This window comes from Gracilinanus agilis, chromosome 3 (genome assembly GCF_016433145.1).
Source record: "Gracilinanus agilis isolate LMUSP501 chromosome 3, AgileGrace, whole genome shotgun sequence".
NCBI lineage: Eukaryota > Metazoa > Chordata > Mammalia > Didelphimorphia > Didelphidae > Gracilinanus > Gracilinanus agilis.
In genome coordinates, this window is record NC_058132.1 from 12,523,279 (window position 1) to 12,595,367 (window position 72,089).

General features: G+C 39.5%; 1 pseudogene; it reads left to right on the forward strand.

Moving 5' to 3' along the window:
* Nucleotides 1–13,668: 13,668 nt before the first annotated feature.
* On the forward strand, nucleotides 13,669–54,107 carry LOC123240752 (annotated as a pseudogene).
* The last annotated feature ends 17,982 nt before the right edge of the window (nucleotides 54,108–72,089 follow it).

Consider the following 72,089-nt stretch of genomic DNA (forward strand, 5'->3'; position numbering starts at 1 on the left):
AGAGCTTTTAAACATTTGGCTATGATAGGAATGAAAGAAAAAAATTCAATATAGTATTGGCAATAGTGAACATGATATAGGCCTGGTTATAGTCACTGAAACAGAAAAATGACAACACAAAAACCATTTTTGTGACCATGCTTAAGTGGATAAACTATGGAAAGAATCTCTACTAATCACAAGACAATTGATATTTTACCCAATTCCCTTGTTCTTTACTCAAGTCTTTGTAGAGTCATAAAGAGTCTTTTCCCAACGTGGTCTCTAAAGCCCCATGAAAATCCAGAATTCATTGAATGGCACTTCAGCCCAGCCTCTTTCAGTTAGTTTTATGAACCTTTCTCCATGACTTTGGGCAAGTGATAATCGTTCCCTGATGCCTCGGCTTTCTTCTGTGAAATCAAGGAGTTGAACGAAATAATCCCTAAGACTCCTTCGAGCCACGACTTGATATTTAGAAGGATTTGGGTATTTTATTGCCTTAAAGCCCAGCCCTCTTTCAGCTCCTTCATGTCTCAGTTTCCTATGGAAATGATCTCTTCATTCTGTACTTAAGATGTATGTTTCTTATATACTATGAAGAAGAAGAATATTATTCAAGATCAGTAGATGCTCAAAGATGAAAATATCTAATGACCCTCTCTAGCAGGGGCTTTTTTGTGTCCTGGGATGTCTGTTTCTCTTCTCAGGGTGATCTTCATCTCCCCAACAATCTCCACGATGTGGATATCTTTCATGCTACTTGTTCAGAGGACAGTTGTGGTTTTTGGACCAAGGACAGCGAGGCCCTAGTTATGGCTATCCTTCCCCCTTTTATTTCTCAGTACCCTGGGCTTCCCTCAAGGCTCAGATCCTCCTCCACAAAGCCTTTTTTGACCACTTTGGCTAATTCTATCTGCCTTCTCATTTAAATTTTACTAGACTTACCTGGTCTACATCATAGCCCATGTAGAGGATAAGCTGATAAGCTCGGAGAGCAAGGAATGAGTCATTATCACAGTGCCAGAGCCCAGTACCTCACTCATTTATCAAGTGATAAAGAAAAAAAAAGTTCCTTTTTCTGAAATGAATGGATAGTCAAATTCACCCTTGTAATGCTGGGAGTGAAAGGAAAGCGTCTTTTCTTATGCCATACTCTGAGCAGAAGAGAAATGGCCCCACCTTTCCTAGGACCTTTTAGATTGCAGGATGCAAATGCAATCCAGTGCTCAATTACAATAGCCATCTATGGGAATCTCCAGTATCCAGAACCTAATGAGTTTTTTTTAATTGATGAAGATAATCCTACATACATTCTCATATACAAAAAAATATATATTACATACACATATATAGATAACATTTATATGTATAAATATATGCCTGTAAATTATAGAGGATGTCTCAAATAATTTTCAGAAATGAATTCCAAATTAAAATGTAAGAAAAGAAGATGAACAATGTAAATGACTTAGTTCCTTCCCTCTTGCTCTCAAATGCCCCAAAGAAACACTATATACTGATTTTTTGCGGTTTCCCATTTCCTTTTATTTTTGAGGACTCTTTAGCATATAGCATAAACTAAACCCTGAAATGTATCAAAGACATGAGAGTTTAAAGAACTACTGTGGCAAATTTAAAATTAAAAAATTCTGGGAACAATTTTGTTCAAAAAGCATATATCGTAATGGGGTTTAAAGGTTTGTTTAGGAATATGTTGGTATTCTGGGAAATACAGGGGGCAGAAGAAGAGGAAATAGACTCACAAACTGGACACCAATTCTCAGTTCTACAAAGAACCCACTAAAGCAGGGGTCGGCAACCTTTTTGGCCGTGAGAGCCATAAACGCCACATTTTTTAAAATGTCATTTCGTGAGAGCCGTACAGTGCTCACAGTGCCGCTCCTGAAAAAAAATGGACTTTACGGCTCCTGCAGAAAGAGCCACATCTGGCCCTCATAAGAGCCATCCATTGCTGACCCCTACACTAAAGGAGCTATACCATTCCTAAGGGGAACCTCTTCAGCATCAACAAAGCTAAAAGTATGTTAAACAAGAAGGAGCTATGAGCTAATCCTTTGCCACATATACTCCCTTAAGCTTACGTCCAGTTCCCCTTTGACTTTGAATATACTTATGATAAGACCATATTTTGGGAGGATGCTTTGTATGAGCTTTTCTTTCTATAATAAATACTTTAGTAGTTACTATTACTAATTTAGTAAATTGTAATTCCATTAATTCTCTCTCCTCCCCCAACCTTGTCTTAAGAGTGGTAAGGACTAGACAATTGAGGTTAGGTGACGTCCCCAGGATCATATAAGCTAAAAAGTGTTGGAGGACAAATTTGAACCCAGGACCTCCAGGCCTGGCTCTTAATCCATTGAGCCACTTAGGGGCCTTACTTTAACCCCTTTCTAATAAATATACCCAAGGCTGGATGATAAATTCTTAACTGATTATCTTTGAGGAATTGAATAGAGATTGGAGATCTATAGTGTTGGTTCATAAAAGGATACAGTGTGCATACTTTGGGGCACTGAGTGCAAGCGGAATTTAGTATAGTTCCTTCAAAGCATGTGCTACTACACTAATGGAATCCTAGATTTTTATCTTTATTCAGATACTTTGTGAATCAATACCTCAGATTCCTTGTAACATTATCCCTTCCAGCATGAATCCCCTCTATGGATACTTTGTTTAATTCAGCTGTTTTCCTCATGGTTCTCTCCCTTTCAGGTAAACTCTTTTTTCCTCTAAAAAAACACAAGACTCTTTTGGTCAAGTTCAAGGTAGAATGCAGACAGAGGTATTCCAGTAAACATTTAACACCTTGGCTCTCTGAGGGAAAAAAATGTATGAATGACACCTTTTCAGGGTTAGCCTGTATTATTTTCTTCATCACTTTTGTAAGTATAGAAATCAACAAAACAATAAATTAAGCCCTAATTTATAGCATTTGTCAATTTCGGAAGGTATAAAGGCTCACAATGAAAATTTGGCAATTATTCTCTAGGGCCAGGATGAGTCAGCTCCAGGACACCACTGGGTGGAGGCATTTCCCCTAATATTAAAAGAACTGAGATAACAGTCTTCAGAGGTATTACCCTTCCATCTTCTGTTTTTAACTTGTTTGACCCTGAAATACTCTTTGAAAGGCTTGGCTGAATTAGTTCTCTCTGCAATCTTTTTTTTTTTTTTAAATAATTTTAAACCCTTAACTTCTGTGTATTGACTTATAGGTGGAAGATTGATAAGGGTAGGCAATGGGGGTCAAGTGACTTGCCCAGGGTCACACAGCTGGGAAGTGTCTGAGGCTGGATTTGAACCTAGGACCTCCTGTCTCTAGATCCACTGAGCTACCCAGCTGCCCCCAGCAATCTGTCTTTTAAAGAAATTTACTCTTGTGTAGTTGGGTGGTTCACTGGACAGAGAGCCAAGCCTGGAGATGGTAGGTCCTGGATTCAAATATGACCTCAGACACTTACTTCCTGTGTGACCCTGGGCAAGTCATTTAATCCTCATTGCCCAGCCCTTACTGCTCTTCTACTTTGGAATCAATACACAGTACTGATTCTAAGACAGAAGGTAAGGGTTTTAAAAAATAAAAGAAAAATTTACTCCCAGTTTCTGTCTTATGCCACTTCTGTTACTCACATTCTTTCATAATTCGTTTTCTCTCTGGTGTTACAAGTATATATTCTATCTAGTATATAGGCTGCCGAAGCAAGCACAACAAGTATATGTATATGTTAGCTGCCATCTTTCTCCTCTTGGCAAGTAATTGAAGTGTTTTCTGACTTTTGAGGCGATCTGAGTCACTTCTGAGGTTTGTGAGGTCAACTTCTTATGATTACTGAATAGAAGCTAAGAGAAGATTATGTTAATTCCATACAACAAATTAGGTCTTTTCTCCTTCCTTTTTCCCCATCTTCTTTAATCCATTTACCCCTATAAATAACTTGTTTAAACACATCATCACCAAGTCATTCTGTTGCAAGTCACATTTTTGTTTCTTCCATTTTTATGCATCTAGTTCTGTACTAATTTGAAAGCTTAGTGGTTTGATTATTACCTGACAAGTCTTTCCTTTCCTGTGTGTTAACATTTAAATCACTTTCATTTGTGTGTGTGAGAGACTGGCTCAGCGCTTACCATTTTTATTGACTTCTGATTCTATCATAAAATATCACTGTCTCATCTTCATAATCTAGAAGACTAGAACTTGGGGAACACATTTTCTTTAAAACCCTTAACTTCTGCGTATTGGCTCCTAGGTGGAAGAGTGGTAAGGGTAGGCAATGGGGGTCAAGTGACTTGCCCAGGGTCACACAGCTGGGAAGTGTCTGAGGCTGGATTTGAACCTAGGACCTCCAGTCTCTAGGCCTGACTCTCAATCCACTGAGCTACCCAGCTGCCCCCAGGGAACACATTTTAAGATGAAATGTTTAAAAGAGGTTTAATGAATGGATTAGACAATTTTTAAAAGCCACAGAGTAAACCACCAAACTCCACAGTAGCGCAGAAATTATAAAAATCAGAGAAAACCAGTCTACTGGGCAAAAGAGAGGCTCCCAAAATGATAGACCAAGAGCTGTTTTTTGGAAAAGCTCAGGAAAAAAAAAAAAGACAAACTTGGGTTCATTTGTTCAGTAAGAAAAAGGGACAGATGTACAGAAAGGAAAATTAAAATAAGGAAATAAAAAGGGGCAAAATGAATTCTCTAGGAACACAATAAAAAGAAATATCACAAATTCTTAAGCTCCAATTACAGCTGTCCCTTCCATATTGAGACTTTCCCCCGTAACACTTTGATATATTGCAGATAAGCATGAGGAATTAAATAGGAAGTTTTTAGGAGTTTTTGCAGAAGTTACAGATGACATGCTAAGGCCAGCAGATGATAGTTTTAAAACTCAGAAATAGATAAAACATATGTATGGTATTGTATAATAAGAACACATTTTATCTTTTAATGCCACAAATATACCCAAGAAAAAAGTTAAAATTTCATGAAAAGGGGCAGCTGGGTAGCTCAGTGGATTGAGAGTCAGGCCTAGAGATAGAAAGTCCTAGGTTCAAACCTGGCCTCAGACACTTCCCAGCTGTGTGACCCTGGGCAAGTCACTTGACCCCCATTGCCCACCCTTACCAATCTTCCACCTATAAGTCAATACACAGAAGTTAAGGGTTTAAAATAAAAAAAAAAAAGCTCGTGAAAAGACCGTGAAAACTAGCAGATGATACCCAGAGGCTGGAAATTAAGACATTGTAACATTCATCTACAGATAGCCCATGACCAAATACTTAACCTAAATCTTATACGGTATCTTAAGTACTCCACAAAAGAAAAAGAACCTTCTCTGGCACAAAAAGAGGGCCAAAAACTTTTACTTGGATTTTCCAGTTTGTGTATATGCTACTAAAAATTCCAGTAGTGTGGATGATTGCCTATAAAACTCCCAGAATGTGACCACAAGAAATAGAAATCTTCACTGAGGGATCATCAAGGCATCATCAAGATAAATGCTCAAGGTTTGTGTTGGGAGGAAACAAGTAGGAAGGACAATTGATTAAAGCTGCTGATCAAATGCAGTTGAACAAAAATGTCAGGAGAAATAATTACATTGTGAATGATTTTGTGAACTATTGAGAAAGGAATTATAATACCCAGTTTCTTTTATGTTCTTGACGTCCCAGAACAAAAAGGGATGAAGAAGGTTGTACTCCAGTTTTGCTAATGGATAAAGTGCAAAATTTTAAAATAAAACTTAGTAAAGAGACTAAAGCATCATAGCAACAAATTATCTCCTTAGAACATTCTGGACTCATATTGATGATGCAGGAATGGCTTAATTTTGAGGATACACACATCAGTTAAAAAATGGCTATATTAATGGCATGGAAATGAATTCTCATAAAACCCAACTCTCATTTTTATTAAAAACACTAGAAGGTGGGGCAGCTGGGTAGCTCAGTGGATTGAGAGCCAGGCCTAGAGACGGGAGGTCCTAGGTTTAAATCCAGCCTCAGACACTTCCAAGCTGTGTGACCCTGGACAAGTCACTTGACTCCCATTGCCCACCCTTACCACTCTTCCACCTATAAGTCAATACACAGAAGTTAAGGGTTTAAAATAAAAAAAAACAAATAAAAACAAACCATTAAAAAAAACAAAACACTAGAAGGGGCAGCTGGGTAAGCTCAGTGGATTGAGAGCCAGGCCTAGAGAAGGGAGGTCCTAGGTTCAAATCCGGCCTCAGACACTTCCCAGCTGTGTGACCTTGGGCAAGTCACTTGATCCCCATTGCCCACCCTTACCACTCTTCCACCTAGGAGCCAATACACAGAAGTTAAGGGTTTAAAAAAATTAAAAAAAAAAACACTAGAATGTGTAGGAAAGGAATTTAAAATTCTTTTAAATTCAATTAGATCAAATACTAATCTCTTTGTGTATATATGCATCCACTAGACTTACTGTCATCATTATTATCATTGCTATCACTGCCACCACCATCATTATTATTATTATTTCAAAGGAGAAAGCCTGGACACCTTCCAAATAAAGATAAAGGCAAGGGAAGGATATGCTCTCTCCTTGCTAGCATTTACTTACTATTGGCAATATTGTGTTATTAATGAATAATTACTATTGATAACATAATTCTAGAGAAGTTGCCTCTAGCAAGAATTTAGAATAAGGTATGAAATACAAATAAAGGGGAGATAAAATTATAGACATTCCCTTTCATATCACAGGGTTTATTGGCCCTGCACCCAACAATATGGAATATTTTTACTTTTGCATTCTTTTTATAAATGTTGATTTTTTTATTTACTTTAGCCTTAAAAAAGAATTTATGTTTATTTATGGCATTAAAAGATCAAATAAGTTGCTATTATACAATACTATACATATATTTTATATATTTCTGGATTCCTAAACTTCTTCTGTCACTTGCTGGCCTTCAAGTATCATCTGTGGCATCCAAGAAATTCCCATTCAATTTCTTATGAAACCCATGATATATTGAGATCCCAGTGGGGGAAGTCATGATGTGGAGTCGTGATATGGAAAGGATGATGCATGAAAGGGAAGTCAAGAGAAAATGCAAAGAAATTGCTCCAGATGATTAATCATGTTCAGTAATTGATCACAAAATATTTTTAAAGACCTTACTCAGCACTTACACAAATATAAATATAGATATATACAAGATATATATTGAATAGATGGATGAATAGAAAGGAAGGCCACAGTAACTGGGCCCAGTGAACCAGGAGAAGTCGCCTAAAGAAGGTGGTTTTTCATCTGGGGTTAAAGAAAGTGAGAGATATCTAAAACATTATAATGGAGAAAGCAACCCAGGCATGAGAGTCAACCAGGACCAAGACTTAAAGAGACAGAAGACGGAGGCTCCTCTGTGAGGAACAGTAAGTAGGACAGGAAGGTTGAACCCTAGAATGCATGGTGGGAAGTAATATAATAAATGTCTGAGAGGTCATCCAATTGTTCCAGTGTCCATTTGAACTTAAGTCTTCATGACCCCAAGTCCTAGGTTCTATCCACATTGCTGTCCATGGTATTATACCATATTCAATGTAAGATAATGTCAATAAGCAGTCAGCAAGCTTTTGTTAAAACTCTACCAAATGCCGAAAACTGTGTTGGGGATACAAAGAAAAGCAAAAGACACTTCTTGCATTCAAGGAACTCAAGAGTCTAATGGGAAGAGAACATGTAAAATCACTACTTACAGACAAGATATAAATATATATGATGTTAGAAATAATACAATAATATTATGCTCAGTTTTTCAAAAGTAGAGGAAAACAGAGGTACACTTTCTCAACTCTGAATATATAAACAATCAAGAAATAGAATGGGAAAGAGTAGAGATTATTTCCTTTTTGTCCTCACATACCCAGCACCAATGGGAATCTAGTGCACAGTATACAAGTAACAAATGCTTGATTGATTGTGAAATAATTTAAATATAAAATAGACTATTGTGAGAACATAAAATTAAAAGATTTTGCTCATATGCATGTATACATACATATATATGTGATAAATGAAATTACCGAGTGAGGGGACATACTTTTGCATTAAATATCTATGATACAATATTGTTATCACAGAGAAAAGAACTAGACTTGACTCTTCAGATCAGGGGTCCTTCCTCACAGATCAATGGTCAAAGGACAGGAGCAGTGATTTTCCAAAAGAAAAATAACCAACTATCTTGATTCACATGAGAGCAATGGCTTCTATTGGGAATAAGACAAATACACAAATGACACAACTCTAAAGTTCAACACATCAAACTGGTGAATAGAGATGGTAAGTGGACTACTATTACAAGGACTCTTCTCTTCCTCAAACAAGGTTAAGTGGGTATCTTTTTTTTAATCATGCAAAACATACTTCCATATTGGTCATTGTTGTAGAGAATACTCATAAAATCAAAACCCCAAAGTAAAACTGTAAATAAATGAATCTGGAAGATAGTCTGCTTTGATCTGCTGAATCTGACTCCAACAGTTCTTTTCTGGAGGTGGATAGCATTCTTTTTCATAAGTACTTCAGAAATGCCTCAGACCATTGTATTGCTGAGAGTAGCTAAGTCTTTCACAGATGATCATCCTACAACATACAATGTTTTCCTGGTTCCACTTATTTTGCTCTGTATCAGTTCATGTAGATCTTTCCAGTTTTTTTCTGAAATCATCTTGCTTATCATTTCTCATAGCATGATACTATTCTATTACCAAAATATACCAAGATTTGTCCAGCCAATCCCCAGATGATGGATATACTTTGAATTTCCAAATCTTTGCTACCACAAAAAGAGCTACTATAAATATTTCTTTATAAGTAGGTTCTTTCCCCTTTTTTAATGATCTCTGTGGGATACAGACCCAGTAGTGGGATTACAGGATCAAAGGGTATGCACAGTTTTATAACCCTTTGGGCATAGTTCAAAATTGCCTCCAGAAGAGATTAGGTTTAGATCAACATCTCACAACGTACATGAAAAGATAAACTCAGAATGGGTGAATGATTTGAATATAAAGAAGGAAACTATAAGTAAATTGGGCAAACACAAAATACTGTACACTTGTCAGATCTTTGGTAAAAGAAAGATTTTGAGACCAAGCAAGAGTTAGAAAAAAATTACAGGGGGCAGCTGGGTAGCTCAGTGGATTGAGAGTCAGGCCTAAAAATGGAAGGTCCTAGGTTCAAATCCGACCTCAGACACTTCCCAGCTATGTGACCCTAGGCAAATCACTTGACCCCCCATTGCCCACCCATACCACTCTTCCACCAAGGAGCCAATACACAGAAGTTAAGGGTTTAAAAAAAATTACAAAATGTTAAAATAAATAATTTTGATTACATTAAATTAAAAAGGTTTTGTACAAACAAAACCATTGTAACCAAAATTAAAAGGGAAGCAAGAAATTGAGGAAAAATATTTTTAACAAAAATCTCTGACAAAGGTCTAATTACTCAAATTTATAAGGAGCTAAATCAATTGTAGAAAAAAATCCCCATTCCCCAATTGTTAAATGGGCAAGGGACATGAATAGGCAATTTTCAGATAAGGAAATCAAAACTATCAATAAGCACATGAAAAAATGTTCTAAATCTCTTATAATTAGAGAAATGAAAATCAAAACAACTCTGAGGTACCACCTCACACCTAGCAGATTGGCTAATATGACAGCAAAGGAAAGTAATAAATGTTGGAGGGGATGGGGCAAAACTGGGACATTAATGCATTGCTGGTGAAGTTGTGAATTGATCCAACCATTCTGGATGGCAATTTGGAACAACGCGAAAGGGGCTTTTTTAAAGACTTGTCTGCCTTTTGATCCAACCCTACCACTGCTGGATTTGTACCCCAAAAAGATAAAAAGGAAAAAGACTTGTACAAAATTATTTATAGCCGTGCTCTTTGTGGTGGCAAAAAAGGAAGGGGATGGTATTTCAATTGGGAAATGGTGGAACAAACTGTGGTATCTGTTGCTGATGGAATATTATTGTGCTCAACAAAAGGAATAATAAGCTGGAAGAATTCCATGTGAAAGACCTCCAAGAATTGATTCAGAGTGAAAGAAGCAGAACCAGGAGAACCTTATGCACAGAAATGGTTACACTGTGGCACAATCTAACATAATGGACTTCTCTACTAGCAGCAATGCAATGATCCAGGACAACTCTGAGGGACTAATGAGAAAGAACACTATCCACATTCAGAGGAAGAACTCTGGGAGTAGAAACACAGAAGGAAAAAACCTGCTTGATTCACATGGGTTGATGGGGATATGATTGGGGATATTGACTCTAAATGATCACCCTAATGGAAATATCAATAATGTGGAAATAGGTTTTGATCAATGACACATGTGGAATTGAGATTTGGCTATTGGAGGGGGTGTGGGGGCAGGAGGGAAAGAACAGGAATATTATAACCATGGGAAAAATATTCTAAATTAATCAATTGAATAAAATTTTCCACCCCCCCAAAAAAAACACAACAAATTGCTTCCAGAATGGTTGGATCAGTTCATAGGTAGACATCATCTCTACAATTTGAGTCTTAGATGCTAACAAGAAGTTAATTGTACCATCAACCATATGAACACAATTACAAAACATTTTTTCACACAAATCAAATCAACTGGAAACACATTAATTGTTCATAGATATTCTGAGCCAATATAGTGATGACAATCCTACCTAAGTTAATTTACCCATCCAATGCCGTACCAATCAAACTACTGAAAAATTATTTCCTAGAGCTAGAAAAATAATAACAAAATTCATCTGGAAGAACAAAAGGCTAAGACTATCAAGAGAATTATTGAAAAAAAAATAAGAAGGAAGGCCTAACTATACTATAACTCAAACTGTAATGCAGTGATCATCAGAAAAAAATGATACTTGCTAAGAAATAAGAGTAGTGGATCGATGGAATAGCTTAGGTCAAAATACAGTATAGTTAAAGACTATAATAACCAACTGTTAAATAAGTCCAACAACCCAGTCTTGGGGTAGGGGGGAGAACTTACTATTTGACAAAAAGTGCTGGGAAAACTGGAGAACAATATAAAAGAACCTAGATATTGACCAATACCTCATACCATTAAGATAAAAGTCAAAAACAAATACTTTATCTAGAAATAAGTTGTGACGCCACAAACAAATTAGGGGAACATGGAAAAGTTTATGATCAAACAAGACTTGGAGAACATTACAAAAAATGAAATGGATAATTTTAATTACATTAAAAAGTTTCTGTACAAACGAAACCAATGCAAACAAGATTAGACAGGAAACAATACATTGGGAAAATGTGTCTATTGTAACTGTCTTTGACAGAAGTCCAATCCCTCAAAAATAGAAAAACAAATTCAACTTATAATAAAACAAAACATTTCCCAATTGAAAATATGAATAGCCATTTCTCAAAGAATTCAAAACTAAAGTCATATGAAAAATGCTTCAAATCAATTATTTATTAGAGAAATGAAAATTAAAATAACTCTGAAATACCTTGTACCTATCGGATTAACTAATATGATCAAAAAGGAAAATGATAAATGTTGGGGGAATGTGAAAAAACTGGGACCCTAATACAGCATGGATGGAACTGTGAACTGATAAAACCATTCTGGAGAAAAATATGGAACCATACCCAAAGGTCCATAAACTATGCATACCCTTTGACCCAGCAATACCACTACCGGGTAGGTATCCCAAAGGGATGAGAGATAAGGGAAAAGGACCTACCTGTACTAAAATATTTTTAGCATCTCTTTTTGTAGTGGCAAAGAATTGGAAACTGAAAAGGAATCAATTGGGGAATGACTGAACAAAATGTGGCATATGTTTATAATAAAATACTATTGTGTCATGAGGAAAGATGAACAGTTATAAGTTCAGAAAAACCTGGAAAGACTTTATGATGCAAAGTGAAGTTAACTGAACCAGGAGAACATTATATACAGTAACGAAAATATTGTACAATGATCAGCTGTGGACTAAACTTATCAGCAAAACAAGTTTCTAAGATATCCACTAGGGACTCCCAATGAAAAATGCTATCTCCATAGCCAAAGAAGGAACTGTTGGAGAATGGCTGCAGATCAAAGCACGCCATCTTCTATTTCATTTCCTTCATGAGTTTTGTTATTGTATGTGATATGCATCTTCTGCCACAGCATTAGCAATATGGAAATATTTGTGGCATGGAAGCACTGGTATAACTATCACCTATATCAGTTATTTACTGCATGGAAGGGGGAAGAAAATCTGAATCCTAAAATGTCAGAAAACAACTGTCAAAATTGTTTTTACGTGTAACTGAAAAATAAAAGAAAAAAGAAACAAAGAGAACTTAACTGCTTTGTCCTAGGTAATTGAGGCAGTACAGGTCAGTCAGGAATTAAAAGCAGGTGATCTGGGTTTCTACTGTGTGCTGCAGGAGTCTATGAGAAGTGAAAGCACTAGGCACTTTGGGTTAAGCTTTGACTTGATTCAAAGCTTTCAGATGTTAAAGGAATGTAAGAAAAACTAAGGAATGATTCTTATATTTTGTCCCAGTAATCCCACTGCTGCACATATGACCCAAACAGGTAAAAAATTGGGCTAAAAGTCCTATAAACATCCAAATATTTATAAAAATACATATCCTGATACAATGAGCAAGGAAAGAAAGATGGCTAACTGAACAGGGAATGACTGAAGGAATTGTTGCATATAAAATGAGAATGGAATGGAATATTTCTGAGGCATAAGAGGAAATTGACAGGAAGAATTCAGAGGAGTACAAAAAGATTTCTCAGAACTAATGCAGAAGCAAGTGGTCAGACCCAAGAAAGGAATACGTACAATGACTAAAGTAACAAAGAGGGGAAAAGTAAAAAGCATCTGAGCCTGGATTAATCACAATGATCATTCTTGCTCTATTTCTCTCTTCTCCCCTCCCCCTATGAACAGACAATGAAGCCTTCTCCTTCCATCCCTCACTAAAGAAGTGGGAACCAGGTTAATAAGAGAATGTTGTAAAAGAGGTCAGATACAGTCAGTTTCTTGGTTTAGTTTCACTGAATTTTCAAGGAGGGAGTCTAAAGGAAAGAAATAGGAGGTAAAAACAGAGGGCATTTTTAGAACTTTGAATAACAACTGGTTTTGATTGATGCTGTGCTATTTCAACTCAAGTTTGGTTCTAAATTCAGATTTAGCACCTCAAGATGCTAAGTCCTGAATGTATCTTACTTACCCTTCTGTTGTCTTTCAGCCTCACTGCTGGACTGGCCTGGACAGAGAAGGACCTTCTGAAGATTAGGGATGCTGGCTCAGAACCCCACAAACTGGAACAGGAGCAGGTGGAAGAGAAATCTGGGGGCTACCTTGATGGGAGTCAAAGGCAAGACTGCTGATCTTGTGAAGAGATGAGGATCTGAAAAGTGAAAGGCAGATCCTCTGAGATAGGAACTGGTAGTTCTCTGAAATAAGTGTTTTCCTGGTTCTGGAGGAGTGATTTCAAGCTTCCTCTCCCAGGAGAAATAACCAATATCTACAAGACCCCCAATAATGTCCAAGAAAAACTTGCCAGGAGTTCCACCGATGGACTGGGCTGTTTGGGCCCTCTTGAAGGCATAAGCTAGTCTTGTTCAATGGCTACCAGTGAAATGCTTCAGGATGTTCAGAGGCAGAGTTCCGCTCTTAGGAATCTGGGGAATAAAGGGAGGGCAGGTAAATAAAGCAGTGTGCCTAAGGGGAGCACACATAAAAGGAGGTGGGGCCTGGCCTGTCTGGAGGTCTCCAGGTGGAAGAGCTATGCTGCCCAGACTTACCCCAGCCTGGCTTCATGACCCCGACCCCCACCCCCCATCCTAATTGTAGTAGCACAGTTTGTGGCCGGAACTTGGATGCCCTGGAGGAGCTGGGAAGGAAGGTGGGGGTTGGGAGGCACCTGGAGCCGGGTTCAATTAGGATTAGAGGGAGGGGGAGGGGTTGGGGAAGATCCAGATCTGAATTCCGAGAGGAGAGAGAAGGGAAATTAAGAAGGAAGAAGCCAGAGGAGGGAGAGAAGAGAGGGAAGAATGGAAAGAGAGGGAGGAGAGGAGAGGAAAGAAAGGATGAAATAAAGAGTGAGCAGGAAGACTCCTTTGATCTCACAGATCTAGTTCTGAGCTTACACTGTGTGGGGTTGGGGAGGCTGTACTGCTCCATTCCATGGGCCCTTTGGTACAAACTGGGAGTGGGAAGGATGAAGGGAGGCATCTGTTGTCATAGAGAGAGAGAGAACCCTGGAGACTGGGACCTGGCTTAAAAGTCATTCCATGGTGGCCAGACTGAGTGCATTCCAGATAACTGAGAAAATGCTTTGATGAATGTTCCTAATGAAAGTCATGAGCTGGGGTGAAGGTGCAGAGTGTGCATTCTACCTAGCCTGCAATCAATGGCAATCCCAGAGGCAATTGGGTGGCATAATGGAAAGGATATGGGACCTCATATCAGAAAGACCTGGGTTCAAATTTGACATTTGGTCTGTGACTGAACCATTTATCTACCATTTGTTTGCTTCTGTTTTCTCAACTGCAAAATGGGAATAATAATGAACATATCTTTCAAAGTTGCTGTGATGATCAAATGAGATCATATTTGTAAAATCCCTAGCACAGTGTCTGACCCATAGTAGATGCTATATATAAAAACATTTCCTGTCTTTCTTCCATCTATTCAGAAGCCTGGGAAATTTTAGCAGAGACCTGAGCAGTTCTCTCTTTCTGCCTTTCCCCCATCCCTTTCCTATAATGTTCCCCCTAGCTATGCCACTCCCCAAAACTCGGCCAATGCATAGGCAATTATTAAATACCTACTATGTGCCAGACTTTGTGCTAGGCTAAAGTAAAAAATATACCATCAGGTATGACTTCTTTTTTTTTTATTTTATTTTAAACCCTTAACTTCTGCGTATTGACTTATAGGTTGAAGAGTGGTAAGGGTGGGCAATGGGGGTCAAGTGACTTGCCCAGGGTCACACAGCTGGGAAGTGTCTGAGGCCAGATTTGAACCTAGGACCTCCTGTCTCTAGGCCTGGCTCTCAATCCACTGAGCTACCCAGCTGCCCCCAGGTATGACTTCTTAAGCTCCATTTGAAATGACAACCAGGAATGATATTCTGTACAGATGGTATGGGACATGAGCACCATATACACTTATATATGCTGGTAATTTTTATTCCATCATTAATTTCTCTTTAAACAGAAATCTTCAGTGTTACCTTGTGGACTTTATGAATTTATATTTTTTGGAGTCTTAGACCAAAGCCCAACCCCATCCATCACTGATCACCTATTCTCTTTCTTTGTCATCTTTGCCAAAGTGTTCCTAGGTAGGAAGGGAAATCTCAAGGTTGGTTTCATGTATGCTTTTCTTATTCTTTCTGACCCGAAACATTCTTTACTATGGGAATTAATGGTTTGTAGTTCTTTTGAGGACTATCAGTTAGTCAAGTAATATTTATTAATACACCTATTCTGTGCCAGACACTGTGCTAAATATAAGAAAAGCTTCCCCTCCCCAAAAAAGAGTTCCTGCCCCCAATAAACTACTGGAGGTTATTGAATGGGGTGGGGGTGAGGGGAAGGTTGTGATATGATCAGATTTGTTCTTTAGGAAGGCTGATTTTACATCTAAACTGAAAGATTGGCATGGGGAGATATGGGGCAGGAAGACCAGCTAAAAGGCTATTGTTATGGTCCAGGCATGAGGCAATAAGGGTACACCAATATGGTGGCAATGTGAGAATAGAGAAGGAAGCAAGATCTGCTATGAATTAGAAATGATGGAACTTGATAACTCATTGGATATGGGGTGGAAAAAGAGAGAGTGAGGAGTCAAAGATGACACCTAATTTGCAAGCCTAGGTAGCTGGAATGATGTTGGTACCTTCTACGGTAATAGCATTGTCAGGAAGAGTTGACAGTTTTAAGAAAAAACAATGGGTCCAGTTTTGGACATATTGAGCTTAAAATAGCAATGGGACATTTAGTCTACTAAGAGGTCAGGAAAGAAGTTAATGATGGAGAGGTAGCTCTGAGAGTCATCTGCATAGAGATAACTGAAACCATGGGAACTGATGAGGCCATCAAGTGAAATAGTATAGATGGAAAAGAGAAGAGGGCCCAGGAGAGAACTGTGAAGGATACCCACTGTTAGTGGGCAGACTGATAAGAGAAGAACCAAGAAGTGGCAGAGTCAGGACAATTCAAAGAAAAGAGTATCAAGGAGAAGAGGAGAGGCTGCATAGAGGTAAAAAAGGATGAGGTTTGGGAAAAGACCATTTGGTTAGGTAAGTTTGGATAGAGTAAATTTGACTAAACTAAATCAGAAACTAAACCACTAGGAGTTAGTAAGGGAGTGAGTAAAGAAGTGGAGGCACCTATTATAGATTGCCTTTTCAAAACTGTTAAAAGGAATCATTCTGGAAGACTTAAATCTTATGAATTCAATCATCAATAATGACTCCAGACAACTAATGAAGAAGAAGACTTTTACCTTCTGACAGAGGTGACTGACTAATGAAGAATAAGGCACATTTTTGAACATGGCCAATATGGTAGCCTCTTAAATTTTTTTGTTTGACTAAGCAAATTTGTTTTTTAAAAAACAAGGCTAGGCACTCACCAATCAGGTTGAAATCAATCTTAGTGAACCAGAATATTTCTGCCATTATAGTAGATATAGATATTGAGTTTTAAGGACCAAGAGTGGAGAAAATGTTTGTATAGTGCTTTAACATCTTAAGGCTTCTCTTTATTCTGTATATTTTCTAAGGTAAGTAAATGATGAAATATGAGTAAAAGCTTTCCCATATTTGTTACATTTATAAAGTTTTCCTGTAGTATGAATTCTTCATTGGGAGATATGAGATGAGCTCTCATTAAAGGCCTTACCAACTTCTTTGCATTCATAAGGCTTCTTTCCAGAATGAATTCTTTGATAGTAAATAAGGAGTTATGAGTGAAAACTTTCCTGCATTCATTGTATTACTAAAGTTTCTTTCTAGTATGAATCCACTAATGGGAGATAAGGGATGAGCTCTAGTGAAGACTTTATCACCTTCATTATATTCATAAGGTTTCTCTCTAGTATGAAGTCATTAATGGGAAATGAGGGATCAACTGTGGCTAAATGCTTTCCCACACTTATTGCATTCATAAGATTTCTCTCCAGGATGAATTCTCTTTGGGGACATAAGTTGTGGGTTCTGCATAAGGGCTTTTCCACACTCATTGCATTTATTAAACTTCTTACCAGTATGAATTCCTTGATGAGGACTAAGTTGTGTGCTCCATCTGAAGGTTTTCCCACACACTGTACCTTCAGAAGGTTTCTCTCTAGTATGAGTTCTCTTCAGTATGAATTCTCTGATGTTTAATAAATTTCATGCTCCAGCAAAAGCCTTTTGCACATTCATTGCATTCATGGGCTTTCTCTCCATTATGACTTTTCTATTGGAAAGAAAGTTGCGTGGTCAAGCTGAAGCCTTTCCCACGGAGCTTACATTGATGGGGTTTATTTCCAGAACAAATTCTAAGATGGGAACTATGGGAAGAGCTGTGGTTAAAGGATTTCCTGCATTCATTATGTTCATAAGGTTTCTCTTGTGAGAAATTATTTCACTCCTACCTTGTATGAGTTACCAATCATTACCAATCAATAGTTTTTATCTTTCTGATAGTTTTTCATCTAATCAGTGTTATCAAGTTTAATGTGATTCCATAGGGATAGTAATTAGTTACTTGGATATTCAGTTATTAACAGAATAATATATATTATATTTATAATTAGTTGGTTAGTTAGTTGATGAATAAATCTCATTAGAAATAATTGGATGCAGTTGGTTCTTTCCCGTAGTTGAAAAAAGTCTTTCTTCTCATGTTAAACTTATATTAAACTTTAACTTATCAACATAACTTGCAAGGTTATAGAAAAAATCTTCATGCTAGGCCTGAACATTTAAGCACTATATGATAGACAGGAATGGCATAAGCATCAATGGAAAGATCCAAGATGTATTAAGAGCCCCTCCACTCTTTGCCACTTTCTTCTTGTGATCCATCCAAGGCAGGCTCTGACAAAGTGTTGGACCCTAAACCTAGCAAACACACTGGGCCAGGCCTCATTGCTAGAATGTTGTCACAGGAGGGGAGAGGCAGGAGAAGAAGGGCTGAGTGCCATGTGCCCACCCTACTGTTATATAACAAGATTTAAGGGTGTGCTGAGGGTTTGGAATCCACCAGTGAAAACACACACTTTGTACTATCTCTGCCTGGACCATCAAAGTACTTAGAGACGCTGAAGGGTAATAAAAGCTATGATCTGGAGAAAGCAGGAGTCTCAGACTGTGAGGAAGACTTGGGATGCTATTTGCTGCACAGAGCTAGGTCCCTTTAATAAATAGCTATTGGTTTGGAGCTCTGCCTCAGTTGTTTTATTTGCAGATTAGGGAATTGAAACATTATTCTCTCCTGTATGCCTTCTATAATGGTCAGTAAGTTCCATTTTTCAGTAGAAGGCAGAGACTATTGCATTTAAAAATCTTATGTTGAGAAGGGAATCCTTAGGCTCCAGAATCTTGCCAGAGGGGTTCCAGACTAGAATATTAGTGAAGAATATCTGAATTATAGTCTTGGGCAACCACCTCTCCACTTCTCTGGGCTTCCCAGGCTTTTCTAGCAGACCCCTTTTATGCTCCAAGGTCAATTATGCAGTGATTCTCAATCACTGTAACTGTTCAGTGGCTCAGTTCCCAGTCTGTAAAATGGGAATGACAATTTCTGCACTCTTCCACTTGGAAGGGCTGTTGAGAAAAAAGTGCTCTTTTAGACTTTAAGAGCCAGAAAAAAGGGGACAGTGACACAATTGCCATGATTATCATTATTATTAATTATTATCAGGGAAAGAAGAGAGGCATCTATGCCACCAGGATACTCTGGTTCCAGCTTAGGATGCTCCCTGGTCTTAGGGTTCTAGATTGGTTCCGAGTAGTTAACTACCAGGAGATGACTCCTTGCCTTTGGCCAGATGGAGCCAACCCACAGTGTAGTCACTGAGGGACCAGGTTGCCTCAAGGACTCCAAACTAGGGCAAAAGTTTGGATCACCCAGTTTGAGAGCCTGGAGGCACTGGCCCTGCCCTGCCCAGCCAGAAAGACCCTAGTTGGGGAAAAAGAGGGGATGAAACAGCATTCACAGACCCCATGTCCATGTCCACGACAACCCTCTTTCTTCAAAAGCCCTTCATAAACTTGGAAGCCCCATTCTCTTTCCCCCCATCAAATATAATTTATTGACATGGTTTTGTTCTTACATCTCCTAAACTTCCCATTCAGCAGAGGGATGTTTTCTCTCTTCCCTGCCCCCTCACAAGGGAGCAAGCCCCAACACAGAGATGCATGCAGATTCTCACTTTGGCTAAAGTAAAGGAGTTAGCATATGTAAAGACCTTTTAGAACTATATAAATGCTAGCTATTGTGTCCCCAAATGTGTGTCTGTTATTAAATTAATCGCCCACCTCCCAAACTGGAGCTAAGTGGCTGGTTTTATCTTCATTCTTTTTGGATTCTGGAGTTATCCTTGCATTGAACTGATTTCTTTAGTTTTTTTTTAAATCCTAAACTTCTGTCTTGGACTATTGGTTCCAAGGCAGAAGAGCCCTAAGGGCTAGGCAATGGGGCTTAAGTAACTGGCCCAAGGCCATGCAGCTTAGACTTGTCTGAGGTCAAATTTGAACCCAGGACCTCCTGTCTCTAGACCTGGCTCTCAATCCATTGAGCCACCCAGCTGCCCCACATTGAGTTCTAAAGTTGTTCAAAGCAATTTTTCCTAATGTTATCATTGTATCAGTTGTTTTACTAATGCTACTCACCCTGAGTACTCCCTCCTGAGAGAAGCTCTTCTCCAATATGGTTTCATCATTTCTTTGTGTGTGTGTGTGTGTGTGTGTGTGTGTGTGTGTGTGTGTGTGTGTGTGTGTTTCAAACTCCAAGATTTGTATTCATCTATAAGGAATGAAGAGAAACACTTTTAAATATTGTTAGGGTTCAAATGGGTGGCCACCAGAGGAACACATGAGATAATGCAATCAAAGCAGGAGAAAGCTTTATTGCCAGTGCGCGCTGGGGGAACTCAGCAAGAGAATCCCAAGTGGTACATTCAAAGGAGGGAATATATATGTTTCAAGGGCTAGGGTATAGGTGCCTGTGTCTTAGGGTTAGCTAATAGCTAGACAGTGGGAATAGGGATGTTTCCAGGTGCCACAGGATATGATTTTTAATCTTCAAGGCTGTCCTGTCTAGGGAGGAGAGGTGTCCCTGGGACTGTGAGCTCCAGATAACCGGCTTGCTGAGCAGAGCATGACGCTATCAAAACCCCCCTGCTTAACAGGGTATGATGCTGTCAAGCTGTTAGTTATGAGTCTCAGCTTTTTGGCTACAACAATATGAAGGAAACGAGTTTCAATAGCCACAAGATTATTCCATAGAGAGGAGAAAAGGCACAATTAGAGTTTACCTAATAGTAGACCATGAAAATTAAAAGGGTTCAGATTCCAGAGTAAAATGATATGCTCTAAAATGATGAACTTATTTATCAATGAAAAGAAAAAAGGACACTGGATAAAACAGAGGTATCTGAGATGTTCTTGAAGAAGGACTACAATTTACAGATAGGATCACAATACTCAACAAACAAATATCTCAACAGGCATAAGATAACTATTAAAAATGATGTAAAGGGGGCAGCTGGGTAGCTCAGTGGATTGAGAGTCAGGCCTAGAGACAGGAGGTCCTAGGTTCAAATCTGGCCTCAGACACTTCCCAGCTGTGTGACCCTGGGCAAGTCACTTGACCCCCATTGCCTACCCTTACCACTCTTCCACCTAGGAGCCAATACACAGTATTGATTCCAAGACGGAAGGTAAGAGTTTAAAAACTCTCAATGTAAACATTGAGATCAAAGATTAGACATAGAGGAAGGGGATTGCAACAAAATTTGTCTATTGTCAATTTATTTTGTTTCTTGTTCAGGTCACAGAAAAATATAGTACCATTAATTAGTTCCCAAAATCCTCTTGTTAGAGTAGGTATTGTATATCAATTTCTGATAGTCTAATGAATGTAGTGGCAGTTTTAAAATTTGAATTAAATTGGATCCTGATTGTCATTGAAAAGCCATGTAGCCTCGGCTACTTCATAGGGTCTTAGATTGCACTTGAGGAATGAGTACTCTCTACTGAGAGAAGATCAGAGAGTCTTATTAGGGTTAAAAGTGCTAAGACTAGTATCCAGCATATGGACACCATCAATTTTATTTGAATTGTGATTTCACAGATGCCATTCTCTCTTGAACTCTCTCTCTTCCTGAAGAGAACTATTTTAGAGCTTTCTTAATGGAAACCATTTCTTTAAAAAAATTTTTATTTCTTTATTTTTAATAGAATTTATTCTCACCCTCCCTGTACCTGCCATACAGATGTCCATATTGCTCATGTCATGAGAGAAGTCATAGATTATACATACAAGAATGACAGACTCTGATGATATCTTCAAAGACAGAGAAATTGATTAAGGAGGTAGGAGTAGGACTAAGCTGCCTCTCCAAAGAGAAAAAATTCAGGATTTGTATATCCTAAAGCAGTGGTTCCCAAACTTTTTTGGCCTACCACCCCCTTTTCAAAAAAATATTACTTAGCACCCCCTGGAAATTATGAAACTATTTACTGAACTCAGAATAGAATGTAATACGTGTGGCCATCACCGCCTCCCTGGATCACTACAGCACCCACCAGGGGGCAGTGACGCCCACTTTGGGAATCATTGTCCTAAAGGAATAGAGTCTGCATGACTTGGAAAATAGAGGTGAGGAGGGAGACAAGCAAGGGGGACAAGCAAGGGGAATAGGTGACAGTAGGGTGCCTTTGAGTCTGGGGGCATAAGCACAGGTATACATTGTTGGGCTGATCATAAAGGTGGATGAGTTGCCTATCCTGAGGACCTGATGATGTTTGAGATGCAAACAGGAGGTATCCCTCTATGCTAAGACCCTTATCATAAAACTAGTGTAAATGCATCTAAAGTGATAGACAGAGAATCCTTTGTTTAGTCCGCTATCTCTAGTTGCACTAGGGCAGTGATGAGCAACCTTTTGAGCTCGGTGTGTCAAAATTCTCCAAAAAACCGAGCATCACTCGGGTGGCGTGTCACTTCGAGAAAAAAACCATAATTTTGTGATATTTATAGTTTAAATAACAAAAATGTATAATTGTAATATATAACTGTATTTAATAAACCAAAATAGGCAAATTAATATAGGTAGAATTGTCAGCTATAGTGCAGTGAGTGTCTACACTACACAACAGCAAATGTTTCATCCTCTGCATGTGGCCCCGTACTTCTCCGCATGCGGCTGTGTGTCATCGAAAATGGCTACGTGTGTCAGTGTTGACACACGTATCATAGGTTTGCCATCACCGCACTGGGGCCAGCTTTCTTCTGCCGGCACTGCGGGAGTGAAATTCCTCATGCAATCTTTGACCTGGGATTCCAGATTTAGGATTTCTAGGGGATCCTGTGGCCACCTCAAAAATGAGTTGGAGGGGGGCAGCTGGGTAGCTCAGTGGATTGAGAGCCAGGCCTAGAGCCGGTAGGTCCTAGGTTCAAATCTGGCCTCAGACACTTCCCAGCTGTGTGACCCTGGGCAAGTCACTTGACCCCCATTGCCCACCCTTACCACTCTTCTGCCTTGGAGCCAATACACAGTATTGACTCCAAAATGGAAGGTAAGGGTTTAAAAAAAAAAGAATAGAAAAAAAAATGAGTTGGAGGAAGAGATGGCAAACCACTCCAGGATCTTGAACCCAGTGCCTGTGTCTATACTTCAGAAGTCCAGAAAGACAAGAACAGCTTAGGCAGAAGGGAGAATTTCCAAGGTACAAACTTCACAGTATCCCAGGCTTTTTGGAACAGTGAAAAACAATTTCTCTTCTGGTCATAGGCAGCTCTGTTCAGTCTCAAGGAATGGATTTCTCTCTGAAGAAAGAGATAACAAGAACTAAGCTTAAGAGTTTTCTGTCTTAAACCCACCTTCCAGGCCTTTTCCATGCCAAGATTTGTTGCCATAGAAATGTGATGATTGAATATTTTTGTTTGTGAGCCTTGTATTCAACTCAAAATTCCTGAGATTTTTTTTTAAAACCCTCACCTTCTGTCTTAGAACCAATACTGGGTATTGGTTCTAAGGCAGATGAGTGGTAAGGGCTAGGCAATGGGGGTTAAGTGACTTGCCCAGGGTCACACAACTGAGAAGTGTCTGAGGCCACATTTGAACCCAGGACCTCTTGCCTTTAGGTGTGACTCTCAAACTACTGATCCACCCAGCTGCCCCCAAGTTCTTGAGATTTTTTAATTCTTCCCCATGACTTTGAATGGACTTCTAGAGGACAATTAGGAAAAGAAAAGGATCTATGGAGAAGATCCACCATACAGAACTGTTGCAATGTTCCTCTGGAATTCCATTCTGGGAATTCATCTAGGACATTTGAGCAAGAAGCAGCATAAGGGATGTGGTGGAGTCAACTGGATTAGGAGCAGAGCAGGAAAGGAAGGGACCTTTGTTGCTGACCAGATTTGAGCAGGAAGCGTCAGATTTTGACCTTTTTCCCCCTCTGTCCCTTCCTTCCTCCAGGGAGAAGTGGGTTCTTATTTTTTCTCCATTGTAAGAAAATTCCTTTACTTTCCTACCTCTTCCTCCCAGTCTTTGCAAAGGAGCTTAAGCTACTTAACAGTCTGGTGTGTATACATGGAAACAATGTCATTAATATTCATCTGTTAATCTGAAAAAAAAAAAACCACAGGGCCACCAAAGTAGTTACCAAAGAACATGTCTTTTGTAGAACACACAGACACACACAAAATCTGAGCTCTGAGACTCGGGGAAAACACAAAGAAAGAGAATTTCCATTGAACTAAAGAACTTGAAATTCTTTTTATATCTTGGGGTCTTGGGAAAGAGGTTGTAGCCCCAAGCTAGGTTGTCTGGGAGCTGGCCTAAATACAATAAGAGAAACTAAGAAGACAAAAGGGTACTTAAGATTTGACTATATCCACCCACCACTCTTCTGGGAGTGCTCAATGGGTGCTTGATGGCCTATTGTTCAGTATACAGCCTGGGTTAGTCTGGGGGTTTCTTGAAAGCAAGTTCCTATGGGATAATGGTAAATTTGAGATTCCATAAAATAAGGTTGTCATTTCCCCCTTATGGTTATAACAATTCTGCCATTGGCCATAAAAAGGGACTAAGGACTAAGAGGACCTGAAAGTGGCCTTCTGTTCCCAACAGGGAAGGGAGACAAAGGGCTGACCCATGGATGAATGGCTTCTGGGGGCACCTGCCATCATCAGAGACACATTGACCTTTAGCCAGAAGACAGGCACTTCTTTTTTAGCAAAATCTTAACAACAGAACAAGCCACCCCATTTACCACAGCAACATATCTTTCAAGTCTTGGGGGCCCAAGGGAGATGTTCCTAATCTTCTTTTGTAGAAGTCTCCTTTGCAATAGACAGGTTTTTGAATAATTTCATTGCTGGAAAAGAAAACATGGTAAATCTATTACCAAATTCCTCAAAGAGGAACTGATGACTCTTGCGTATTTGCTCATAAGTATAACAAGACTAAACTATGTTATCAGCCACAGTAGACAACACAGTAATTTGGACTGATTGAATGTTCTGATGGTCTTGATACTGGAGCTTAGACTATATATATATATATATATATATAAATTTATATATTTATATGTATTTTATTTATATATTATTTATATATATTTATTATATATATAAATTCATATATTTATATGTATTTTATTTATATATTATATATTATTTATATATATTTATTATATATATAAATTTATATATTTATATGTATTTTATTTATATATTATTTATTATATATATAAATTTATATATTTATATGTATTTTATTTATATATTATATATTATTTATATATATTTATTATATATATAAATTCATATATTTATATGTATTTTATTTATATATTATATATTATTTATATATATTTATTATATATATAAATTTATATATTTATATGTATTTTATTTATATATTATATATTATTTATATATATTTATTATATATATAAATTCATATATTTATATGTATTTTATTTATATATTATATATTATTTATATATATTTATTATATATATAAATTTATATATTTATATGTATTTTATTTATATATTATATATTATTTATATATATTTATTATATATATAAATTCATATATTTATATGTATTTTATTTATATATTATATATTATTTATATATATTTATTATATATATAAATTTATATATTTATATGTATTTTATTTATATATTATATATTATTTATATATATTTATTATATATATAAATTCATATATTTATATGTATTTTATTTATATATTATATATTATTTATATATATTTATTATATATATAAATTTATATATTTATATGTATTTTATTTATATATTATTTATTATATATATAAATTTATATATTTATATGTATTTTATTTATATATTATATATATTTATTATATATATAAATTTATATATTTATATGTATTTTATTTATATATTATATATATTTATTATATATATAAATTTATATATTTATATGTATTTTATTTATATATTATATATTATTTATATATATTTATTATATATATAAATTTATATATTTATATGTATTTTATTTATATATTATATATTATTTATATATATTTATTATATTTATATATTATTTATATGCATTATATATATTTATATATAAATTTATATATATATATAAATGTACATAAAATATAAAAGGTAACCTCCTTAGTTAGCTTTTAACATCTTAATATAATCCCATTAAAATCTACTTCTAGGGGGCAGCTGGGTAGCTCAGTGGAGTGAGAGTCAGGCCTAGAAACAGGAGGTCCTAGGTTCAAACCCGGCCTCAGCCACTTCCCAGCTGTGTGACCCTGGGCAAGTCACTTGACCCCCATTGCCTACCCTTACCAATCTTCCACCTATGAGACAATACACCGAAGTACAAGGGTTAAAAAAAAAAAAGAAAAAAAAAAGAAAAAAAATCTACTTCTAGCAAGTAGAAAAATATAAGCCATACTTGCTAAGAAAATACAGTTTGCTTAACAGTACTATAGTAGTTGCATAGTAAAAACACTATTCAATAAAAATAGATACTGTCAACTTGGAAAAAAACACAGAACCACTAAAATGATAAAAAAAAAATGGTTTAATGGAGTAAGAGACAAGTTCTTAACATTCAGCTGCCACACAGAGGCAAGGCTCTGGGACTTTGGGAATAGTGTCTCTGAGAGAATGTACACCACCAAAGATGATTCCCTAAAGAATAATCGAACATAGGGATCTTATATAGCTTTGGGGGAATTAAGCACATTAAACATACACTGACAGGTGGTAAGCTGGGTTGGGAAAGAGGCTGTAGCCAGAGGCTGGGGCATTAGGGGAGTGGTCTACTACAATGGATACTGAAAAGATGGTTCCTGAACAGTTGCAGGTCTTCTTGGGAATGGATCTCTGATACAAAGGAGGAAACTTCTAAGACTAAAAGGGTGATTGAGCATTTGAGCATTTCTATTATTTCTATTCTGGACACTTAATGGGCCCTGGGAGATCTTTTATTCAGTTTAAGACAAAGTCACTTTGGGACTTCCCTTAAAGTAAGTTCTCAAGGGAAATGGGCAAACTTGGGGCTTCCAGAATTCAAGTTGAAATACATACTAAACTATAGAAATATAAAAGAAAAAAACAAACCCCAAACCCACAAGACAGGTTTATCAAGGTTTGTAAACCTAGAAATGATACAAATCACCATTTGTGGAAAGAAATAAAAAAACTACCAACTAATACTGAATAAAAATTCTAGTTGTGGGGCAGCTGGGTAGCTCAGTGGAGTGAGAGTCAGGCCTAGAGACAGGAGGTCCTAGGTTCAAACCCGGCTTCAGCCACTTCCCAGCTGTGTGACCCTGGGCAAGTCACTTGACCCCCATGGCCCACCCTTACCACTCTTCCACCTATGAGACAATACACCGAAGTACAAGGGTTTAAAAAAAAAATTCTAGTTGAGTCAGAAGCCCCAAACAATATTAACTATACTTGCTCAGACACATATTGGATCACCACTGGAATATTCAAATGCTAAAACTACTCATATGATAATTTTGGTTGAAAAACAATTTAAAAATTAAATGAAAAATTCAAGACAAAAATTAAAATGGAAGTTCGAACTTCTCACTTCTCCTTCTGGAGAATTTAATGCTAATTTAACAGTCTCATTTCTCCCTCCTGGAGAATGAGATGCTGAAGATCTAAGAACAACATCCTTTAATTCACAACCATAACCAAGCTCAAATGGATTGGCTATTTCACTCACATAAGTGACTATTTAAAAAATTTAATTCCCCTTTGATTTATTCCAAGTAAATATTACATCCAAGTGATTGGATGTCTGTTTAAGGCAGTAACAAGATCTTAGGTCATTCTTCTCTACTGTTAATTAAATTGACAACCAAAATTTAACCTGACCAGTCTCACTCAATAGACATACCTTGGTTTCCCAAACTACTGCAACATTTTCCAATTATTCTTATAACCTCATATATTTCTGGAAGTCCCGGAATGAGTACCAGGTAGATGACAAACTCACTACTGGTTGTTTGAATGACAAAAATTCTACATACCTGAATCTTCCATTCTGATACATGTCAGCATTAGTCTATGACCATATCACCTTTCATGATTACAGAAAACTTGCAATAACAGGAGAAAAGAGGAGCGTAAGAGAAATAAAGGAGTAGTGTTCCCCTAATCTGGAGAATAAATTAATGCCAGTGTGAAAATGAAATGAACAATATTCTCACTAGTTATTTGGTTGAGTTCCCTTTCAATCCAAGAACTGATGAAATAACTTGGAAAACAGAGGTGACCATATGAGACACAAAAGAGGTCCCAGTGACACCCAGAGCCACCCAGTTTAGCAGCAACTGGGACCACCTGATAAGAACTGGGTCTATGAACTTGAGCAGAGCCTGCAGCCTCCATCTCACAATGGCCTTTCCAGCTCTCTACTTCCTGCCAGTTTGTTCAAAAGACCCAACCCCTACTTGATGTTATTCAAATGGCCCAATCTCCAATCATGGAACCCCAATCCCCATCTTCTGTCACTTCACCTTTCATGGAAATCCCATTCTCAAGGCCATCCCCATTACTTGAGAACCACAAAAAAGTCTAGTCTGAGATCTCCTCAGAGAGCCAGTGAAGCAATAAGCTTCCTGTTCTGCTTGCAATCTCCATAAAGCATTGATGGCTTCCCCCTGTTGCCCCATCCCTCCCCTTTTTTTGTAGATATGGTATAACCATGTATTTTGGAGATGAGTTTTAACCATGTATAGAACCAACCAGCTGTAAAACAGAAGTTTCTTTCTGAGGAAGCCACCCTTTTAGCTTCCCCATGATACAGAACTGTACCTGCAATTATGAGATTTCCCACTGGGCTTCTTGCTTTATCAACCAATTTGTTCCATAGCATTTCTCCTAATTATATTTCTGTACAATTTGACCACAAATGGCAGTTCTTTCCAATCATGTTTAGGGTTGAATATAACTATCTCCTGTTGTTACAACTATATCTTGTAGTTCAACAAATTCCTGATTAAAGAGTGACTCAGTTTCCCAAACACATGAGTTCATTGTCCAGTTTCACTCACCTGGCCGACCTGCCAAGTTGGGTCTGGACTGGAACTCAATAGGTTCCTATGAACTTCACATATCTGGAGTCACTTTAGCAGGTGGCTTAGGCAACAATAACTTTGAATCATGGGGGCACCTCCAATGTGTTGTCAACCTTGAAGAACGCAGAACCACTGAGGTAGTCTATGAAACCAAATCTTTAATCAGGAAGGAGATAGTGTTCAATATTCAGCTGCTACACAGAGTTGGAACCCTGGGGCTCTGAGGACTGAGGATCAACTGGGAGATGATTCTCCAAAGAACAATAAAACATAGGGATATTATATACCTTTTGGGGAACTAGGTACAGCAAACATACATTGACAGGCTGTGAGCAGGCTTGTGAAAGAGGCTATAGCCAGAGGCTGGGCTATCTGGGAGTGATCTACTACAAGGATACTAAATGGATGGTTCCTGCACACTGTGTTGGTCTTCTCCGGAACTATCTCTGGTACAATGGGGGAAACTTCTAGGACACAAAAAGGGTACTTAACATTTGATTCTATCTACTAGCCCCACCTAAACTGGGATCTTTAAGTACTTTAAGGTTTATTGTTCAGCCTGAAATTGTCAGTCTGGGATTTTTCTCCAGAGAGTTCTCTGGGGACTGGGACAAATTTAGGGTTCCCCCAAAACCAGTTGACAGAACAACCAAAGCAGTTACAAAAGAACAAGTCTTTAACCAGGACAAGGGAGACAATGCTCAATGGCCACCGCTGAGAGCCATGGACATACATACACAACCACCACACAGAGCCACCCAAGCTCTGAGACTCTGGGAACAACATCTCCAGGAAAAAATACTGGGAATGGGAATTTCCATGTAACTAAACAATTTGGGGTTTTGTTTATACCACCAAAGAGAAGCTACTGTCCAGTTACTTTGGGGCTTGAGAGAGAGGTTGTAGCCTGAAACTAAATATAGTAAGAGAAACCAAGAAGACAAAAGGGTACTTTACATTTGACTACATCCAAGTCACTTCTATTGTCCATTCTAGGACCAGGGTCAGTCTGGGAATTTCATAAAGATAATTCTCATAAAGGACAAGAGTAAATTTGGGGTTTCCTAAAACAAGATTGTCAATGTGTACATGGATATGGGAAGGGCAATTCCCACTTAAAGAGAGACAAGTCACTTTTCCTTTCAGGGCAAGTTGGAGGAAGGAGCTAAAGAGAGAGTCTATTTTCATACACTTTTAGATAATCCCTTTTCAACTCTGGCTCCAGGCAGAGTGGAGACTTAGTCATGCTTCTCCTGATGCCACTTGGGTTGCTGCAATGACTGAAAGGATTGGCACTTTCTGCCACCTGAGCCTGGAGTATCTAAGTTACAGAAATGGAAGACGCTTTCTATTGCAGCCGCTACCTCAGTGACATTTGAAGTCCCTGGTACACACACCACCCAGGTCCCCTCTTCCCATGAGGTACCCCCAGGACTATTACTTCTGTCATTAGGTGAAGTGGCGGCAATTGACTCAATGGTTTCTCTGGAGGAAGCACTGGGTGCCCCAGTGATCAGAAGGGCACAGGTGGCTGAGAAGCATTGCTGTCTTCACCAGGACCACATCTGGAAAGCACAAAGAATACTTCCCCTGTGAACACTGATCTCTAGGGTTTTCTACCCACCTTCATTCCCTACATTTCTGAAAGGAAGGGAGGGCGAAGAAACAGGTCCCTGTAGTGATGGCCAAAGGGGAGTGAACCATTTTGAGACTCAAGGTCTAGGTCCCAAACCAACTTGAACCCACTGTTTCCTCTAGAGAATGGAACAGAAGAGCATCTTGACTTGCAATCAATATTCCAAAGTGTGTTTCTTCCTGCACCTCACTCCCTCTACTCAACTTCCTTGAACCCATGTGGTAGAACTGGGATGAAAAAGGTCCCTAAGGACAGGAATGAATACCTGGTAGTCTCACCCTAGTTCTGGCACACAAGTGCTGAAAGAGGTGCTGATGATTATCCTTTCCCAGCTCACCCTGCCTATGGAGTGTGCAGAAAAGGGACTCTAAACATGGTTCTCTCTTCACTGCTTTCCATTCTTCTGGGATGTCTGTTTGTTTGCATTCCCACAGAGTCTCAGGGTCTAAGCCTGAAGGGGGAAAGCCTCAGGTTTGAGAGGCAGGGAGATGTCACAATTGGAGGCATCTTCCCTATCCACACCACAAGTTTTTCCTCTTTGCCCTCAGTCAATGCCCATCCTGCTGAGACACGCCTTACACAGTGAGTACCTGCAGCATTTCAGGAGGCATTTTAGAGTGAGATTCAGAGAACTGGGAACTGCTTTTTCCCCTTCACCCCAGATATCCCCCTGCTCGATCATTCCTATGGGACCTGGTTGTCTTCATCTTAGACTATAGCCAATTTTGGTTTGTTCTGGTATCCTTGCTAAGTAGTGGTATTTGTGTCTCCTGGTTTCTTTTAAGTCCCAGCTAAAATTCTGCCTTATATAAGAGTCCTTTCCCTAGCCCTTTCTTTTCTTTTCTTTGTTCTCTTCTCTTCTNTTCTCTTCTCTTCTCTTCTCTTCTCTTTTCCTTTCCTTCCCTTTCTTTTTTTTTTTTTTTAAACTCATACCTTTTGTCTTTGAATCAATTCTAAGGCAGAAGAGGTGTGAAGGCTAGGCAATTTGAGTTAAGTGACTTGCCCAGGGTTACAGAGCTAGGAAGTGTCTGACATCAAATTTGAACCCAACTCCAGACCTATCCACTAAGCCACTAGCTGCCTCCCCCTATGCCATCCTTCTTAATGGTAGTGTTAAAGTCGTCTAGGTAGTAAGTGGCAGATTTGGGATTTGAAACCAGATCTTCTGATACCAAATTCAGTGCTCTTCAAATACATATTTTTAGACTTTAAAAACCATTTAAAAATTACAATGATAGTGGCTTATGCAATTACCATTTTTCTATTCATTAAAAATTGCTTCAATAACCTGTAGTTTCTTTTTCCTTTTCTTTTCTCTTCTTTTCTCTTTTCTTCTCTTTTTTCTTTTCTTTTCTTCTTTTCTTTTCCTTTTTTCTTTTCTTTTCTTTTCTTTTCTTTTCCTTTCTTTTCTTTTCTTTCCTTTCCTTTCCTTTTTTCTTCTTTTCTTTTCTTTCCTTCCCTTTGCTTTTTGATAACACTACAGCTAGATCCCCTTTTCTCAAATTTCCCCATTGGGGGAAAATGCCACAATTCTTGTAAACATGGAGAATAGTCAATCAAAATAAATGCACACATTTGCCATGTACAAAAATGTATATATCATTTTGCACTTTGAGTCCATCAGCCCTCTATCAGGAGGTGGGCAATTTTTTCCCATTATCACTCATCTGGAGTCATGTTTGGTCATTATATTGCTTAGAGTTCCTAAATCATTTAAAGTTGTTAGTCTTTAAAATGTTGTTATTGGGGGGCAGCTAGGTGACTCAGTGTATTGAGAGCCAGGCCTAGAGATAGGAGGTCCTCGGTTCAAATGTGACCTCAGACACTTCATAGCTATGTGACCCTGGGCAAGTCACTTAACCCCCATTGCCTAGCCCTTACCACTCTTCTGCCTTGGAACAAATACATAGTATTGATTCTAAAATAGAAGATAAAGGTTAAAAAAACAAAATAAAATGTTATTATAGAAATCGACATCTTGTCTTTGCTCAGTTTATTGGTGGTCAGTTCATGGAAATCTTTCCAAATTTCTCTCTGTATTTTTTGTAGTTGTTTTGTTTAGCTTCATGCAGAATCAATTGACTGCATTCATCGTCTTCATTGACCCTTTTATTGATGAACATGTTTAGAGATATTAACTTGCCCCAAAGAACTGCAGTAGACAAATAGCCAGAATTTGGGGATGTTGTCTCATTGCTTTCATTTTGTAGGATGAGATGATCCACCAACTCTCAGATTTTTTTTTCCTGGCTAATGCAATGAATAAAGGGGCCATGCTTGGAGTCAGAAAAAAAAAATCTGAATTTGAATCCAATCTCAAACACTCACAATCCATGTGACCCTGGAAAATCACTTAGCTTTATTTGCCTCAGTTTCCTCATTTGTAAAATGGGGATAATAATAGCACTTACCTAGAGGACTATTGTGAGGGTTATGTGGTAGTAAATGGAAAGCCCTTAGTGCAGAGCCTGGCCCAGAGTAAAGGCTATATAAATGTTGGTTATTATTATTAAATTATTTGTTCTCCATTTTAGTTTGAATCCTTTCTTTCAAGGCCTTTTATTGATTATACTTTTTTATTGTGTGGTGGTCAGTAAAGGCTTTGTTAGATATTTCTGTTTTGTGTGACAGTAAACATTTTTGCACTTGTGAAGCTTTTTGAGGGCCTTATCCATGGTCAGTTTTTTTACCAGAGACATTTGAGAAACACACTTTTCTTCTTCATTTCAAGTAATTTCCAGGCATTGGTAATAGCTGGCCTTTCTAAAGTCCTATTGGGGTGTTTACCTTCTTCCTTATTCGTTTTTTTCTTTGTTATGTTTGGTAGATTTCTTGGTCTAAAGTCTACTGAAATGGACAGCTCTTAGAATTTTCCTGTCTCTTTTTCTCAGTGTATTTCTTTCCATTTCTCCTTTACAAAGTAGATGCTTTACAATTTGGTGCATACATGTAAATAACTTTCCCTTCGGTGTTTCTGATAATTAAATCATTTCTCTACATAGCTCTATTATTAGTTTCTATTCTAACATCAAGGAGCTGATGCTAGGCCAAGAGGGTCTGATGTAGGGAGCCTGCCAGGAATACAATTTGAACTGTTTTCAGTTCTTTTAGGAGAGGAGAGATGGGAATGAAGCACCTTCTTCTCAGATTCTTTGATTTATTAGACACACCACCTTAGGAATGATTCACTTAGCGCTGATGTTAGGCTCACAATTAAATTTTCCCCAAAGTCAGGGGAAATAAAAAATATGCTTACTATGTAATATGAATTAGGGATTTATTCCTACACACAAAATAAATGCTACATTAACAATGTAGGAGAAGCGAACAGAATGACTTAACACAGGACGTGAGAATTTAATTTGAGAGGTAACAAGGTGGCTTAATGGTCAGTGGATTGGATGTAAAATCACGAACACCAAGTATGGATACTAAAATCTCTAAGGATGATGTTAGGAAGGAGCTAAGCTGTAAGCCAAGAACCAAAGTCAATCAGAAAGATGATTAGATGTGGTCAATGCCAGTGATAAAGATGGGAAGGGGGACAAAATAGCCAGATGGCAAAATCTTTCAAGAGGTTATTGAATGATGTTAGAAGGGGAAATAATCTGATAGGAATATTTTTCAAAGTCAACATGGAAAATAACTGGTGGTTCTGCCCCAGAAGAGCAAGATGTATGGCAGATGGCAAGTGGGACTCCTTGAAAAGTGAGAAAACTTGGTCTCAAGTACAACCTCTACCTCAAACTGGCTGTGTGACCCTGGACAAGTCACTTAACTTCCTTGTGACTCAGGCAATTCCCTAAGGTTATGAGTTGCAGAGAAGTGGAGGGAATTTCCTAATCTGGGAGTTCTCTATATTCATGAAATCACACGTGTCCCATCAGGGCCAGAGGAGTTGAGGGGGTATAAATTGTGTACTTTGGGTCCTATTTGGGTCATATCTCTTACAACATTGCATTATTTTTGGTTAGGAGTGTAGACCGAAGTTCTTCCTTTTTTCCTTTCAGATTTTCGACATGGGGTTACCAGGTAGCTCGGGCTTTTATCTTTGCCATTGAAGAGATCAACAGAGATGTGCAGCTGTTGCCCAACCTAACCCTGGGATTCTCTATTTGGGATTCTGAGAACTCTATACTCAAGGCCCTTCAGGGGATTGGGGGCCTCTTGAAAGGTCAAGGAGATCCAGTTCCCAATTATAGCTGCCGATCTAACCCTCCCCTTGCTGCTTTTGTTGGAGAAGCCCATTCTTCTCTATCCATTCCCATGGCCAGATGGTTGGGTCTTTATAAATTTCCTCAGGTGAGTGATTTTGGATTCTCTCTTATTTACTACCCAACACATTGAATCATGTCATACCTCCAATAATAATAATATTATATTATATGATAATAATATATGTTATATTATAATATTAAAAAACTTGAAATCCATCTTGGAATCAATAATGTAAGATTTAAAATTAATATCCAAATACTCCAAGTATTATATTTAACAAGATTTACTAATAATAACTAAATAAAAACTAGAGTGAAAAAAAGTGCTAACCCAGCCAAGGTAGAGAGAGAAAAAAAGAGAGCAAGAGGCGGAGTTACAGCCAACTATATACAAAACTTGACCACACAACTTGATGGAGAGATTAAAAGGAATTCTGGGAAATACTAGAGGAATTCTGGGGAGCGTAGTTCAAAGGTACAAAATTTCCACTTATACAGTACTGTCCATTGGTTCTAAGGAAGAGGAGTGGTAGAGGCTAGGCAAGCAAGGTTGAGTGATTTTCCCACAACTACATAGCTAAGAAGCCTCTGAAGCCAAATCTGAACCCTGGACCTCCCATTGCTAGACCTGGTTCTCAATTCTGAACCATCTAGTTACCCACCTCCTGTATGATTTCAAACCTAGAAGTCACACCCCTTCAGAAACATGTAACCTTACTCACAAAGCAGCTTTTCTTAAATTGTATCAGAATCTTTGTTTTATGGGTTGCCATAGACAAAGAATTTGTTATCAAGTGGCCAGCCTACTGGAGATGAGTTTCTCATGGGCTGGTTACAATTTATACCAGTGGTTCCCAAACTTTTTTGGTCTACCACCCCCTTTCCAGAAAAAATATTACTTAGCGCTCCTGGAAATTATTATTTTTTATTTTAATAGCAATTAATAGGAAAGATAAATGCACCTGTGGCCATCACCGCTTTCCTAGATTGCTGCAGCACCCACCAGGGGGCAGTGGTGCCCACTTTGGGAATCACTAATTTATACTATTGGAGGGAATATAGATGATCAATGAGATCACGGATCCATTTGTAGAGCTGAGAAATCGGAGTCCAGTAGTTCCAATAGCTGGTGACATTTCAACTAATACAGGCTTGACAGGAAATAGTCATCCATCTCCAGCACTACCTTCCTTACCCTCAGAGATATGCTAAAGTAGAATGAGTTAACAAGATTTATTAATAATAACTAAATAAAAGCTAGAGTAAAAAAGTGCTAACCCAGTCTAGGTTGCAAGAGAAAAAAAGAGGGCAACTCATTCTATTTTAGCATATCTCTAAGGGTAAGGAAGTTTTTTTCTTATATGAAAGCTAAATCTGCCTCACTGCCATCTCTACCCAGTCCTTCCAGTTCATTTTCTATGCCTATGGTTCTTGGTATTAATATAATGAAATTGCATTTTTATTTAAATAAATCATGTTGTCATTTTACAATCTACATACACATACCCAATTCAAATTACCCATTTTATAGATCTAGGATGGGTGGTAAACCATGAATACAAAGGTGAAGAAATCCAATTATTACGGAAATTTTATCTTTTGAAATTCTTTCAAACATTCTTCCCCCAAACATATTTTAATCATAATAATTCACCTGTATTTTGAATTATTAAAATGAGAATATTATAACTAGTCAAATAGCCTTCAGGGAATAGAGCATCCTTGAATGTAATTGCTATGTCATTGGAAATATGAAACTTAAAAGAAATAATCTCCCTCAAATATCTTGCCTAAATTTCTCTATTGGACTAGTAATAAATAGGTGGTAAACACAGTGTAGGAAACATAAAAATCACCATCCAGGTTTCTTCAATGTAAGACTTGAATGGGGAAGAGGACTGGATTTCTCTGTAGCATTTAACACTCCCTCCTGCTTTGGTTTCTGAGATGCTGTCCTTTAGTGATTTTCTCCTATTTCTTTCTTGATCAATTTTCTACATGTTTCACCCTAATTTAGTTTAATTTAATAATTTAAAAAACCTCTTATCTTCTGTCTTAGAATTGATACTTAGTATTGATTCCAAGGCAGAAGAGTGGTAAGGGTTAGGCCATTAGGATCAAGTGACTTGCCCAGGGTCACACAGTTAGGAAGTGTCTCAGGTTAGATTTGAACCCTAGGATCTCCCCTCTCCAGACCTGGTTCTCGATTCACTGACCCATCTAGCTTCCTCATATCCTAATTTTTGTCAAAGGTTCAGTTTCTGGCATTCTTCTCTCAGTTACTTTTATGGGTTTGGGTTCTTACTTTATATATGTATAAAACATCTAGTTTTGCAGAATTTAACTTTATGAAATCACCTGACCATAGGTTTAGAGCTAGAAGGGACCACAGTTATTATCTAGCCTAGTTTCCTCTATTTTACAGATGAAGAAATGAAAGCATAGGCAGGTAGAATGTTTTGGCCAAGGTGGTAGTAAACATCAGGAGCAGAATTTGCTCCTTAGTCTTCTGTTTGTCACATGTACCACTAATTGCAAGCTGACCACTTGACTTTAATGTATTTATTTAAAAATTTTAAAATATTTTTCCATGGTTACACGATTCATGTTCTCTCCCTCTCCTCTTCCCTCCCCACTCCCAGAGCTGACAAGTAATTCCACTGGGTTATATAAGTGACACCAACACTTGAGTATGCCATCCTATCAAGTTCGACATTCTAAAAACTTAACTTATCTTCTGCCTCTCACCAATTTTTTTAAGGACCTTAGCTTTGTCTTTCAACATGATCATTTTTATCACAGCCTCTTCGACTGGCAGTCTTTGACTATTCTCCTCTCTTCCCACATTCAATGAGTCAAGAAGTCCTGACAGCTCAACTCTTCCTTTGATCTGCCACCATCACCTGCTACCTCAATGACTGAAATAACTATTTCCCCAAATTCTAGAAGGCACAGACATTACTAATACTGCCTTTGTCGTGGGAAAAACACAGCACTTGAGTTTAAACATTGGACAAACACTACTGGAATATGTAATGAAGAAAGTGCCATCTAAAAAACAAAATCAATGTTTATAAAATTATATTCTCTTAACTTCCTTCAGGAAAAATCTTCGCTTCCCTTTGAGCTTGAGAACAGAGCTTCTCACTTCCTTTAGATTGGAGACCTCTTTGGAAGTCTGAGAAAACCTGTGGACCCCTGATTTGCATGATGTTTTTAAATGCATGAAGTATAATAATTATGATTACAAAGGAAACAGATTATGCTAATTTTTATTAAATGAAAAAAAATGTCCAAGCTAAGTTCACAGAACCCAAGTTAAAAACCTGTGCTCTATAGAAAGTGGAGAGTGCTCCAAGTGACACAACTCATAATTTAATTTTTTGAGGATGGATTCCCATTCTAGGCACTTCTTTGATATCCCAATTAGGGACCATTTAATAGATCTGTAGAAGTTTTGCAATTATAGGCATAAACAACACTACAGAATTCTAATGTGAAAATTCAATCTTCTATGGAGATTTATTAGACCAAATGCAATTCTTTTGGTGTTTTGGGTTATAGATTGAGTAAAAAAATAAATGGGGTGGGGCTGTTAAGAATGATTAGTCTTATCATTGAGTCAAAAAATTAGGACTTAAAATTGTGGCTAGAGAGTTCATAAAGAGGAATAATGTGATTGAAGTCTGGTATCTTACTTTATTTTATTAAAAAAAAAACACCTTATCTTCCATCTTAGAATTAATACTATCTATTGGTTCCAAGGCATAGGAGCTAGGTAATGGAGGTTAAGTGACTTGTCCAGGGTCACATAGCTAGTAAGTGATAATGTCAGATTTGAACCCAGGATCTTGTTTCCACTGGAGCCACCTAGCTGCCTGTATATCTTACTTTAGAGGTGACAGGGAATCGCTGAATTTTTGATTAGAAAAATGACATGGTCAGATTTTTAATTCTGCCATTTTCACTGTCTGCCTGGATCTGGGGACAAGTTGCTTCATCTTTATGGGCTTCAATTCTTCATGGAGGGGACTGAACCATTTAACTTTCCAACTCTAAAACTTTCCCTCTATTATGAGATTATGCTTTAGGAGTCAGGGAGAACTGAGTTCCAGACTGGCCTCAGACATTAGCTATGTGACTCTGGGCAAGTCACAGCCTCTATTTGCCTAGGAAACTGCTCACTGGTGCAGTGGCTAGAGCCCTGGCACTGGAATGAGGAAGACCTAAGTTCAAATTTGGCTTCAGACATTTACTAACTGTGTGACTCTGGGTAAATCACTTAATCTTCTTTCCTCAGTTTCCTCATCTGTAAAATGAGCTGGGGAAGGGGATGACAAATCACACTGGTACCTTTGACAAGAAAACCCCAAATAGGATCAGGGAGAGTCAGATAAGACTGAAACAAATGAACAACAACACAGGCGCTAGAAGACTTCTTTTCATAGCTTGATGTGGTAGAGATTCATTAAATTCTTTCTCAAGGGACTCAATTTATTTGTCAGGCAGTCAGTACATATTTATGAAGCAGATACTATGTCCCTGACACTGTGTGACTATAGGGTATGATCAAAGAAAGGCAGGAGGGAATTTCTGTTCTCAAGGAACTCAAGTTGGGGAATGCAACATGCAAGCAGCTATGTTCCTTTGTTCTTAAGCTAAAAGAGAAGCTAAGATTTTTTTTTTTTCTGAAGAAAACTGAGGAAATATCATTTTATAAACATTGATTTTGTTTTCTCTTCATTGCATATTCTGGTAACGTTTACCCAATGTTTAAGCTCAAGTGCTGCATTTTTTCCCAAGACAAAGGCAGTATTAGTTATGTCTGTGCCTTCTGCCATTTTGGGAAATGGTTATATCCATCACTGAGTTAGCAGGTGATGAGCACCTGAATTATGGTGGAGGTGGTAAGTACAAAATAGATATGTAATAAAAGGAGGATAGCCTCAGAGAGAAAGCACTAAGATTAAGAAGGACTGGGAACATTCTGTAATTACTTACCAGAAATGAACCCAGGGTTTGTAAGTCAATGTGGTCTTAACTCTATTGAGGAATATCCTATCAAATCTGGAGGGAGAAGAATTCAACAAATACTGTTTATTTGGGTTCTCTCATTCTGGATTGTCAGCCTGATGGAGCTGTGATGAAGAGAAAATCTGTCCTCCATTACTCCTGTGAGACAGCATGCAGCCCAGGATTTGGAATCAGAGGACCTGGATCTGAGTCCCATCTTTCCTACTTACTACATGTATAACCTTGAGCAAGTGGTTTTACCTCTAATCCTTAGGTCCTCATTAATAAGAGGAGGGAGGTTCACTAGGTGGCTTCCGTGGGCTCTTCCAGTTCTAAAAACCTACAGTCTTATAACACTTCCTACAAGAGAGAAAGATGAATTCTTCTGACATCACAAAGATTGATGAAGGACTTCTTTTCATGGTTTTAAGATAGTCCAGTCCCTTGTGATGATCAAAAATTCCAAGAGATTGGGTTCTGGGTAAGAAAATCAATTGATTGATCAGTCTAGTAATAACTAATCAATTCATTGGTCAATATTCTTTCTCAGTGATCAAAGACAAATTTATTCAGCATCTTGGGCCATTAAAATGATTTTTGGAGCCCCTTATTCAGCCCTCCCCATGCATCTCTAGTTGGTGGATACCTAATGAGAAGATGGGCTTAATATTTTATAGTCCTTCTATGATTTCTTCATAATGGTGGAAAATCACATGCCCGATCCTAGGATTCTAATGTTTAGATAAAGAAATCAAGTTATACCTGGTTAAGAGTGACCTTCTCTGTTTACCCCAATGGTAGACCCAAGGATGTTGCTATGCTGCACCCCCAGGAATACCTGGCTTAAACTAGTTCTTCTTTATGGGAGAAGATAGAACTCACAATCTCAGCCTCAACCATCCCAATTTACTCTGGGATAGGGAGCATTCCTAAAATTGTCAGAACAAAAGGATGAGGAAAGAGGCTTGAAAAACATACAGGGGGCAGCTAGTGCCTAGAGATGGGAGATATTGGATTGAAATCTGGCTTCTGATACTTTCTAGCTATGTGACTCCTGGTCAAGTCATTTTTCCACCACTGCCTAACTCTTACCACATTTCAGCCTTGGAATTGAAACTATTACTTGTAAGACAGAAGGTAAGGGTTTAAAAAATACATTTTGTGCCCTATTAGAAATAATGATAATGTAGAAAAGTATTTAGGAAAAATAAGACAGCATTAGGAATAAATCTTCTCATTCTGAAATGCAGATCAGAGAAGTCTTCCCATTGGGGTAAGGGAAGAAGGGGGAGGAGAGACCCGTTGGAGGTGAGAATGTAGTAGGGAGCACTTGTTCTTGGACACTTCCATCTAAGATTGGACACAAAGAAGGTAGACCTCATCAGGATGACTACTGGAGTATTATTCTGGCATATTCTGGTCAAGGTTATATTCTGAGTAACTCAGAATGAGTTGTGAGGAGGCAATGAGATGGATAGTTGATGATGAGTTTTAGGGATGTAAATGCATAGAAATTCACTGAATTTCCTTGAACGTGTCCTTCCTGGGTATAATTTCCCTTCCCTCCTTACAGTCCTTCTGAGGCCACTGTTTTTATGGCTATGGGAGAAAGGCCTGAGCACTGGAATGGAATGTCTTCCCCTGGTAGAAAGGGCTGTGATGGCAAGATTTTGCCAGGGTCATCATATACAATATTCCTGAGAAAATTCACTCTAATATCTCCTCACCCTAAGGGTACATCAGCTTTAGGAATTGAAGGTGTCAAATTCTCCACTAAGTTCTCCCCACCCCAGGAGCCTAGATTATTCAGGATTCAAGAGGGTGGTTGATAGGTAAGAGTCAACGAACTCTTCTTCCCATCTAGACCTTAAACACTAGATCTGAACCTTTAGTCATAGAATTCTACACTCTGCACCTCCAGGATCTATGTCCTCAGTCCCTCAAGAAGAGAAGATATTTCTTTTTGGAGCTCCCATCTTAGTTGCTGAATGCTCACCGATATCAAACTAGCCCACTCATCCCACTATATTTACTGGCTGATCTCTAGACATTAGACCATACTTCACTTTCATATCTCATCCAACTGTATACCCAAGACACTCCATTGTTTGCCTTCCAACTGTTGTGAGGAAGATTAGGTAGTAATTAATTAAGAATTAAGGTTGACCTAGCAGGAAGCCTGGAGCATTCTAGGATAGGATGAAGGAGGAGGAAGTGTGTGTGCCCTGAGAGAGAGGGACTCCATTAGTGGCGGGCAAAACTGTTGCCAACCCAGGGAGATCTCAGACCCTGCTTCCTGATTTCCTTGGGATCCTGAGTGGAGGTGGATTTCCAGCAAGAGGAGAAGACCTACAGAGCAGAACCAAGCAGAGGAGGAGTTTGAGACCTGGTGGACAGCACCTCAAGTTCACTCACTCTACTTAGTATCTTGAACCACCTAGGATTTGGGCATCCTGTGAACCTCTTTGGAAAACTGTGAGAACCCTCAAAGCCACCCCTCTGATCCATAGCTGTGCTGTTCAAGGCTGGCTGGTACCAGGCTTGAATCACCTCCCAGAGACTGCACTGCTTCTTGGGCCCTGCCTGTGAGATTCCTTAGATTAGTGTAGAAATAAGTCCTCCCCTTGCCCTGTGGTTCTGCCCTTTAGATTTTAAGTATAGAAATCCCTTTCCCACCTTTTAGTTAAACATAATTAAAGCTGTTAAACCCCTTTTACCTTGCCTGCTTGTTTCTAGACTCTGGCCTAGGGAGAGCAGTGTGACAGTTAAGACTAACTGCCATTCCTGTGATAAATCCAGAGAACTCTTTATCCTGGTCTAGTCTCTCCTACAACCCAGTGTGTGTACCCACAACTATTTAGATTATATTTTAACATCCCTGGTGCCCTCCACCTATTTTTCTACACACCTCATGAATATCCTCTCAGTTTCTCCCCTTCATTCTTCTCTCTACCTCTTACTCTGGGCATATAAGCCACATTAATAGTACTATTACTGGGGGCATCTGGGTGGCTCAGTGGATTGAGAGTCAGGCCCAGAGAGGGGAGGTCCTGGCTTCAAATCTGGCCTCAGACACTTCCTAGCTGTGTGACCCTGGGCAAGTCACTTAACCCTCATTGCCTAGCCCTTATCACTCTTCTGCCTTAGAACCAATATCCAGTATTGATTCTAAGATGGAAGGTAAGGGTTTTTATTAAAAAAAATAGTACTATTACTTTCAGAAAGGGAATATTGACTGACTGACATAAACATTAACTTATCTTCTCGGATTCCTTAGACCAAAACTCCTTTCCTTTGTCACCATTTGTCCCCCTATATATGATGTCCTTCTTTATTAGGATGGAAACTCTGAGGGAAGGGATATTTTATATTTGTATGTCCATTACTTAATGCACTGCCTGGGACATTATGAGGCCTTGATAAATCCTTTTTTATTCATTCATTTATGGAAGTGTTCAGGGAAGACTAGTGCCTGAGGTGTGAGGGCTTCCAAGACCTTTTTAGGGCTGCTTTCCTTCTTTGATGTCCACCCTGTCACCAAACACACACTTGTGGCTCTCAGAACCTGTAGCATGCATGGTAAACCAAGTTGAGGGTCACTGACCACCTCAAACCCATCACCCTGGGCATGCTAAGACTTCCTCTAGCAGAAGAGGATGCGAACAATTTGTTCCAATGGCCATGAAGGCAGTAGAAGTGGGTTCTGTGGAGGGCTTAGAACTTATTTAGACACTGTTGCATCCCAGGCATCATGAGTGTTCTTGACTTTTGACTTGCCACAGGACCTTGATGACTCTGGAAGAGCAACAGAAGCTGAGAACTTTGTGCAGGTCTGCCTCACTGAAATCCAGTTTATTTGTAGGTCAAAAGACATTACTCAGTGACATCATTTTGGTCCTCCGAGTACAAATGAGAACAACCAACAATTTATGGGCATGCCCAAATGGAAGTGGATGTAGTTCAAGCATAATTCTAGAGCTCAAATGAGGCACTAATAATCCAGTGCTAAAGTCAAAGCCCCAAATCCACAAGCTAAAAAAGTCCAGGTGGTGAAAGGAAATCATATTTTGAGTTTATGAGCAATAGGTCCAAAGCTAAATTGGGAGGATGATGCCAAGGAGCCTCCAGGTATGGAAGAAATATCATAGCACTTTGCCAATTATCCTCAATAATTTTATGATGATATGTAAATCATATGGGTCAGAGAGCCAATTTTGGATTCATGAAGACCCAAGTTCAAGTACTTTCTCTGAAATGTATTAACTTTTTGATTCTGGGTAAATCGCTTAACCCCTTGGGGTTTCTAAGCTACTTATGAGAGGTGTTGATGGGCATGGGTAAAAGAAATTCTCTATGCCAATAAAATCAGAGGAGATAACATATAAAGCATAAACTTTAAATGCCACATAAACACTAGCTGTTATTCCCAGGGTGAACCTTACCTGAGTTGGCCTCTTTTCCTTCACTCAGTAGAATATAACACAGCTGAAGGCTTAGTCACTGAGAACCAAGAAGTCTACAAAAAATGGGCTCATGCAGAAAGCATAAGGGACCAGAAAGAAAGACAAAAATTCTTTTTTCCTAACATTGAATATGTCTTACAAAAGATGATGTGAACGTTCCCATTGGAACACCATAAGCCTTTCTTTAACACTGATAACATTTCCTCACTGGCTATGAACAAATACACTTGCCTTTTAACAATACACTGAAAATGGTTGGGGGCAACTAGATGGCTCAGTGGATAGAGTCAGTCCTGGAAACAGGAGGACCTGGGTTAAAAATCTGGCCTAAAACCCTTCTTAGCTTTGTGACTGGGCAAGCCACTAAACTGTTTGCCAAGCCCTTGTGTCTCAGAGCTGTTACTAAGACAGAAAGTATGTATTAAGAAAAAGGAGAAAAGGACTGATCATGTCATGGCATTTGGGGCTGCTTGACAGTTATAGGCTGTCAGGAAGATGAGCTGTGCCCTTGAGATTGTCCTTGAAAAGGTAGAGCAACAACAGACCCTTTAGAGCTGGAAGAGTCAAAACAAACACACTAAGAGAGGGGCTGCTGAGACTGGAATTCTGTTTATTGGAAAGGAAATCTGAGCATCTCGGGGCTTTCTTCAGGGTACCATGTAGCCCCAAGACAGAAGGCAAAGGGAGACAGATAGCCAGAGAAATCAATAGGAAAGTAACAGAATTATTTCTAGGAAAGTAGAATAATCCCAGGACCAAACCTCCTTGATTGAAGAGAAAGAAATCTGAAACAGTGACAAGTCCATGCAACAAGTTCGAGTGCCAAAACCAATGAGAAGCAATGTGAGGTAGTACTGTCAAGTCAAGAAAACCTGGACCTGGTTCTATATTAGTACGGTGAGTTATGATAGTAAAATATAGCATTTCTATGTCACTCGAAGGCTTTCACAACACCATACAAATATGCTCTTCACAACAAGCCTGAGAGGTAGGTGGAATCATTATCCTCACTTTACAAAAGAGGAAACTGAGGCTGGGAGAGTTTAAGTGATTTGATCAGGGTCACAAAGATAGCAAATGGATTTGAATTCCAATTTTCCTGACTCCAAGCTCAGCCCCTATCCAATAGGCCATCTAACTTTTCTATGTGGACCAAATTTTTTTTAATTGAAAATTTTTATTTAATTAATTGTTTTAGACTATTTTTCCATGGTTACATGATTTATGTTCTTTCCCTCCCCTCCTCCAACCCCACCCAATAGCCAACAAGCAATTCCACTATTTTACATGTGCTATTTCCATATTATTAATATTTGCATTAGGATGATTGCTTAGAGTCTACATCCCCAATCATATCCCCATTGACCCATGTGATCAAGCAGTTGTTTTTCTTCTCTATTTCTACTCCCACAGTTCTTTCTCTGGATGTGGATAGCATTCTTTCTCATAATGGACTAAATGGTTTTGGGGTATGGAGGACTCTATTTTATGGCAACCCCAAATTGTTTTCTCCTTTTAAGGGGCTTCCTAATCACAAGCTAGCACTAAAATTCAGAAGAACTTTACTATTGGTCTCATAGAAGAGATGAGTCTCAGGAGGAGAAGACAGTTATTCTGACTGCTTATGGGGCTTGGGTATAGAATCTGCATTTCTGCCTTCTCTTCAATTATGTGCTCAATAAATGTTTATTACTTTGACTGTTGGGTGAATAAATTCTTTCCAGTCATTGACATGCTTATTCTGATGGCCTGACAGATGAGGACATAATCAGTCAAGAAACATTTGTTAAACACCTTTTATGTGCCAGGCACTATGTTAAGTGATTAAAAAAAAAAGAAGAAGGTCCCACTTGTGAGGAATTTACAGTCGAATGGGGAAAGTCAACAAAGAAATAAAAATTGAAAGGAGAGTGGGGTGTAGAGAGAAAGCAGATATTATCCCTGACCATTTTGGGCAGCTTGGTAGAGAAGTCAAAGAAGTCCCCAAGTAGTGAAATCCAATGGGAAATGAGATGGTTTTCTTGAGCCCTTTCTTTAAATGAAGGCTTTGGAATTCATGGTTCTGCCCTCCAATCACAGTGGCAGAAGGTAGTAATGAGGTGGAAGGACCAACATTGTTTCAATCTTGCAGAATGATGATGTTTTCCCAATGATGAACTTCTTGGGGAATTGTGCAGAAGCCATTGGGAAATGAGCAACATCAGGACATTAGCTACGTTTTGCTCTTCCTAGGGCAGACCCTGAGCCAAAAATTAGGACGTGTGAGAGCCTCTCAAGACTAAGCTATCATATGCCAATCCATAGTGCCAATTCTGGACCATGGGTTACACTTAGTTGTCACATTCCAATATAATAATAAAAACAGCTGGCCTTTATATAACATCTTAAGGTTTTCAAAGCACTTTACAAATATTCTCTCATTGATCTTTTCAACAATCCTGGGTAGTAATCTTCTTATATCCATTTTACAGAATAGGAAATCGAGACAGAGAATTTAAATGACTCGCATAGGGTCACATCCCTAAGTAAGCATCTGAGACAGGATTTAAATTCAAGTCTTCTTGATTCCACATTGCTCACTCACTCTTCTGTGTCAACAAGGAGCCACCAAGGATATCAATTCCATCATGGTGTCTATATAACTATTTATTTTTATTTTTTTAAACCCTTACCTTCCATCTTAGAATTAATACTAAGTATTTGTTCCAAAGCATAAGAGTGGTAAAGGATCTTGGGTTAAATGACTTACCTGGGGTCATATAACTAGGAAGTTTCTGAGGCCAGATCTGAGACTAGTACCTCCCATCTCTGTATAACTATTTACTTTAGTTCAGTATTATTCATGTCTTCCTTTTCTTCCTTTACTAGCTCATCTCCAGGCATATTTTCTTTTTTTTAGGTCAGCTATGCATCCAGCGTGGTCAGTCTCAGTGACAAAACTCAGTTTCCTTCCTTTTTACGGATAATACCCAACGATCGATCTTGGTCTCATGGTGTAGCCTTAGTGTTGCAATACTTCAGCTGGACCTGGGTGGTGATTGTGGCACAAGATGATGATTTTGGCAATCAGGCCAGCTTCTTATTGAGTGAGGAGCTGAAGAAGGCAGGCATCTGCAGAGAGTTCCTCATAAATGTTCCCACCTCAGATTTTCATCAGAGGTCCCAACAGATAGCACACACAATGGGAAAGATCTCAGCCAGAGTCATTGTGGTGATTCTGAATAGTTTCAGCTTCTCCCTTATGTTAAAGGGACTCTCAGGAAGGGATGTCACAGGAAAGATTTGGATTAGAAGAAACATAGATGAGAATGATATTGCTCTCTCCTGTCCAAACCTTTCCCAAACTCTTGCCATTTCTAGACAAAAGGGGAAGATTCCAGGGTTTTCTGAATTCCTTGGCCACCTGCAAGGAGATGAGACTCCAGAGAATGATTACATAAAAACATTTTGGGAAAAAATATTCGACTGTAAGTGGCCTTCCCATGGAATTCCTTGTCTGGGTAACAGCACAGAACTTGAAGGATCGCAATTCTGTACGGGGAAAGAGCACCTACAAGGTCATACCATCCCTTTGCTGACCTCAAACACCCTGAGTGAGACCTATGGGACCTACACTGCTGTGTACAGTGTTGCTCATGCTCTCCAGGATCTGAGCTCCTGTGAAGTTGGAGAAGGACCTTTTGGGAATGGGATGTGTGCAGATATCCGGGAACTCCAACCATGGCAGGTGAGAAACTAAATAATACAATTACAATGATTTAGACACAGACAAAGAATAATGAGTATTACCTTTTATATACCTAATTATTGACATGTTGTTTCCTCTAATTACCACATAAGTTCCTTGAGGACACAGGGACTGTCTTTGCTTCTATTTGTATTTCCAGGACTTAGCACAGTGCTTGACACACTATAAGCTTTTAACATATCCTCATTGACTGACATACAGTTATAGGTTAAGGAGAATGGGCTGCCAGGAAAGCTAAGAAATGAATCGTTTTGTTCATAAATGTAGCCCTAGGCTTAAGCACAATCATAGTTCTCAAAAGAATCTGTAGGTTGTGGGAGATTTCATAGGCCATCGAGTCCAGTCCCAAATCCCACAAGGAGTCCTCTCCCCAATATTGCTCTCAATTGGATATCCTGCCTCTCATTGAATATTTCCAACAGTTTATTGCTAATGATCTGAAAGATATTCCTTGTGTTAAATTGAGTTCACTTAATCTGCAATAAACTATCAAAGATTGTGGCCAATGATTTTAAGAGTTGTTTGGTGCTTTGATATGTGATGAAAATTTATTAGCTGAGATGCAAAAAAAGTAAAACCAAGTCTCCAAGCCAAAAAGAAATAGGTTTATTGAGAGAGGGATCCAATCTTACAATAAAGCCGGATCCTAGTCAAGACCAAGAGACCTCGAACTTTGAGAGTCGCCCCTTATATAGCCAAAATTTGTACTAAAGATACAATAATTTTTCAGATATATTTATAGTTAACCAAGAATTAAGTAAGAAAATAGAATCAAGGAGAAATGAAGAAAAATCAGATGAAAATGGGTGTATTTTGAACCACAACTTCACATAGTAAGTAGATCATAAGGTATAGAAGTGTCAGAAAACTTTATGCCTGCTCTATGATTCTTCTTAGAAATGGTTTTTTCAGAATTAAGTGATTACTATTTTTAGAAATATTTAATACTTACAATCAAATATTTATTCAGTTCCAACAAGACTGAACTATTAATTGAATATTGATTCAGTTGCAAAAGGGTTAAACTAATAAAAAGTGCTTATATGATTAAGATACATAAAATAATTCAGATAGAATTATTTCTTGTTTATTTTCAGAAAAGTTTAAGATCTACGATCACAAAATAACTGAAATGTGAAAAAACTACTGATCTAATATAATCATAAGGGGGCTAGGGGATTTAATATTCACATATATTAAAGGAAGCTTTGGCCAGATCTGTCTCATACTCTTGATGTGAGAGTGAGATCATAAGCTCCAATTGAAGGATAGCTTTAAGGGAGGGGATTCTACTTAATTCAACCAAGATTTATTATGTAGGTATAGAATATCAGGCCTGAAATCATGCAGAGTTATCTTCTTGAGTTCAAATTTGGCCTGAGATACTAGCTGTGTGACTGTGGAAAAATCACTTAATTATGTTTGCCTCAGTTTCCTCAAATGTAAAATGATCTGGAAAAGGAAATGGCAAACCATTCAGGTCTCTTTACCAAGAAAATCGCAAATGGGGTGATAAAGAATTGGATGTGACTGAAAAATGGCTCCCTAACATCACTCTGTGAAGTTTGTGAGGATGGAGAAGCTAGTATTTTGGATATAATGCATTTAACTTCAGTCCATGAGCCAGATCTCATGCAGCTCCAAATAAAAAGGGTGGAATTCACTTGACTCAAATTGCCATTTACAACTGATCTGAAGAAATGTGTCTTCTTCCTAAATTCCCTGCTTCTATTGAAGGGCACATTAGCCACCCATGTCTGCAACCTAGGATACACTCATGACTATTCACTCTCCTTCATTCTCCATGCCCAATGAGGTGTCAAGTCCTATCATTTCTATATCTTTATCTTTTGTATTTCTCCCAATTATTTTATTCACATAGCCTGGAATAAAATCTGTCCTTACTTCTGCCTTTTATAACCTAATGATTTAAAAACAAATTGCTTTTTACATTAAAATACTTGGATAACTCCCTCCCTTCTTTCCCTTCTTCCATTAGAGAAGGCACAAAAAGATATATGTATACAGAAAACTATGTCTTGTTTGTTTCTTTGTATCAGTTCTATCTCTAGAGGTGTACAAATCTCACTTCTTACTCAAAGCTTTTCCTGATCTTCCAACTGCCAGTGCTGTCTTGAAATTAATTTGCATTTTTTGTGTGTGTATCTTCCTTTATGTAGTCAGACTATTTCCCTTTACAGAAGAGAATCTCCATAAGGGTGGGTATACTTTCAATTTGGCTTTTTATCCCTAGAATCACATACTGGTCCAGGCACATAGTTAGCTATGATTTTAATGGTACACTGAATTCCTAGATGAGGAATTTTCCTGACCATTGCAGACCGGCACTTTCTCTCCCATTTGTAGTTTTAGAGGGTTAGGTCAGGGGCGTTGAGAATTTAAGTGACTTAACTAGCATGTGTCCAAGGCGGAACTTGAATGGTCTTCCTGATTTTGAAGTCAACTCTCCAGTCACCATGCCAAGTTGTTTCTCACTTGGCATATCATAGATACTTAACTGCTTATTGATCAGTGGATTGTCTCTACTTCTCCCAGATGCATGAACTGAGTAAATTATTTTTCTCCAATGGTTGCACAACAACAGAAGGCCAAGTCAGAGAATGAACCTGGGCATTAATGATCAAGCTTAGTTCAGTGAAAATGAGCAAAAAGATCAGAGTTTTAACTCAATAGCTTAGAATAAGCAAGGACTGAAACCTAGTCATCATCTCCCCTTTCCATAGGTAAGATCTAGTCATTTTTTTTTTTTTTACATTTTTATTACTAGCTATTGTACTATATCAAGAAAGTTCGTTTCCGGGCCCATCATGGAAAAGAGGTTGTTTTTGATGCCAATGGAGATTCCCCCACTGTGTATGACATTCTGAATGGGCAAGAAACTCCCCCAAATTCATTTTCCTTGGTGAATATTGGTATTATTGATATCAGGAGTTCATCAGGGAAAGAACTGACTATTAACGAAAGTTCCATCATTTGGAGAGGAGGACAATCACAGGTGATGTATTACATGTGGAAAAAGTTACTTTGATAAATATAAAATCAACCAATGAACAAGAATGTTTTGAATACCTAATATATTTCAAATGCTGTGTTAGAGAGAAAAAGAATGAACTAAACCCTATTCTCAAGGCATTTGAATTCAATTGGGGAAAGACAATAAGGACATCTATAAATATACATGGAATAAATATAAACATATACAAAGTAGTTAAAATGTAGGTAGTTGAGAATAGAAAGACCAAGAAATTGGAATCAGGAAAGGCTTCTTGTAGAAGGAGGTGATTGAGCTATGCTTTGAGTGAATAATGGGATTCTGCAGTGAAAATAAAGGGCATTCCAGGCATCAGGAAGACAGTGTCCTGTAGAAGCCACAAGGCATAAATACTGCAACTAATGAAACTATCCACTGACATTTTAAAAACAGAGTCATGGAAAAATAGGGACATTAATCACCGTTGGTGGAATTGTGAACTGATTCAACCATTGACCAACAATCTGAAATTATACCCAGAGTTATAAAGCTGGCCTTAGACCCACCCATCCCACTGTTGGTTCTGTTTCCCAAGGACATCAGGGGCAAAAAAGAAAAGAACTGATATGTTCCAAAATATTTATAGCAGCTCTCTTTGTGGTGGCAAAGGCCTGGAAACTGAGGGGATATTAGAGAATGACTGAACAAGTTGTGGCACATGATTGTGAGGGGAAACTACTGCACTATAAGAAATGAGGACCAGGTTAATTAAAAAAAAAGACTTGGAAGACCTATATGTAGTAATGAAGAGGGAAATGAGTAGAACTGAGAGAATATTAATATTTCAAGAATAACTTGTGAGTGTTCACCTCCAGAAACAGAACTGATGAATAGAAACACCAAATATATAATTCACATATAGATTTTTTCATTGGTTAATGCCTTTTCTTGTACGGGAAGAGTGGGAGGGAGATGCCTGGGAATTAATTTTTTACAGTACGAATAAAGAAATTAAAAAAAAAACAAAAAAATTAGAATATCTTTTCACATAACACAGAGTATTTATGGGGATATACATTTTTAGAGGATTCAGTTAGTTTTCAGTTCTGTCTGTGAATTCCTCATTGGACATATGTGAAGACTGCTATACCTATACTCATTCCATGGGGTCACTTTGCTTCCTTTGTCATAGATGAATGTGATAAAATCCTGAAAAAATTCCTCCAGATATCCCTTAGGGACCATTCTTCTGACCCAAGGATCTCAGGAGAGAGGTTTTTCCCAAAGGAAAGCTGAAAGATACAGCAATTTCTGTGCTCTGTTTCTCTCTATTCTGTCTCTGTGTTCTCAGGCTCCTCTTTCTGTCTGCAGTGAGAGCTGCCTTCCTGGATTCAGTCAGATTCCGCGACAAGGCTGGCCCCATTGCTGCTTTGACTGTAGACTCTGTCCAATGGGATACATTGCAAAGAACAGAGGTGAGGTATATTCAGGGATGAGCCTCTGTCTCTCATCTATTAACTCCAAAATCTAGGAGGCAGCTTTAGACTGTTGTTCTTTTCTATTGTATGAAGATCTCCCTTCCATAATAGATAATTACAAAGGTATTATAAACACACATACATATACATACATACATATACACATTAATATCTATCTATCTATCTATCTATCTATCTATCTATCTATCTATCTATCTATCTATCTATCCATCCATCCATCTATCTATCCATCCTTCCTTCCATTTATCTATCTATCTATCTATCTATCTATCTATCTATCTATCTATCTAATCTATCTATCTAATCTATCCATCCATCCATCCATCCATCTATCTATCTATCTATCTATCTATCTATCTATCTATCTATCTATCTATCCATCCATCTATCCATCTATTTATCCATCCATCCATCTATCTATCTATCTATCTATCTATCTATCTATCTATCTATCTATCTATCTATCTGTCTGTCTGTCTGCCTATATATGGAAAGGAATTGTGTGGCAGGGACTAATGATTTTATAGTGTCACCAAACCAGCTGATGCAATTATTTCTTGGGAAATGTTGGACTACTACTCATATGAATGACTGAAACAATTCCTTTCTTAGATATGGAACAATGTGAAAAGTGCCCTGAAGATCAGTATTCAAATAGTCACAGGAATTACTGTGTCCCCAAGACTGAGGTTTTCCTGGGCTATGAAGAACCCATAGGCATGGCTCTGACATGTGCTGCTCTTACCTTCTCACTCCTTACAGTTTTCATTCTTGGAGTATTTGTGAGGCACCAAGGCTCTCCTATAGTGAGATCGAACAATGCAGTACTCAGTTATATTCTTCTTATCTCCCTTGCTTTCTGCTTCCTCTCCTCTTTGCTTTTCCTAGGTCACCCAACCACAGTCACCTGCCTCCTTCGACAAACGACTTTTGGGACTGTATTCACTGTGGCAATTTCCTCCATTTTGTCTAAAACCTTGACTGTGGTTTTCGCCTTTCAGGCCACAAGACCAGGGAGTACCATGAGGAAGTGGTTGAGACCTGGAGTATTTTACTCTGTGGTTTTTATATTATCCTCCATCCAAGTCATCCTTTGTGCTATCTGGTTGGAATCATTTCCCCCTTTCCTAGATGTAGATACCCATTCTCAGCCCCAGTACATTATCATTGAGTGCAACGAGGGCTCATTTGTTGCCTTCTACTGTGTCCTGGGCTACATAGCCATCCTTGCCCTTGGGAGTTTCACTGTGGCCTTCCTGGCCAGGAACCTTCCTGACACCTTCAATGAAGCCAAGTTCATCACTTTCAGCATGCTGGTGTTCTGCAGTGTCTGGATCTCTTTCCTCTCCACCTATCAGAGTACCAAGGGGAAGGCCACAGTGGCTGTAGAAGTCTTCTCCATTTTGACCTCCAGCGCTGGGCTACTGGGTTGTATCTTTGTACCCAAGTGTTATATTATTCTCTTTAGGCTCAATGGACACACACACGAATGGTTAAAGAGACCACCAAGTGGCACCCAAGAGATCCATTTGCACATTCTTCCCTCAGCAACTTATTCTTCTGCTTCATATAGTGCTGGCAGAAGGCCAGTCAAGTGAAAAATATCTGTGACAATTAAAAATTCTGAGAGACTGGGTTCTGGGTAAGAAAAATCAATTTATTGATTAGGTTATCAAGAACCAAAAAAATTATTAGTCAGTCATCTCTCTCAGTGATCAATTAATTCATGTTTTGGGTCATTAAATACAATTTTGGAAGCTCATTATTCAGCTGTCCCCAAGATTTCTCTATTTTGTTGGGAGCCTAAAGAAGGTGGCACTGTGGCTGATTGCACCAGTTCATTCTAGGTCACTGCAAGGCAGAGACCATGAAGGAATAAACAAAGAAATAGCAAGGAACATTCCAGGGTGCAGTCAGGACAGCTAAAAGGAATAGAACAGGCTTAGGTCTGTGTTGGTAAACCCATGGCACATGTGCCAGAGCATGCCAGAGGGGCTGTTCCCTTCCTGCTCTCCATGAGTCTGAGGGCATTTCTCTCATCACCTAGCCCTCTGCCCAGCAGTCCAAGGGTGGAGGAAGGAGTGCTTCCTCCCTCCCCTATCTGGGGTAAGGGGGCTGCTCACGTGTGGTGTGAAGGTTGCAGTTTGGCCACTCTAAAACGTTTGCCATTACTGCTTTGAGTCATAACAAGATGAAGACTGTAAATATTGAATAAGGAATAATGCATTGAGGGCAGTGAGGGATGAGATCGTTTTATGAGCTAAATGGAAAATTACTTCATGGTAAACAGGTTTTGCTTCTCTATATAAGCTCACTGTGAAGGCTTAATAAATGAATCTTCTGGTGACACCATATCCCACTTGGCCCCTTCTTTCTAATACCATCACTTTAACTCTCCCCCCCCCTTGCCATGATGTTCTACTTGCAAGACTCAAGAGCAATAAGTAAGTAAAAGATTGTGGTAGGAGATTATCACCAGGCTTATCTTGGGGCAAGTACAGTTTAAGGATCATGATCAATATATTCATGTGTTGAAAAGGATAGTAAAGGAGAGAAGATTCCATGTAATGAAGGAACAGTTAGAGGAATTCCTGAAATGTGTTGAACATTGTTGCTTTTGGTTTCCACCCAGAGGCACAATAGACTTAGAAAGATGGGAGATTGTTGAAAAATAAATGAATGAAAGACTTAGGGAAGATGGTCCAGATCACTGATTCCCAAAGTGGATGCTACCACCCCCTGGTGGGTGCTGTAGCAATCCAGGGAAGCAGTGATGGCCACAGGTGCATTTATCTTTCCTATTAATTGCTATTAAAATTTAAAAAAGTTAATTTCCAGGAGGCTAAGTAATATTTTTCCTGGAAAGGGGGTGATAGACCAAAAAAGTTTGGGAACCACTGGTCCATTTGGTTTCCGCAAGGCTGCCTTTTCCATTTGGAATATATTGAAACTTTGCCTGACTCCCGAGGCTCAGATGGTTAGAAAGAAAACCAAAAAAAGGCCTTTGAGACAGACAATGAGCCAGATAATAGTGAAGATGAAGGGGGAGAGGATAAATCCCCACTGCTGGGATGTTTGCCACCCCCTGTCTTTCCTTCTGTACTGCACTATGTAGCAAAATTAATAGCTCAGTCTTTGGGGTGTCTGATAATACAGTCAGTCAGAAGGTGGGGAACTGCCCTTTGGGTACCTGGCTAGGTGCAATGATTATTTCAGTCATCCTTAGCTGCCATCTTTAGAAGGTACTGATTCCTGAACTTAATAGAAGTTGTCAGCAAAAACAATCAGACTCTGACCCCTTATTGCAGAGGTCTTGGAAAGGTGAGCCATAATAATAGACATTAGCTACCCCCCATAGTGATTATTCCTGTACTTTCCAGCTTATTCAGCACTTTATCATTAAAACCTGCCCATGTGAAAGATTTATTTTCATCCTATTTTAAATTGTTACTGCATTTTCTGTCTTTAATATGATACCATGTCATCAGATTTCTGTGCTTAAAAAAAAGCCTATCTCCTGAGGCTTAGGGTCTTTGGACTTGATCTTGAGTCCAGCTTTATGTGAAACTGAACCTCTCCCAACAAACTTATTATTAGTTTAGAGACTGTATTGGTGTGATCACACTGGACAAGCTCTGTGTCAACATCAGCCACTAAATTTCATATTATTGAAGGAGATTAAGCAGGAGCCAGTGCTTACAGCCTCACGGTCCCTTATGTTCTATCCTTGATTGAGTCTTTAGTGTCTGAGGTGCTCTGTCCCTTTGACTGGCTGACTATTGCTAAGACCACCCTAGATGGTAGGATTACTTATTTTGGAAAATGTATTATCATGATTTATGCACCAAAAAAGTGAGATGGAATGCAGCAACAAGCCTGCCTGAACCGATTACTTTTGAGATGTTTACTGGAACAGGACACTTCATGGAAGTGGGAAATCAACTTACTTGGGGACAGCAAGTCTATATGCATATATATATTCTGGTGCTGCCTGACGTGCTTGGAAGAAATTATTTGCTAAGGGAAAGACCAATTTTAGTTTTACGAAAATTTTGTAATTTTATAAAATTTTGTAAAAATTTTGAACAATTTGTCAATCACCTGACCATGGCAATTCAGAGAATGGTTGGTAATCCTACTGCAGTCAACATACTGTCAAAACAATTGCCATATGATAATTGTAACCCAGATTGTTAGAAAGCCCTAGCCAGGAATTGCCAGACATGGATTGTAACTGATATGATCCTGCAATGTCAGGATGTGAGAACTTCCTCACATAATGCCAATTTAATGGCTGTGGCCCTCTCAAAAAGAAGGAACTACCCTGGGCAAGTCACTTGACCCCCATTGCCTACCCTTACCACTCTTCCACCTATAAGTCATTACACAGAAGTTAAGGGTTTAAAAAAAAAAAAAAAAGAAGGAACTGTGTAAATTGTGGTAAACTGGGTCATTTGGCAAGGAACTGCAGGAAAAAGATGACACAAAGAATTCTCAGGTGGGTCCTTCCTATTAAAATAAGGAAAGAGGAAGGTAAGATGGCAAAGGATACAGGATGCAAATTAAGTGGCTCATGGAGCTTACAGATGGAACTCAAGGAAAGAGTTCCAAAAGGAGTGTCAGGAAAGAATAAAGAGAGGACTTGAAGCCTGAAGGAGAGTTGAGTCCCTGTGTTCTTTGGAACTTGGAGGGAGCACTTCCTGTGAGGAGTTAACTGATTTTTCCTGGATTAAGCTGTTGGACCTGACAATTGTGGCCCTCTGACCAGCTTTCCAGACTCCGGCTAGATACTTCATCTAGGAAAATATCGGCTTCTACCTCTTTCTTCCTGACCTGCTTATTGACATTTTATTGCTGTTCCTGTGAGCCAAACCAACCAGAAAGAGAGACCGTGCCTGTCTGTTTCAAAGAGACTTATAACCCTTGGCTATAAGACCTTGGGTGACTCTGCCATACGGTCACCACTCTATCGAGCAAATCTGAACTATTCTTTCAATCACCCAGACTGTTTTGGGAGTGGCCATAGTCAGGGAAGCTAGTTAGGGATTTGGGGGCACAGATAGTCAGTGTAGGGTGACAGAAAGTCTGAATCAAAAGAAGCCAGATTCTTGCAAATCTCTTTATTTCTGGTGGGAAGAGTAATAGTATTATAGTGCTAGGAATTTCTTTTGCCCTCCTTCCCATTCCCTTTCCTTGTTTATATTTATTATATTAAACCCTTTTGTTATATAACTATAGCAGTCAGATTGCATTATTCAGCATTTCAGATCTGAGGCCTGCCATCTTGGGCCTATCAGCCTGACCAGATGGAGACACTAAAAGTATCAACTTACCATCTCTATAAATGTTACAATCCATTTTTTTTCAGTTGGCAGAGCCACCAGGCATATGCCTCAAAATCCAGAAAGGGTTTTACTGGGCTTCTGAATGCTGATCCACATCACAGAGGGATGGCACACCAATAGACTGCCTGGGAAATGCCCAGTGGGGCCAGGCCAGGCCCCACCAAACAATGGGGGTAGCATTATCCTTGTATCCACCATAGATGGTTCCTTCCAAAAGAGAGTTTCCAAAACAGTATATGACCTTGTCAGAACAATACCAGAGAGTGCAGGATTGATTTGATGACTCTAGGACATTTTATCTTTACCCCTGAGATGGGCTACAAAAAATCCCTACTGGAGTGTTTGATTCACTCCCAGTAGATACTTTCTGATTAGTCATTGGGCTGAGCGGGCAGACTCTGAAAGCCATTATGATCACTCACAGTGTCATTGACAATGGCTATAATGGGGGGATATAAGTCCTGGTGTGGAGTTTCAAGGTTGTTGTGATCCCCTCCATGACCAGGATGCCCAATTGCTTTTAATCCCTCTTGTCCATGCTGGGAAATTTGTCTCTGAACAGCCCAGAGATAGCAAGAGCTTTGGCAGCTTGGGTAATCATTTTTTGGTCACAGCCCATACCAAGCATAATGACCCACAGATGAGACTCATTATAAATGGGAAAACCTGCAATGAGTTAATTGATACAGGTGCAGATAAATCTGTTATAGCACATAGACACTGGTCCACTAACTGGCCATTAAAACAAGGCAGTGCCTCATTTCCCAGAATTGGAAATTTCAATTGCCCTTTAAGAGTGCCCCGTTCTTTTGATGGAAAGACAATAAGTAAGGAGAGGGTTCTTTCAATCTTATATCTTGCCTAATGTCTCCATCAACCTTTGAGGTAGTGACATCCTCACTCACTTACCTTTGTACATTAGTACTGATAAATTATCTGCACAGGTTTTTTTGTAGGGGTCACTGTTGATAACCAGGGCCATGCTGACCCCATACAATGGATATCTGACGATCCTCTGTGGGTTGAACAGTATCCCCTTACAAAAGAAAAGCTTTTGGCCCTTCAAGCCACTGCTGATGAACAATATATGACCTTGGATCAAGGTCACATAGAGCCCTCTAACAGTCTTTGGAACTCACCAGTATTCATTATAAAAAAGAAATCAGGAAAATGGAGAATGCCCCATGACCTCTGAGCTGTTAATAAAACCATGGTAACCATGGAAGCCCAGCCTTCCTTCACTTACCATGTCCATTATAGTGATAGATCTGAAAGACTGCTTCTTTACCATTCCTTTATACATAACGGGTAGGCCCCAATTTGCATTTTCCATCCCATCAATAAATATAGAAGAGCCAGCATGAAGATACCAGTAGATTGTATTATCACAAAGGATGAAAGATAGTCTCACTCTCTGTCAGTTATGTTAGTAAAGCCATTTCCCCCATTCAACAACAGTTTCCAAAGGTAAGAACATCCATTGTATATTTTTTTGATAATTATAATTTTGCATTTTGATAATTATAATTTATAATCGTTGTTCAGGATCCTAAAGACATTGCTACAGTAGCATGGCCTTGTTATTGCATTTGAGAAGGTGCATGCACCCTTTTTGTACCTAGGATGCAAAATGGGAAATGAGACTATCCAAACTCAAAAAATGACCATTCGGTGGTTAACTTTAAAGACATTCAATGAATTCCAAAAATTGTTGGGTGACATTAATTGGCTTTGACCTATGCTATCAATCCCCACTTCAAAATTGACCAATTTATTTGATAACCTTCATGATGATCCAGATCTCTCCTCACCCTGTACTTTGTCCCCATTAGCAGAAAAAGAACTATAATCAGTAAAATACACCATCACCTCAGCAATTTCTCATATTGATACCACCCATCCTATTGATTGGGTCATATTAGCCACTTCTCATATCCCAAAAGGGGTCCTATATCAACCTCATGGAATTATAGAATGGATACATCTCTCTCATCAGTCTCCTTCTCCTCTCTCTACCTACCCTATTTTCATCACCATCTTTATTCAGAAACTTTACCATTGGTGAGTTCAGTTATCCGGTACCCTTCCTTCTGTTGTTCATCAGCCATACACCAATAAACAGTGGGTTTCTTTAATTTTAGGGAACCAAGAATGGCAAGTTGCAATTATTTCCTATCCCATCGTTATTGATAACCATCTGCCACCAAATAAGATATGCCACATTGTCTCATCATATTCATGGATTTTTCCTTCTCTTACTAAAATCTTTCTGTGGGAAGCCAATAAGAGAATAGATAAAAATCTGAGACTCCTCTTTTGACCCCTTTTGTGATCCTTGTGATTTCTTGTTGAAAAGTATTGTGACCTTATTGAAAAGCTTTAAGTTCCTATCAAACCTAAATTTAAAGGGTTAACACTGTTAACACAGCAAGGAATGCTGCTGCCTGTTATAGCCAAGGCCAAGATACTCCCCAACTTGGCTTTCTGATAAGAAAGTAGTCAAAATTCAGCCTTGGCCTTGGTCTATTCTGAAGCCAATGTTTTGTGTTTTGATGTGACATAATTTGTAACTTCTGCACATCTGCAAAGTTTCAGGGGGGGTTCTTTTGTGTGAAATAAGTCTTGAAATATATATAATAAACTCCATGCTCCTGGAGCCAGAGCTGGAAGCATGAGGTAAAAGACAACTCCCTAGTCCTGTCCTTATTTCCTTATCAACTAAACTGTCCTTATAAGATTATCAGAGATGATAAAGAGATCTCAACACCTTTCCACTCACTGAAGCTCTCACAGTTTTTACCAATGGATCTGCTAATGGTTGGTATGGATATTTTTTACCACCCAAAACTATAAAAGTCCCAACTTCTCCTTCCATTTCAGCTCAGAAAGTAGAGCTTCCTGCCATCCTTACTGTATTTAAAAAATTTTTACAACCCTTTAATATCATTACTGACAGTAAATATGTCTCTTTTATTGTTACAAATATTGAGACTTCTTACCTATGCTACTCCTCTAATGAGTATCTTTATACCTTTTTCACCTCTATACAGAGAGAAGTATGCAAACATACTAAGCCCTTTTATATTACACACCTTCAAGCACTTCTTCTCTCCCAGGGCACTATCATATAATAATGCTATTATGTTGAAAGCTATCCAACATCTCCAGATAATATGATAAGGAAGGCTTAGTTGATAAAGAAAGAGTTGGGAGACGATCTTGACTGTCAGCTCACAGCTGCTTCTCAGAAGTACCATTGAGTCACAAGTTTATTATATATGAAAATTCAAAATCCCTTTCACCCAGAAGAACAGAGAGAGTTTTACAGCTGCACAGAATTGCAGTTTTAATTTAGACAATACAAAGAAAGTTCAGTAGCTTCAAGATTGGATTATAGCCACCTCATTATCAGAAAGCTAAGGTTGGGCATATTTTGTTAGGGTGGGAAGTCCTACATTTTTTACCTTGACTATCTGAAACAGCCTTTGAGACCCAAGCAACTGCATTCTTGACCAAGGGTGAAAATGTTAACTTCTTGAATGTTGGTTTGCTAAGAACTTAAAGTTTTCCAATAAGACTATAATGCTTTTTCAATAAGAAAAGGTGTGGATCAGAAAAGGAGTCAAAAGAGGAGTCAAGGTTTTTATCTTAGATAGCCCATCCTGTCTGGCTCTGACTAGCAGAGTAGCTTTCAATGGGGTCCAGATAAAAATATCTATTTGAGACTCTATTTCTCTTATTGACCTCCCACATATTCATCCTTTTCTTTTAAATTGAAGTGATTAATTATACATCAAAACTTTTATTAATGAAAAGAGTCATAGAGTAGTTATATCATCATCAGCTACAGCTGGATTTGATGGGATTTACAGATTATGCTATTTCTTTATGGCTCACAACACTACTATTGATCACGCTGTTAGCCATACTGCTCCTACCCTTTTTATGCTATCCTTACAAGAGGCAAAAACCTGCCATGAACTATTTCACCAAAATGCTAATTCCTTGCACAGACAGTACTCACTGTCACTGCGAACAAGCCAGACAGATTGTCAAGTCTTGTCCTAGGTGTATTACTCATATCCCACAAACATTCACATCTATAAACCCTTCTGGAATCCAACCCAACCATATTTGGCAGATGAATATTACTCATGTTTTCTCCTTTTGTAAAAACCCCTTCTTGCATGTGTGAGAAGGAAAATTTAGCCTTTTCCCTCTCTGGGGTCCCACAGGTGTCCCTGGCGTGAGCCTGAACTTGACCCAGAGGCAAGAATTGTGTCAAGGAATCATTAAGTGAATTGGGTCACAAGGATATAATGGTAGCCAGAAAAAGGCAACAGTAGAGTCAAGAGATCATGAGACGGGGGCCGAGAATATGTCCCCCTAAACTGCCCCCACCCCTGGGCAGCCCAGACAAAACAGGAAGCCATACCTGGCTCCTGAGAGATGATGTGTGAGAGTTAGTGGGTGGAGAAAAAGTTTGATAAACTGAGGCAAGAGGGGATTTTGCTCTCTTCTCTCCATTTTTGTTGCTGGCTAAACTTTCCTGTATAGCATGGTGAGGGGACTTTAATGGTGGCCAGAAAATAGGAACCTAAATGGAGCAGTAAGGAAAGTAACCTATATATCTCTCCTGTTTTTTCATCTTATCCCCTATTGCTTTTGATAAGTAAAATTATTAATTTACAACCAGTTTCATTATTTTTTCTCTTATGTTTTGGTGACAATGAAGGCTGGCTAGAATCCTCTTTTTCACTCTTTTACTCTCTCTAAGTTCATCAGAGCAATTTGTTAGAAAGTAGGCCAGATTGGCCAAGACACCACTGACCATCACCACAGCTACAAATGGCTGACCACTGCTGCCTACAGACGGAAGGATTGGTAAAATGAGATCCTTTGCCTTTTGAAGGGAGAAGTCCTCTTCCTTGGAGCTATTTTTGAGGCCCCAAGACCTCCTCCAAACAGTCCAGTGGGTCAACTTCCTGGGACTCCAGCCCTAGCATAGATGCAGCTTTTGAGCCTCTAGGTTTTCCCCACCCCACCCTCACAGGACCCCTGGCCACTTCTTCTTTTCCCCTCTTTTCTGAGACTCTAAGACACAAGAGGCAGCCACACAGCCATTGCTTGCACCACACCCAGACCTAAAAGTCCCCAGCCCCTGGCCAAGGAGTTCACAGGCTAGTGTAGCACCACCTACTGGCTAACAGTAAAATGCAGGCAATTTTTAAAATGGTAATAAAATAAAAATAAAATAAATACAATTAAACATAAGCAAATTGAATAAAATTAAAGTTATGAATGCAATAAAATTAATAAAATAAAATTAAACCAAATTAATAACAGAAAATAATAATAATAATTGATAAAGTATATTTAGTTCTACCATTCAGAAAATACTAAATAAATACAGTTAATTAATTAATTGAGTATACCAATTCAGTAGTCCATCATTTCAAAACTTTTTTCTTATTTAACTCTAATACCAAAGTCCAGCTTTGTTGCCTTTCAAAATAAACTTAAAGGAAGTTGTGTCTACATTTTTTATTAGAGCGGTGGTTCCCAAACTTTTTTGGCCTACCATCCCCTTTCCATACAAAATATTACTTAGCCTCCTGGAAATTAAAGTTTTAAATTTTAATAGCATTTAATAGGAAAGATAAATGCACCTGTGACCATCATCGCCTCCCTGGATCACTGCAGCACCCACCAGGGGCAGTAGCACTCACTTTGGGAATCACTGTATTAGAGTATTGGAAATGTTTTGGGATTCTTTAAATATTTGATTTCGTAGAGTGCACAGGGGCTCTGGACCTGTCTCAGCTCCCTGCTGGGTCCTATTCCCAGTGCCACACAATTGCTCCTGGATCCACAACTCTTATCCCCCTCATCTAAGTTGGGGTTTCTCTTCCTCAGCAGCAGAAGATACAGCAGGAGCCCCAAACAGATAGGGAAGAAAGACTAGGGATTTCTCTAAATTTAGGGAAAAAAGCAGTAGCTTCTGACCATATAATCAATTAAGTCCTTTTTATATTATGAGAAACATTGCAATGAATCAGAGAAAGTCAGGCAGGATCCGCAAGGGTTCATCATTGCATAAATTACTAAGCAGTTGGGATAAACCAGTCCTTCCTAAGGAGGCTTGAATATCAAAGAAGGAGACAAAAAAGCTCTGCGGAGCCTGGAAGTTGAAGTCTTTTACCTGGCCCTACTTTAGCTCTTTTGACTTTGGAATTCTAAAAGTATTGAAACTGGCCATTGGCAGCAAGGATTCCAGAGAATATTTCTACTGGCAGCTCTGGGCATATCACATTGATGGTTCAACTAAGCTGAGTACTACCAAAAACCTCTTGGTAAAATCTGAAAAAATGGCACTCTGGCTTCTTCCCAGCCCACCTGCCATGAGGTTACTCCTTCTCTTGATCCAGCCCATCTTGACTCCTTTTACACCTCCCCCTACCATACATACTCCTCTTATCTCCCACCCCACCCATTCCTTCCCTCCCAGTGCACCTTTAGTGCCATCTTTCTACACCTCTTACTGTCTAACCCTTGCCCTGCCCAGCCTCTGCCTTTATTCTCCAGATATAATTTTTTAATCCTGGGGACCTGAGAATTTAGGGAGAAGACTATTGTACAATAAAGAAGATATCTTTCAAACTGAAACATTTTCTCTGAGACTTTAGTCTGAACTCTTCATAGGTTCATAGATTCAGAGCTGGAAGAAGACCTTCATTTTACAGATGAGGAAACCAAGACACAGAAAAGCTCCATGATTTGCGCAGGGTCATACCACTAGTGATTGTCTGAGGTGGGATTATAATCCAGGTCTTCCTTCTCTGTCCATCACACCAAGCTGATTCTCCAGGTCAGAATGGAGCTAAGGTCTACAGCCCCAGAAAATTACTGCACAACTATCATTCAAATAAACACTTTTAAAGTCCCTATAATGTGCCTTGACTAGACCTCGGGGCACAAAGACATAAGAACAAAGTCTTTGCTCTCATGGAGCTTACATTCTATTAAAGGAAATGCATCACTGCCTCCTGGACCCTGCAGAGGCTGAGATGCTCCTCACAAGGACAGCAGGGGGTATCCCTGGAAGTCTTAGGGTCCCATTCAGACAACAGCAATTATTTGGGAAATGACTTGGCTGTCTGGAGCCCAGAGGCACAAGACTCCAGTAATCCTAACTCTGCCTCACACTATTTATTCATGCGAGAATCCATTACTTGGAAAGACAGAAGCTACTTGGGAGGATCAATGTCACACAACACGCTAATGGGGGCTCTTTTTCCCAGTGCGACCCCTGTAGGATGCTTGAGGACGTTTCCAGGGCAGAGGAGCTAGGACTCCCACTGCTCAGGTTGGCCCTGCTCAGCGGGGCGCCGCCGAGCACTCGGGTTGAAGACCCTTCTCTTGCTCCCAGGGCAAGCAGAGTACTCAGTCAAGCTCTGGACCAGATTCTGTGCACTGTGTGACTCCCTGCGCTCCCCAGAGCTGGGAACCGCGCCTGCACAGGACTACATTTCCCAGAAGAGTCTGGACAGACGCTCTTTCCCAGAAGCTCTGCGAACCTTTATTTTCCAGCCCTTTTACGGTCGGCTTGTACAGCTCCGATGCTTTCTGGGAATCGTAGTCCTTGCAGTGGGCTGGGGAGGGTGGGGTCATTCTGCGCAGGCGCAGTGTCTGGGGTAGGAGTTTGTCCTTTTATTCCTTTAGGAGGCTCCGAGGTGGCCACTTTGGTGAGTGGGAGTTGACCCCCGGAGGTGTGACGTGGGGATGAGAGTGGGGGTGGTTGTTAGCTTGTTTCTACACCTGTCCTTTGTGTGCGCGTGTGTTGGGTGGGGCAGTATGTGTTTGGAGCGGTGTTTCCCCACAAGTTCTGCATTCGTTGTGTCGTGTTTGTGTTTGCGTGTGGGCGATCGTATGTCTCCTCCGTGCTTGTAGCTTAGAGAGCAAAACCGGAGCGACCGGGGCGCCCAGTCCCCTCTCCTCTCCCTCAGGGTCCTCCGAGCTACCCCCACTCTGTGTGTGCACGTGTGTAGACACAGGAATGTCAGGCATACGCATCTATTAAAAACCCATCCAGGTGGAACATGGATAGAGTGCGGACCAGCGCCAGGAAGACCTGGGTTCAAATCCAGCCTCAGGAGTTTCCTAGTTGTGGGACAGTCTGCCTCGCCTTCCTCAGCTGCAAAATGGGGATAATAATAACCTCTAATTCCTGGATTAAAACAGGATAGTATTTATAAGGGGGCTCAGTGGATTGAGAGCCAGACCTATAGACGGGAGGTCCTGGGTTCAAATCTAACCTCAGACACTTCCTAGCTGTGTGACCCTGGGCGAGTCGCTTCACCCCCATTGCCTACCCTTACCGCTCTTCTACCTTGCAACCAATACACAGTGTTGATTCGAAGACTGAAGGTGAGGGTTTCAAAAAAGCCATTTGTGAAACACTTGGTAAATAGGGCAGTGTAAATGCCAGTTATTGTTATTATTATGGTCATCATCATCATCATTAAAAGCCAGGACGTCTGGCCAGGAGCACGTATTCTAATGGGGTCACAGCCTCCAGAAGCTGTGCGGGGCAGCGGCAGCATAAAGGGAATTTTAGGAGGAAGAGGCTGGGTGGAGGGGGCATGCAAGGGCAGGATCAGAAAAGGCCCCGGAACAGAGAAGGGGGTATCAGAGACACCCGGGCTCCCTGGAGGGGTTCTGTGATGATGGAGCCTCCTAGGCACCGGGTGTGTTTAGCTGGAGTCAGGAGGCTCCCGGGCTCATTTCCTCCTGAACAAACAGTGCGACCATGGACAGCTCTCGCTCAGCCTCTCCACTCAGTTCAGTGAACATCAGAGTGCTTCTCCCGAGCTTCTGGTGCTGGGCTGGAAGTGGGAAAACCTGGGTTTGAATTCAGCTGGAGACTCCACCCGTGGGACCCTGGACAAGTTCCTGCTTGTTTCTAGGACTCAATGACTTCCTCTGAGGGGGTCAAACTAAGATACTTCTCAGGAGACTTTCTGCTCTAATGCCAAGATGTTGTGATTTCCCATTTTGGGGAGTTCTCAGGGCAAAGGAAAAGCAAATCAGTGTTTAGACAGTTGAGGGAACACTAGGGGATTACATGACTTGTCCAGGGTCACATAGATAGTGTTAAAAAGAAAAAGGGAGGATTTACTCCTGGAGATATATAACTAAATGATCTTCTGTCTTTCTTTGTATATCTCTTCCTCCTCCTCCTCCTCCTCTTATCTCCCTATAGATCTTCCTTCTAGATATTAGAGCATGGCTGGTATGTAGATCTTAGCTATAGTATGGATGAAGGAGGGATCAGGGGCCCAAGGCCTAAGCCAGCTGTAGTTGGAGAAGGAAGAACACCCACTCCTCTCACAATAGCTGCTGCTGTAATCTATCCCTCTTCTTGACAGACTTGGTTGGTTAAACCTGACAGTGACTTCTTTCTAACAGTTGCCCAGGTGGGGACCTCTTGAGAGGTTAGGTAGATGGTTAACCTCTCTAGGCCCAACATAATGTTGGATTAATTGTTAATAGGCTATTGATCGGCTTTGGAAACGATTGGTATCTCACTGTGTATTAATTCTCCCTTCCCAAGGGCTGTGATAGAATAACCACTCAGGAAGGTACTTGTTAAATCACTGTATTAACTATTGATGGGGAAAGGATAACAAGGTAATAGGTTTGGGGATTGGGAACCCTATTGCTATTGTTTGGCTACTAAGCTAATTGTTGATCAGGACTGGAGACTGCTAGGCTGGTAGAGGCTTGAGGTCTTCACCCTCTCACTATCCCTGACCTGACCTGGTCACAGCCAAGTCATTGAATAGGGAAGGCTATTGATGTAGATATGGATTGATGATCTGTGTATTCTCTCAGCTCTACTACCAATGATATTGATGTCTCACTAGCTCTCTCAGTCAAGCACAGGTTACAGGTTCATGTTCAAGCCTACCCTCTTCTTCTTCTACCACCCTCTGTCCCAGTTCTTGCTCCAAGAGAAGTTTTCTCAGGTCTTAGCTCTGAGTTCTGAGACCCCAACTCTAATTCTTAGGGGGTATTTTTTTGCCCCTGGCTCACAGCATCTGGGAACATTCCGAATCCCTCCACTGCCATCCCTATTAGTCAAGGTGGCATCCAACTTATCCCAGATAATGATTTTAACAATAGTAAGTGTCTGAGGCTAGATTTGAACTTAGGTCTTCCTGACTCCAGGCTTAGTGCATCCACTGTACCACCTAGCTTCAGAGATTGCTTTCCATTTACACTCTCTACTTATTTTATGTACAATTATTCACTGTAGCATAAGCTCCTTAATGATAGAAACTTTTATTTTTTTCTCCTTTTCCCTCCCCCTGCTTATTCTTATTGACAATAAAAATTTCCAGAAATCGAGATAGCTGGCTCATTCTCCAAAGGGTCTTCTTATAGTGGGGGGCAGGGAAAGCCCAGGCACGCCCCCTATCTTCAGTAACCTAAAGTTCTTGCCCTCCTGGTCCATAAAGTCAAGTGTTCTTTTCTATGTCTATTATCTTATTTTGCCTCTGGTGTAGGAATCACTATTGTCCCCATTTTACAGTTGGGGAGATCAAGGCTTAGGAAAGCCAGGTGCCTTTCTTCTACTTCCCCAGAAGGTGGTTAATAGCAACACTATTAACTATTGAGAAGTTCTGGGCTCTTTCCTTCTGAGTTCTGTGCCCTCCATGATGCCACTAATGACTGTCTGACAGCAGTGAAACTGAGAGCTATAGACAGCTAGCTGCAAGTCGATGTCTCTAGTCCTTTGGAGCTGGTGGGGGGCAATGGAGACAACTGTCTCCATGAACAGAAAAGTCCTTCAGAGGCTGAACTGCAATAGTTCACAACACACAGGAAACAGAGCCAGTGACCTTCAGCCCCGCTGTGATCCCTGAGGCCTGGCCTGATTCTTGGACATGGCCTGGGTGACCATTTTCTCCACTTCATTCTAAGAAGGACCTGAGTTGCTCTAGGCATCCTCCTGGCTTGGAGAATACCACCTGGGAAAGTTTGTAAGCAGCAGGGCAGGATTGGGCCCCCTCATGACCTCCTTTTTCCCTTCTCCAGCTTTATTTCCTCAAGAAAGAACCATCAGGAAGAAGAAAATGACTTCCAGTCTCTTGACAGCCAAGTCTCAGGTAAGTCAGATGTTTTCCTCTGTGGATGCTGGGGAGAGTAGGGGCTACATCTGGGACTTTTTGATATAAGAAACTCCTTGATGAATAAAAGCTTTCTGCTAATGTAGATTGGCTCTCTCTGCACTTATAATCTTGGAATGGAGAATGGCTTTTGGGAAAGGATTGTAATGGCCCAAGGCCACCTGCCTCTGCTTCTCTGTCCTTAATTGTAGTAGGAGGGACTCCCTGGTGAGGAAATAGCCACCCCCCGCCCCATGCATGTTGACACCTTTGCGAATTAGTCCTTGATAATTGCCTGGAAAACTGAGAGGTTGAGTGATTTTGCCCAGGGTCTCTCAGAGAAACCTGGGTCATTTCCTCTCCTCCTCTGTGCCTTCCTTCTACAGTTGGTGAATGCCTTCTAGAACCACCATTTTGAAGAAGAGCCCAGGCATTGCCACCATCCCTTACTCATCTCCCTGTTCCTCCTTTCTGTTCATCTTTTTGTGTGGTCTTTCTCTGTTAGAACATAAGCTCCTTGAGGACAGAGACCATCTTTTTGCCCGTCTTTGTATCTCGTGCCCAGTACATTGCCTGCCATCCAGTAAGAGTTTCAGAAATGTTTGTTGACTGGCCGACTGGCCCCACAGTGGCTTCTGTGCCCACTACACCATGACACACCTCAATTTTGTATTTTTTTTTCAGTTTAAAAGGAAAAAAAGCACAAATGCATGTATCCAAACAACTAAAAAGCAGGGAATTTGATAACCTTTGCGGAGCTTCATGTTTTTCTCCTCTGTAATCCCTGTTTCATAGAGTGGTCTGAGTTGTGCTTTTCAGTAGTCAATAAACATTTATGAAGTATCTACTGTATATGCTAGGCATATGGACTGTTATAGGTAAGTTATAGAGTAGACGTAGATTTAAGTTAGGATAGAAAGCTGGCAGCTAAAACAAGCCTTGGCTGAGTGCATGGACATTCCAGGATAGAATGAAGAGTGAGGTTTGAAAAGGAGAGAGACTGCTTGCTAAGCTGGAAGAAGGAGGGTGGATTTTGTGGTCCAGCTTGCTGAAACTCGAGTAGCTGTGAAGTTTGGGGATTTTAAAGAAGACTGAAGAGATCATCAATCAACACAGGAAAAGTTTCAGATATAGCTGGTGGACGGCTGGCAGATAGCCTTTCTCTCTAGAGCTTCATTTGGGCTTACTAGCTTTTCAAGGATTTGGTCCTGGTTCTTGTGATCATCTAGGATCAGCCTGAGGTGTGAGAATCCCAAACTCCAGCCCTCTCCAAAATAGCTAGAGCTGTCAGTGCAGTAAGGGAAGATCCGGCTGAACTCCTTCCACTCTAAAGGCACTTGGTTTGTTCCTTCAGTGTTAGAAATCCTTCACCCACTTTTCCACCTTACCAAAATTAAAATCTGTTTTAATATACTTCCTGTGTCTCCTCTACACCTGTGGTTCCCAAACTTTTTTGGCCTCCCGCCCTCTTTCCAGAAAAAATATTACTTAGCACCCCGGGAAATTAATTTTTTAAAAATTTTAATAGCAATGAATAGGAAAGATGAATGCACCTGTGGCCATCACAGCTCTCCTGGATCGCTGCAGCACCCACCAGGGGGCAGTGGCATCCACTTTGGGAATCACTGCTCTACACCAACAAGAACCCACTATTGAGTTACCGTAACATCCCCTGGTATCCCTGGCTCTTTGGTGAACAGTTAAACTGTCAACTGTCATTCCCCATTCCCCACATCCCCTGTGTGGTTAATTTAGTGTAACAAGTCAGGCCTTTACCTTGTGGTGTGGGTGAGTTTTCATTTTGTTATTCCCTGGCACCCAGTCCGGTCCATCCTGCCCCTTCCCTTTATTTTATTTTTTTCAGTACTAAGCACTGGGGATACACAGAATAATAAAAAGAAAGACCAGACAGTCCCTGCCTTCAAGGAGCTGGCAATCTAATGGGAGAGAAAGCTGAAAAGAGTGTGAGTGTGTGTGTGTGTGTGTGTGTGTGTGTGTGTGTGTGTGTGTGTGATAGAGCAGGAGAGGGTGGGATTGAGAAGGCCCTGGGTTTGGGAGCACGACGGAGAATTCCAAAAGCAGGGCAGCTGGTAGGAAGTGGGGCAAAGACTGCTGGGTCCATGGAGCCCACAGCCCTGGGTCCAGTCAGAGGGGGAGAGGGGTCTAGGGAGAAGATAGGACCAAGGCTGAGTCATTCTTGAATAATGACTTTTCTCAATGAGGAGTTTCTGGAGGCAGGAAGGCTTCATGGAAGAGTACAAAGAAGTCCGAAAGCCGTGCAGCTGGTGGAAAGGGGTTTTTCCCTTTGAATGGCCTTGTCGGGATTCTCCTGAATCTTTTCCTTTGCATCTCCATGCTATTGAAGAGCTGCCCTTTGCTAATGTGCCAGACGCCTGCGTTCCTCTGGAATGAATAAAAATTCTGAGGGCCTGGGTTCTGAGTAAGAAAAATCAGCCTATTGATTAGGCTAGCAATAATCAATAAATGAATTGGCCTATGAACTTTCTTGGGGATCTGAGATATTTTGTTCTGAGTCTGAGTCATAAAATACAATTTTGGAAGGTCCAGTCAGCCCTCCCCTAGACAGCACAAGGAGTCTCTAATCGATGGACCCTAATGAGGAGGGGGGCTAATATTTTCCAGTTCCTCCCTGTCCCTTCGTGATGATGGGACGAGTCACCTGCCTGATCACAGGATTCTGATGTTCTTGCTGGTGGTCTCCATGGATCTGGTTAGGCCTGGCCAAGGTTTACTTTCATCTATGGGAAATGGGAAATAGACAAGGAAGCTGTCATGGTGCCCCGAGACATCCTTGGCCAAAACTAGTTTTTGTTTACTAGGCAGGATGAAGCTCAGAGTCTCAATTTTAATTTTCTCAATTTTAGAAACGGATCAGGGATATGTGAGGGTATTCCTAGGACTGTCAGGACAAAAGAAATGAGGAAAAGGCTTTAAAAAAATACAATATAACAGTAAAAGCAGTATCACAAATCAAAACGATACAGTATTAATAACGTCATCTCACTTCCATTCCCCAAATCTCCGGCACTTGGGTGGTTTCCAGCATTCCACATTGAACTTTGCATCTGAGAGTCTGGGTTGGAACCACTGA